The sequence below is a fragment of the Magnolia sinica genome, chromosome 7 (genome assembly GCF_029962835.1).
Source record: "Magnolia sinica isolate HGM2019 chromosome 7, MsV1, whole genome shotgun sequence".
Lineage (NCBI taxonomy): Eukaryota > Viridiplantae > Streptophyta > Magnoliopsida > Magnoliales > Magnoliaceae > Magnolia > Magnolia sinica.
The window spans coordinates 82,840,238-82,912,326 of NC_080579.1; the positions used below are offsets into that span (position 1 = coordinate 82,840,238).

General features: G+C 43.7%; 2 protein-coding genes across 2 annotated transcripts; one reads left to right on the forward strand and one right to left on the reverse strand.

Annotated features, from left to right (window-relative positions):
• The first annotated feature begins 7,406 nt into the window (after nt 1–7,406).
• LOC131250684 (uncharacterized) lies at nt 7,407–7,931 on the forward strand. Its single transcript, XM_058250967.1, has one exon. The coding sequence runs from the start codon at nt 7,407–7,409 to the stop codon at nt 7,929–7,931; it is 525 nt and encodes a 174-aa protein (XP_058106950.1).
• Nucleotides 7,932–64,171: 56,240 nt separating this feature from the next.
• LOC131250685 (uncharacterized) lies at nt 64,172–65,149 on the reverse strand. The gene is made up of 2 exons (XM_058250968.1): nt 64,727–65,149; nt 64,172–64,642 (listed from the first exon to the last, which is right to left on the reverse strand). The coding sequence occupies exons 1-2, from the start codon at nt 65,147–65,149 to the stop codon at nt 64,172–64,174; spliced, it is 894 nt and encodes a 297-aa protein (XP_058106951.1).
• Nucleotides 65,150–72,089: the final 6,940 nt, after the last annotated feature.

Below are 72,089 nucleotides of genomic sequence, written 5' to 3' on the forward strand. Positions count from 1 at the left end.
ACTCTAGCGTACACTTTCATCCAATGTGGTCAGGAAAATACTTCCCATCAAATCAGTATATAAAATCCTCCCATGTACAAACGAAATCAGGCCCTACAGCACAGGTAACGGAGGTCCATTAGTGCTGACCTCACCCTGGAAAAGAAATACTACTAACCTGACCCGCTTCTAAGTTGTACATCCCATCGTATCAAAAATCTTCTCCACCTTGGAGCGCCATCTCTCAGCTGCTGTTGGGTCTAGCTTGCTGTCGAAGCGTGGGGGATCGAGCTGTATGAAGTCTCAAAGAAGGGCACTCGCACACTCCTTCTCTACCTAGGTTAGCGTAATAGTGAGGTGTCTTCCCTGCCCCTAAAGGGCAGCTATCATAGCCTGCAACATTTTCTTAGCTGGGAGGCACTCATGGGTACGGTCGGATCCGCACTAGTCTTGAGTAGAGGAGTGGCATCCTCAGGATGGGGGTAGAAATCTCCGGTGGTGGAGTGGGAGTCCCGAGTGGTAGAGCAGGAGTTGCTCAGGTCGATCTCCTGTACGGCATGTCGTATAGGAAAGAACAAAGGCGCCTATCAACCTTGAGAACTCTCGAAGGCACGTACATTTAGTGTCTATAACAAAAAATCGCTAAGTCATTCGAACTCGAGACCTAATTATTCTAAGCTCATAGCAGACATGTGATGTTGTTCTTAGTTATTCCCAAGTTATACTCTGATACCAACATCTTTCATGCCCCATACTCGGAAACTGGGCTCACGAAATTTTCGATTGCCGAATTCAGCACCGACAGCCTCCTTAGTATCCCATTCTCGGCTCCCGGCACCCACATACTCTGTTCCGATCTTGGGATCCTACAAGAAGGATTTTTAACATGAATTTTATTCATAATAAGCATAACTCACGAATAATAACCAAGACACCATCACAAAATCTACTATGATAAAAAACTATAAGGTACAATGTGCATAAAAGGGAAATACAATGATAATAATGACAAAACTCTAGAATCTCTGTGGCATGCTCCTGCTCCTCAGCTACGACCTAGCGTCACTTGCATGCAACAGTCATGCATAAGCTTATAGAAAGCTTAGAGGGTGGTGAAAGTATATGCGCACGTAAAAATGCAAGTATGCAATATCAGAGCAATGTGAAAATGCTGGTAAGTCCATGAATACCATCAGCCGTACTAAGGTTATGTGATGCAAGGCATGAATGCTATCGGCCATACCAAGGCCATGCGATGCAAGACATGAATGTTATCGTCCAAACCAAGGCTATATAATACAAGGCCTACATAGATAATATTATGAGTAAGATGCAGCTCAAGCCTACCAATCCGCACCATATATCAGTACAGTTTTCTCTGCATAATCACCGGGGTCTAGTACACTTTACACCAAATCACCGCCCACTGGACACAACCAGGCAAGTGGAAGAGACCTCACTATTCGCCTACCAATATATGCTCAGCTCATCGATAGCGGATCCATTTACAAGCTAGTCAGACTCAGCCTAGCATTACCCCCTACCATGGGGCGGATAAGGCCACACCCCCTTCCAACCGAACTACGACACAGTGGGAGATGTGGCTTACTGGTATACGGCCCCATGCTCTCATGTATCCACTCGGTCTCGACGTTAGAGCCATCCACTAGTACCATTGGGTTTAGGAATTTTCACCCAGGGATATTTATGGCGCTCCGATACTAGTAATAGTATTTCAGGTGTCCAATCCAGCCATCCACAATATGCTTGTGGGGGTTATGACCCTGATGTCACTAGGGCATATAGAAATCATATCACACAAATGCAAGATGTATAAATCATACTATCCAGATGTGTAGCAATACTACGCGTACCACGCGCTCATATGGGCAACTCCTATCAAGGAGTTCTATAATAATCTGCCCAATGGCATATGTGATGATCAATCACTCCTCATATCAAGCATACATATGATGCGCATGGGTATGGATCGTGAAGCTATACTAAGCATATTATATGATGATGATGTACTCTCCTCATATCAAGGATGAGCCTAGATAACCTACTCATATCAAGAATGAGCCTAACGATTATGGGGGCCAAACGGTTTGGGTTAGCCCACTAAGGGGAAGTGAGAATGGGCCTAACAATGGGCCTTCGGGAGAGTTACCATGTGGACATTTAACCATCATTGCTCTCAAGGCATGGCCCATCATAAGCATCATTACATACATTATGATGAAATCACGCATCACATCGATTTTCATATACATCGCTTTGGCCCTTAGACAAGGGCCTCACTCATGGGCCTCACATTGGGACTCATCTACATCACATTGAGCCACAACCCATGGGCCTCAAACACATCACAATGGGCCACAACCCATGAGCCTCAAACACATCATAATGGGCCTCATATCTGAGCCTTAAATACATCATAATGGGTCACAACCCATGGGCCTCAAATACATCACAATGGGCCTCATATCTGAGCCTCAAATACATCATAATGGGCCTCATATTTAGGCTAATATACATCACATTGAGGTGGGACCCACACATGTGGGTAAAACACTTTCATTTTATTATATATACACCATTCATCTATTTTTAGAGATCATTATAGAGCATTACCCAAAAATGAATCATATCGAAAGATCATCTGGGCCATACCACAAATAGCACTAAAGATAATGATTTTCACTGTTAACAATTCACGTGGCCCACCATAACATTTATTTTCCATCCAATCTGTTCATAAGGTTAAAGAGACCTTAATTAAGAGGAAAACAAATTTCATATTAATCCAGAACTTCTGAGACCCCAAACGGGTTTCACTGGCAGACGTTCAATCTTTCACTGGTTTTTGTAGTGTGGTCCACATGATAGACAGTTTTGTCTTATTTTTCTGCCTTAAGCCTTAAGACGAGCTTATAAAGTGGATGAACGGTCTGGATTTAACACATACTCATGATCAGATGCATAGAACTGCTGACGTTAATCCAGCAGTTATATAGTTGGTGGATGGACGGTTTGGATCTACCACATACTCATGATCAGACGCACAAAACTACTGACATCATATACAACAGTTGTATAACTGATGTGACATACACCAGCCAATCTGCTTCCCACTGTCCAATCCTTAGACAGTGAGGATCCAACACATCCATCATGGTAGGCCTCACACACGTGGCAGGTGGGTGCCTCACTTACATCCCAGCGGGCCCCCACCATCTAGCTTATTTAGACGGTAAGGATAAAACACATATATAATGAGGGGCCTCACAGATGTACGGTTGGGATATAAGACATATCTCATGATCAAAATCCATAGACTTGCTGACGTTAACCAGCAATGGGACCTACCGTCCTAACATTGGACGGTGTGGATTTAGAATTCATACATCAAGGTGGGTCCACCCCATACGTGTGGCACGTGTGGGTGGGCCCCACGTCCTAAAAGGACGGATGGTCTAGATATAACTATACTGACATCAACAACAGCCATGTACTGCTGGCCGTCCAGCAGATGGATGGTCCCCATGTAACACATGCATGAGAGGGGGGGGGGGGGGTGGTCCACACATGTGGCCCACCAATGGCTTTGAATAAAGTTGATATATGTGTTTTTCCTTCATCAAGGCCTGTCCAAATGGACAAGCAGTAAGGTGGGCCCCACAAGTGGACTGTGGTGTGGTCCACTAAATGTAAAGCATGGATAAAAAATGTAAATCATCAGGTGGGCCATCAACAGTGAAGGAGAGAGAGAGAGAGAGAGAGAGAGAGAGCATGTGTACGAGGGAGGAGCTCTGCCACTATGAGTTCCTCCTCATTTACGACACATTCATCAAATGGATCCCACCACAAGTGGGCCCTCAAATAAAAATCAACGGTGAAAATCCTAGGATCACCCACTGATGGTCTTATTCTTTAGCTCCTTGGAATTCTTGGCTCTTAAGCTTTGATTTTGATGGAGAATGATGAAGTATGGATGGCTAGGATGAGAGATTGGGTGGTAGGGAGTGAGCCACACTTGGGGTTCTCTCTTTTTCTCTCTTAGAAAGCTTGGACAATCACCTCCCTTGGGTTGCTTGGGAAATAGATTGAGAAATGAGATAGAGAAGGTGTTATAAGAGAGAGGTGATGGGTGATGGGTGTAAGGAAGGAATGGGTGGAGAGAGAGAGAGAGAGAGAGTTAACTTTGGATGAGAGAGGTATGGGTTGCCATGCCTTGTTGGTGAGAGATAGATGGGCTAGGTATGGGTTGTACTTTGATTAATTGATGTGATTGATGGTGGTGATTCTCTTGGGATTTGTAACACACGGTATTTTTCTTGAAATAAACGCGGGCCCACAACTCCTACCTTGTGTATCGCATCAGCGCCCGAGATGCAGCATTAGAACCGTGGCGATGGCACAGTCACAAGGGTACAAGTCTCGGGTCGAGTCGACTTAAATATGCGGGATGCGACTTAAGGTCGTGTGAAAATGCTAATTACATGTCGTGGGTTGCTAGAATTCAATGAGGAGGATCGAGGAAGTCTGAAGAATGGTACGGACTAGGATATGGGCCTTACACAGGTGCTCGATGCAATTGAAAAAATTTAAAAAATGTATGTTGGTTGCTCGAATGTTTTAGTGTAGCTACTTGATGTTATTGAAGTACGTTCGATGTCATCGAACGATATTTGATGAGTTAACGATACCATCGATGGTCTCATCGAAGATGTGCGTAAAAGTATGTAAGTATGGAATTTGTTTCCTATTCCAATTGTGATAGTATATATATCAGGTATAATCAGGATTAGGGAATAAATGTGGTGTATTATGCCTTTATAAATCATTTTTAAGTATTCAAGGGCATAGCTAGGGCATGTGAAGTGGATTTGAGGCTCATTCAAATCATTAAGACTCTATCTCATATAATTTTTACTTTCATAGTGCATTACTCGTCACTTTGTGCCGTGATTTTTTCCCGCAAGAGTTTTTCCATGTAAAATTCATGTTGTGTCATGTAATTGCATGTACTTTGCTTGATTCTCCTCTGAGTGTTTCCTCAATTTCCAAACAAGTAGTATCAGATCTAACATTGGGAAGTAGATTGAATATGGAAGCAAAGTATCAATGACATCAAATTTAAAGTTTGATGTAGAAAAAAACTTCGGTAAATTTTTTTTTAAAACTATGAAAAGTTAATATGTATAATATCACAATTCAACAAGTATTAGAAGAAGCTTTCCTTGAAAAACGATCGGAATCTACGATAGAAGAAGAATGGAACAAGATGGATAAGAAAATTAGAACCTCTATCCAATTGTGCTTAATATATGAGGCCCTCTATAATGTCATGAGAAAGAAAACTATAACAAGTACATGGATAAAACTAGAGAATATCTATGTGAAGACATCTTTTGAGAATTATTTTTACTTAAAGCTATAGTTGTTCAATCTGAAGATGGTAGAGGGAGCCAAAGTTGGGGCCGACATTAGTAACTTCAATAGATTGATTTGCTTATATGTGGAATAGATGATGAAAGATAAGGATCAGACATGTATATTGATGAATTCTCTCCTTACTTTGTATGAGTCACTCAAGGACTCTTTGTGCATCGGTAGAATGCCCATTAACATTGAGACCATTATCTCTGACCTTTAGTCGAAGACGATGAGAAAGACAAACGATGACGTGGGTGTTTCTACAGATACACTAGTTATGAGGGGGTGAAATTCTAAGCGGGACAATGTATCTTTGCGATCAAGGTCCAAATCTAAGAGCAAGAGCAAAGAAGAGTTGAAGTGCTGGAATTGTGGTATGAGCAAACACATGAAGAAGGATTGTCAGAATTCTAAGTTGAAAAATATTGAGAATTTAGATAGTTTTTCTAGGGAAGCCAATAGAGTAGAATCTAATGAGGAGATAAATGACAGTGGCGTGCTGATTACATTAAAATCCTAATACTTTGACAAAGAGTGGATTTTGGATACATGGGATTTGTACCACATGACTTTCCATTGGAGTTGGTTCACTAGTTATAGTGAGTGTGATGGTGGCTACGTATTTATATGCAATGATAATGCTTGTAAAGTATTTGGTGTTGGATTGGTGCGTATCAAGATGTTTGATGACATGGAGATTATCTTGACCAAAGTAAAACACATTCCTTGTTTGAGGAATAATTTGATTTCTCTAGGAGCACTCGAGGTACTTTAGTGCAAATTCACTGGGTTTGATCTTGTCCTTAAAGTTTCAAAGAGGGGACTCATAGTTATGAGGTTGATTAAAAGTACTTTATTAGGTGGAGCTGCAACGTCTGTAGCGTATTTCACATCTGCACGTATGTGGCATATGTGCTTGGGGCACTTGAGCGAGAGTGGCATGAAGGTACTTTTTGATCGTTGTTTAATTTCAGGTTTTAAAAACATTAATTTTAATAAATGCAAGCATTGTATCTGTGGTAAATAGTCAATATTTTCTTTTAAGTTTGTGAAACATGTTTATAAGGGGGTTATATATTATATGCATTCTATTGTATGGGAGTTGATACCCATGGTTTCTGGTGGAGGGTCATCATGATTTTTCACATTAATTGACGATTATTCCAGAAAAGTGTGAGTTTATTTTATAAAAAATAATTTTAATTTTTTCATCAAACTTCAAACAATGGAAGGCGATGGTAGAAAAATAGTCTGGGCGAAAGGTGAAAGTGTTGAGAACAGATAATAGTGGGGAATTCACTTCTAGGGAATTTAATTGGTATTGTAATGATGAAGGGATCGTGACGCACAGCACAGTGCGACACACATCAGAGAAGAACAGAGTGGATGTGCGGATGAATTGGACTTTCTTGGAGAGGGCCCGATGCATGATTAGTAATGCTAGGTTGGGTAAGGAATTGTGGACTGAGGCCATTAACATGACTTGTTACTTAGTGAATCGATCCCCTTCTATGGCCATTGATTGTAAAATTTTAGAGGAAGTATAGAATGGACAGCAGGTAGACTACTTAGGACTGCATGTATTTAGTTGCGATGCTTACTCTAAGTACCAAAGAAATAAAAGTTACATCTTTGTAGGCTATGGTTGTGGTGTAAAGGGGTATAGGCTATACGAATGGTCACATAGAAAATCATCCTTAGCCGTGATGTCAAATTCGATGAGGGATCCTTATTTCGTATAAATGAACACAAGGAAGCCGAAAAGTTGGCTATGGACATTCAGTTAGATAGAGATAAGGCACAGACTAATACTAAGACATAAACAAAGATTTGAGAGTAATTGGAGCAGCCACTTGTGAGAATGAATCTTCTAAGGTATCACATGTTGAGAAAAAAATGGTGACGAAATCGGTGAATGGTAGGAGGTACGTTCAAAGGAGTCCCGCAAGCACCTCTATACCCTGTTCGTCGGAAATCTCACGTTCGACATGACGACGGAGGATCTCTACAGGATTTTTGGAAGATACGAAAAAATTGTAGATGCGTTCATTCCTTTCCATCCCAGGTTGAGAATATCTAAGGGATACGGATTCATACGATTCATATATGAAACAAACGCAAGGGCAGCACTTGACATCTTGGACAGTAAAAGGGTGGATGGTAGGATTATCACAGTCCAGAGAGCTAAATCGCATCACCAATCGGTCTCAGAATCTCACCCTAACCAGCAAAATTGCAGACTAGCTACCACGATCCCCATCACCCTCAATAACAGAGACGATAGGAAGTATGCGGTGGTTGTGAGAGGCACAACGCAAACTCGCTCATTGGATGTTCGAACCGATGCTCCAACGAATTCCCAGCATAACGCGGTAAATTCTCTTTGGTTTGCAAGAGTAACAAATGAGATCTCCACCCCTGCAAACCCCACCATCCCAGCTATTCATCAACAGTTGGACCTCAATAGTGGCGGACTAGGTGTTTGTAAAATGCCACATCCAACTAGCTTGTGATGGTAGACAACAAAGAAGTGGAAAAAAGACAGAGGGAACTCAAACGTGCCCTCATGGCGCAGGCTATTCATTCAGATGTCCAAATTGCAACTCTCAAATAGGACCTTTTACGCACTAACTACTAAGCGGAAGAAGTTTCTATCTCCAAAATCTTCAAGGATATGTTCCTGTTACGCTTCTCGGAAAGATCTACCCTCATTTCCTTCTTCTCAAACACCAAGCTACATATGCAGATGGGCGTCCTCAATGTGGATCCCTGGTCCCCCTCCTCCATCCCCCAGTCCCTAAGTAGATGGATCATGCTGAGAGGCATCCCTGCCCATGCCTGGCTGGAATCGGTCTTCCAGGACCCGGGGAGCTTGTTCGATGATGTGGCAGAAATTGATAGGAATGCCCTTACGAGGCCTCCTCAAGAGTCAGTCCGACTGAGAGTCTTGATCCAACCATGGGTGGATCTTCAGTCCCCCAAAGGCCTCCAGGTTACTGGTAACCTCTTCACCATTTGGTCCTCAATAGAGGAGGCTCCAGTCCCAGTCCCTGCCTCTCTTAACCCATTGCCCATTCCATCCCCTCCCCAATCCCACTTCCACTAGGCATTGGGTCGAATGGACTTTTCCCTAACAGGCCCCCTAACTTCCTGACCCCTAACCTCCCACCTCCACCTATCAGGCTTCCTCTAGGTCGATTTCCAACCCCCCCCCCCCCCCCCTTCAACCCAGTACCTCAGCAAGTCCAGCTTGCGGTGCAGCCCTCAATACCTACGTCTCATCCACTTCCCAGCTTAACACAACATCAACACATATCCTCTCTACCAACTCCCCACCAGCAGAACCAGGTTTCCCTGCATCACAGCCCTCAACCTCATGCCTGTTTCCAGTCTAGGAAAGCCCTCTCTGAGGGTTATAGTCCCTTAAAAGAAGGTATCCACTTTGTTGAGGATTTAAAAGATGCCCAAGTGGATGCTTGAAGTGTGGCCAAAGTCAGAAAATGCACTCTCGAAGGGGGTCGCTTGGCAATCGATCTATCACCTTATTTCCACCAACAGTCTCCCTCCCAAACCCAGTTGTTGCACATGCCTATTAGCCCTACATGCCAGCAGCCTCTCTTTGGCCCACCTCCCTCCCCACACCAGTCCTGTCAATAGTAGTTGCCACCCCATGTAACTCCTTTGTTGCCTGCATCCAAATCTTCAGCTCAATTTCGCGAGGATTCAATTCTTGGGACTTGGAGGGGCATCAGATTGTCTTCTCCCTGAGAACCTACAACTCTTATTTCTGAAAACTAAGAGTGGGAAGCAGGGCTCGCTCCAAGCTCAGACATCATGGCTGGATTGACGTTCGTACAACCTAAGCAGCGTGTGAAGAGAACTCATAAAGTGGATAAGGTGGCATGGACTGGTAGTCTTCATACGTTGAAGAAACGGGGTGTGACTTCTCTAAAGGTGATCAATGCCTAACATCTTAGTGTGGAATGTGTGTGGGGTGGGGAATTCTCCCACCATCAGAACTCTAAAAAGGTTAATTCGGCACCACAATCTTGTCATGCTCGTCATTCTTGAACCGATGCTTAGGGAGGAGAAGAGAGTTCGCACTAGGCTGAAACTTGGATTCCATTCCTCCTGCTCCAACGCCACTCATGGAGGAAAAATCTAGGCTTTTTGGCCTTCTTTTATCTCTCCCAGGTTCTTAGCTGCTTCGGACCAGTTGCTCCCATTTGAAATCTCCCTCAACCAACCTTCAGACAAGATTCTCATCACCTTTGTGTACGCGAAATGCTCCCGTATCCTACGTAAAAAGCTATGGGAGGACCTGTCCCTGTTCAGTATGGGGTGTAACTCCCCTTGGGCTGTCTGTGGCGACTTCAACGCCGTCACTTCACAATCTGAAAGACTAGGTTCCTCAGCTTATGATGCCAGAAGTGCGGATGATTTTGTGAATTTTTTGGCTATAGCTGGCCTCTCTGATGCGATGTTCTCAGGAAATTGGTTCACATGGGGAAGCAGCCAATCAGGCCGTCTTAGGGTCTGGGCCATATTAGATAGAGTTTGTTGCAATTCTAGATGGCTTCAACTGTTCCCTGCCTTCCATGTTAACCACCTACCTAGACAAAATTCTGACCATGAGCCCCTACTTCTGAATTTTCCTGAGCCCCAACAGCTGGGTCCTAAGGCTTTCTGTTTTCAACGATGTGGTGTTCCCATAATGGCTTTCAGGATTTGATCCAACAAGCGTGGTCTGTGCCCGCGGTGGGAAACCCAGTCCAAATTATCATCACAAAACTTAAGGTGATAAAACAAGCTCTCAAATACTGGAACAAGAACGTATTCGGTAATATTTTCAACCAATCGACTGTGTCGGACCTCAACCACGCTGAAGCAATAGCTCTTGACGCCCCTTCCTTGGCAGCCCTGCAGGAAATTCAGAAGCTCCGTGATTCCCTCTCTCACCTGGAAAGCTACGAAGAAACATTCTGAAAGTAAAAATTGTGGGCCCATTGGTTGGAAGATGGGGAGTGGAACACAAAATTCTTCCACTATTACGGCTGGAAATTCTAGAAGATCGATTATCTATTCGATCAAGCATGCCGATGGCATGACGCTCTCCAACATCCTGGAAATCAAAGCAAAGGCAATCGGCCAATTTTAGCTCCTCCTGTAGAAGGATGGTAACCCACGTTTAGGTGATTTCCTGGACCCTATTCCGCACAAGGTAACAGCCCAAGATAACACCTTCCTGATGGCGGATCCTTCCTATGAAGAGTTGTTGGATGCCGTCAAAGCTATCCCTTCGGATGGCGCAGCAAGCCCAGACGAATTCACTGTAGCCTTCTTCCAGTCGTGCTGGCCTATAATTCGTCACGACCTCCTTATGGTAGCTAAATATTTCTTCAGCAGAGCTACTCTTCCTTGTGCCCTCACAGCATCGTTGATTTGCCTCAAGTGCTCCGGCTTTTTCTCTAATTTTCATCCTATCAGTCTATGCAATTGCTTGTATAAAATCTTTTCTCGCATCATTGTTGTAAGACTAGGAGCTATGCTCCCAGGAATTGTTTCCACAGAGCAGGCTGCTTTCGTGCAGGGCAAATCCATGGCAGAAAGTTACGTTTTGGTGCAAGAAACTTTCAGAGATATCAACAAGAAAGTCAGGGGAGGTAACTTGCTCATTAAATTAGACATGGAAAAGGCTTACGACAGGCTTAACTAGAAATTCCTAAGAGAGGTCCTTAAACAGTTCGGCTTCCACGATAACTGGATCTTGCTAGTTAAAAGGTGTTGGGCTGAATGCTGGTTTTCAGTTCTCATAAATGGTGAGGCTGCTGGCTTCTTCCATTCCTCTAGAGGCTTGAGACAGGGAGACCCTATCTCCTATCTCCCTAGGCCTCTTCATTCTTGCGGCTGAGGGTCTCAGCTGTGGCTTCCATCAGTTGATGTCCTCTGGGGTGTGACAGTCCTACAAGACGAGACCGAATTGCTCACTTATTTTCCACCTGCAGTTTGCTGATGACATGATTCTCTTCGTCAATGGCTCCTCTTCGTCACTGCGGCACCTTAAGAGGTTCTTAGACAACTTCGAAAGATGCTCAGGTTAGAAAATTAATGTTTCAAAAAGCTTCTTCATTGCCCCAACCTCCATGCCCGTTTCCATATGCAAGCAAGCAAAACAAATTCTCGGCTTCACCAAATCTTCGCCCCCATTCTCCTATTTAGGTGTTCCCATTTACCAGGGGAAGCTAAAGAGAAGCTACTTCCAAGGTTAGTTGAGAAGATCCAGGCCAGGATCCTTATGTGGCATAATCGAATTCTTTCCCATGCTGGAAGACTCACCCTCATCACCCACGTTCTTAACGACATCTCTATCCACACGTTGTTGGCTACAGAGGTCCCTGCTGGTGTCCTAGCTCATATGGAGAAAATGTTTGCTAATTTTTTTCTAGGGCTTGGCTGGGCTGAAAAAGAAATGTCATTGGCACAGCTGGAATAACCTCCTCCTGCCTAAATCGAAAGGCGACCTGGGTCTGAGGTTGTTGAAATCTGTGATGCACACGTCCCGTCTTAAGTTGGCTTGGACGGCTCTGTTAGGGGGAGATACAAGCAACTGGTATAAGTTGGTAAGAGCTAAATACACTACAGATTTTTAGGGAGTGCAAATCAACCCTCCAGCTAGCGTTGCTGCGGCTTCCAATGCAGCACCGATATGAAAACAAATCAGGGCTCTTTTTCCCCTACTGAGAAGTAAATCAAGATGGCTGATCGAGCGAGGCTCCATTACTTTCTAGATGGAAGATTGGTCAGACCTTGGCCCTTTGTGGGATCTACGTCTGAACCAGCTGGAACTAATCTCTGCCTCTGTTTCGGATTGGATTGGTCCCTCGGGCAGGCTTGACCATCCCAAAGCTCTGCGTGCCTTCCCCCAGGCTATGGTAGACCATGTCTCAGCAAAAGGTTTTTGCACGTCGGATACCGACGATAGACGGATATGGATTGCAGTGGGGAATGAACTTTCGGCTGCCTTGGCTTGGAAATGCATCAGACCCTTCGCCCCTAAGACCAATTGGGCTCCTTGGGTTTGGTTCCCCAAACTCTCCCTCTTTACCTGGAAGATCCTCCACAATGTTGTTCCAGTGGATGTTAATATTCAAGCCAAAGGGATTAGTGTGGCTTCTATGTGCTCCTGCTGCCCTCCGCCCGCTCACCCGGACTATGAATCATGGCCCATCTTTTTGCCATTGGGTGCCTCGCTAGCCAGGTGTGGGAACGCTTTCGTCGGGATTGCGGGATCCCCCAGCCTTTACCTCCCTTGCCTTCGGCCCGTGCGTTACATTGGTGGAACGCTTCCACGTTGTCAAACTCCCCCCTTAAAGGTTTGATCCCCATCTTCATCTTCTGGGAATTGTGGCAAGCTAGAAACTCAAACCACTTTGAAAACACTCTCATCGGGATCGCCACCATTGAAACTCAGATCCTCCATTAGGCACATCATCTCAGCCTCTTATTGCATGCTCCTAAAAAGATCCTCGGATCGGTGGTTTCCATGACCATTGGCTGGAACCTCCTAACTCCTCAGGTGCGGCAACCGAAGATCTCCATTGTTTAGTGGTGTAGGCCCCCTCCGGGATGGATTATGCTGAATGTGGATGGGTCGGCTCGGGGCAACTTGGGGCCCTCGAGTGGTAGGGGTATTGGGAGAGATGAGGCTGGTAATTTCATCTTTGGTTTTGCCCATGTCTATGGGTCTGACACTAACACTAGGGCAGAATCGAGAGCGACTTGGGACGCCCTCATGCTGGTGCATCAGTTGGGCTACTCCAACATTGTTCTGTCTAGTGACTCCTTGCTTTTGGTGAAAGCCCTCGAGCATTCTGCTGCTTTCTCCTAGCCAATCTAGTACTGGAAGACAAGAGTCTCCCATCTCGCCTATGCCCTTCACCTCAAAATTATCTAAACGGCAAGGGAAGCCAACTCCGTGGCGGACGGCCTGGCCTGTCTGGGTAGCATGGCCCAGTCCAACAAAATTTTTAGGAGCCGTGTCGATCTTCCTGGCCACATCAGGGGCCTCTTGTTCTTGGACAAAGTAGGCCTTAGAGATCTACGTCAATCCTAGCGTTTCTCCCCCTCTTTCCTTGCTCTTGGCCCATATGATAGGAGGGTTGTTCCTTTTTTGCTTCTGGCTCTCTCGAATTGTAAAGTCGGTCTCGGCCATTCATTAATGAAAATTTTCTTTCCAAAAAAAAAGAGACAAAAATTCAATTAAAAAAAAAAACAAGATACAAGGATAACTCGAATGTCGTATTTGCCCTCATTACAGATGATGGAGATTAATCTACTTTTTGTAAGGCTCTTGATGACCTAGATGCCAAAAAGTAGTGATGAATTATGAAATTGACTCCTTGTACAAGAATGAGACATGGAAGCTGGTGAAGTTTCCCATCGATCGAAAAGCGGGCGCAAGTGGATCTTCAAGAAGAAATATGATAGGTACAATACAAAGTTGATAGCAACAAGATATGCTTAGAGAGAAGGTGTGGACTGTAATGAGATATTTACGGAGGTATTGAAGCAAGTATCTATCAGATTTGTATTGATGATAGTTACCCAATAGAATATCGAGGTAGAACAAATGGATATGAAGACTGCCTTGTTGCATGGAAAATTGGAAGAGCAGATTTATATGAAGCAATCAGAAGGTTTTGAAATACAAGGGGTAGAGAACAATATTTGTAGGTTAAAGAGGTTATTGCATGGCCTGAAATATTCTCCTAGAAAGTGGTATAAGAAATTTAATTCTTTCATGGTGAGTTAGAGATTTATCAGGAGTGAGTAGGATCATTGTATCTATTACAAAACACCGAGTGATTAAATTTTTATTATCTTGGTATTGTATGTTGATGACATGCTTATCTCCAGTCATGGCATATCTGAATCAATATACTGAAGACTCAGTTATTAAGGACATTCGAGATATAAGATATGGGGGCTGCAATGAGGGTTCTCGGCATTGACATATAAAGAAACAGTAAAAGGAGTAGGTTATAGTTATACCAGACAGAGTACCTTAAGACTGTATTGATGACAAATAAGATAGATAAGGCAAAGTTAGCCAGCATTCCCCACGCGGCTCATTTTAAGCTATCTCCTAAAATAGATGTAGAAAAGCAAGATATGTCTCGTTTTCCTTATTCGAGTGTAGTTGATAGCTTGATGTATACCATGGTCTGTACACAACCAGATATTTCACACGCGGTGGGTGTTGTTAGCAGATACATGTTTAACCTCGACAAGCAACACTTGGATGTAATAGAATAACTACTTCGATATATTCGAGATATGTAGGACTACATGTTATCATTTGAAAAATTAGGAGATAAGTTAGTAGGATATGTGGATTCTGATTACACTGCAATGTGTATAATAGAAGGTCGGCTTTTGATTACTCATTTGTGCTAGCGAGTGGAGCGATTAGTTGGATGTTTAAGCTTCAGTTTGTGTTGGCTCTTTCCATAACCGAAGTTAAGTATATGGCATAAAAGAAGCATTCAAGGAAGGTGTTTGGTTGAGAGGAATGATAAGTTAGATGGGGCTTCATTAGAAGGTTATGCTAGTTAATTGTGATAGCAAAAGCACGTTTAATTTGGCTAAGAAACTATTTATCACTCATGTACTAAATATATTGATGTACGTCATTATTTTATCCAACATGTGCTTGAGGAAGGATGCCTGACTCTAGAGAAGATCCACACAAGCGTAAATCTGGCTGACATGCTTAGTAAGGTAGTTCCCACAGAGAAGTTCAAGTTCTGTACAACTTCTCTAGGCTTGGCGAAGGCATAAATGGAAGACAGAATGTGCATGAAAAGCGATGGTATAGAAGACAGTGTTCATAAGAAACGAAGGTGGAGTTATGATGGAAGGCAACATTAGAGATGGTGATTGACAAGGAACTATGGTGAATGAAGATTGAAGACATGGTAGAGATTGTTGTTAATGTTTTAAATCTGTCAATTACATGGTTTGTTAATGACATCGATACACCACTTGATGCCATCGAATAGATGCTGATGCCCATCGACAGTGTCACGCCCCAACTCGGAAAACGGGGTCACAAAATTCTCGATCACCGAATCCGGTACCGACAGCCTCCGTAGTGCCCCATTCTCGGATTCCGGCACTCTCATGCCAGATTTCGATCCTGGGATCCTACAAGGAGGATTTTCAGTATGAATTTTTTTTGTAATGGAGCATAACCACAAGCATAACCAAGTCACAAAATAACATCACCACATATCCACTAAATCAAGCACTTTAAGTACAATACGGAAAGGGAAATATAAGGTGATCAAAAAGCTTCAAAATAAACTGATGTGCACTCCTGCATCAGTGCTGCTGCTGTCCAACACTACCTGCACGCAACCGTAGTGCATAACCTTACAAAACCTTAGAGGGTGGTGTAAGTGTGTGTGCAAGGCCAGCGCCAAGTGTACAGTATCAGAATAATGCGAAAACATGCGGTAAGTCCATGAATGTTATCAGCTGTACCAAGGCTATATGATGCAAGACATGAATGCTATCGGCCATACCGAGGCCATGCAATGCGAGGCCTGCGTAGCCAAATGTCATATGTGAGATGCAAAGCAAGCATGCCAGTCCTCATCAAGTACATATGTCAGTACAGTTCCTCTCTGGATATCTCCGGGGTCTAATACACTCAACACAAACTGCCTCCTCCCTAGCTGCACAGTCGAGCAAGTGGAATAAACCTCACTATCTGCCTGACTGGTGGTCTACCAATACCTACCCGACTCGTCTATAGTGGACTCATTTATGAGCTGGTCAAACTCAGCCTAGCTTATAGCCCCCTCACTCGGGCGGATAAGGCCACACCCCCTTCCAACCGACCACGACATAGTGGGAGACGCAGCCTACTGGTGTTCGGCACTCGGGCGCTCAAGTATCCACTCGGTCTAGACGTTGGAGCATCTCCTGGTACCAAAAAGGTTCTGTGACTTTCACCCAAGGACATCCTAAGTATACACAGTGCTAGAACCAAGCATTTTCGGTATCCGATACGACCATCCACAATGTGTCTGTGGAGCCACGACCCTGATGTCGCTAGGGCGTGCAGTGATCACGACATACAATGCAAAATGCATGAGTCACACCGTCCAATCATGCAGTAATCCTGCGCGTACAGCGCGATAATGTAGGGCACTCCGTCTCATAAGGAGTCCCGTAAATGCCACAGCCCAACGGCTTAGCTATAATCAAACATTCCTCATATCAAGCATACATATGATGCATATGGGCATGTATCATGGAGCTATACTAAGCATGTTATAAAGTGATGAATTATCCCTACAATGCAGATGGGCCTAGAAGGCCTACACACCATAAGTACGGCCGATTAATGGGCCCTAGGGAGAGTCGTAATGCAGACATTTAACCAACATTATACTTGCAATGTGGACGTCAAACCAACATTACTCCCAAGGCATAGCCTGCCACAAACCATGGAGAAATCCCGCATTGCAATGGACCCTAAGGACAACCCATTGGGCCTCGACCCATGGGCCTTAGGTACATTAAATGGGCCATATCACATGGGCCTTACATTCATCAAATGGGCCACATTAATGGGCCTTATGTACATTGCAATGGGCCATAACCCATGGGCCTTAGAATACATCAAAATGAGCCTAATCACATGGCTTTACGTATCTCAAATGGACTAAACTAATTGGGCCCCATATGTACATCAAATGGGTCTCATAACATGGGCCTTATAAATGCCAAGTTGGGCCTTAAAAATGGCCATAAATACATACATACATACATATATATATATATATCATGCCAAAGGATCAACCGACCCTCACTTCAAATAATAGTGGTAGGACCCACTTGAACCACAGATCTGACTCATTCTTTAGCTCATGCCTTAAAATGAGCTTGCAAAAATGAGCTTGCAAAATGGATTGACGGTTGGGGTGCAACACAAGCATTATGGTGGGGTCCACTGTCCAGACAGCGGACAGTGTGGATGAACACATAAATCATGGTGCGCCCCACCGTCTGCTGGACGGTGGAAATGGAACACGTACATCACTTTGGGCTCCACCGTCCAGTGGGTAAACACATAAATCACTGTGGGTCCCACGTGGGGCCCACCATAACATTTATTTTCCATCCAGACCGTTGATAAGGTCGCATGGACCTGGATGAAGGGTAAAAACAAATTTCAGATTGATCCAAAACTTCTGTGGCCCAGAAAAAGTTTTCAAAGGCAGACGTTCAATCCCATTGTTTCCCATGATGTGGGCCACCTGAGTCTTGGATGAGGCTGAAATTTGGAGGGGACCCACTGATGGAGGTGGCCCACCATATGAACGGGTTTGATGGCAAATATACATCAGGGTGGGGCCCACGTCAGGGACCATGGGACTGTGCTGTCCGCCCGCCCGCCTGGCGCACTGGCGTCTGACAGCAGCAGCAGCCATGCTGCTGTTGGTTTGCATTTTTTTTTTGAAAAACTTAGTTTTTTTTGTGGTTTTTCAAAAGTAGGGCCCACATCTGTTGAATCCGGGTCCGCCAATGGATTCTATCATGCGTAACAAATCTATCAAGCCCAATATTGGGCATTTTTCGGCATGTAGAAAAACTAAGGTGAGTTTCAATGGTGAAAATTACTATTTTCAAAGGTGTGGCCCGCCAGAAAGTTAGATCAGTCCCATCTTTTTGGCTCAACACCTAAAATAATCTGGAAAATGAGATGGACGGCTTGGATTTGAAGCATACATCAAGGTGGGGCCTATATGAGTTGGCCACCAAAAAGCTTGTGAACCAAGCTTATATTTGTGTTTTCCATGCACGTCCAGCGTTCATGGACGCTGGACGGTCTGGGTCTATCACACGCACAAGGTGGGCCCTGTTTAGGTGGGCCACCAAATGGTGAGTGTTGTGGATACAATACATATAAGGTGGGTCCCACCTATAGATGGTTTGGGATAAAATATAAGCCTTATGGTGGGGTCTATTCGGGTGGGCCACACAATCACACCAACATCGCATGAAAAGAAGATTAAAAAGAAAGAGAGGGAGAGAGAGAGAGAGATATATATATACACGTGTGATGGAGGGACCCCGGCACTATGGGCCCTCCGTTTCAAGCATCCAATCATACATCAAGTGGGTCTCATTGCATATGGGTCCACCAAATTGAAAATCAACGGTGGAGATCCTTTCCCCACCAAAATAGAAGGTCTAGATAACCCTATTCATGCAAAAAAACTAAACATCATGATGGGGTCCATGGAGAATGGCCCCATCATGTAATGATCTTAAGCATCAAGGTGGGCCATTGGCCACATCAAGGGTCCAAAGTAAGATCCATACCATTGATCGGTAGGCCTCACTTGGCCCATCATAAGAGCATGAAAATCTAGTCTATAGAAGCACCCACCGGTCGATCTTCTCGGTCTGTTGGAATGTCGATCTCCTTAAGCTTTACTTTGATGGTGGAAGATGAGAAGTGAATGGCTAGGATGGAGGATTTGGGATGGGAAAGTGGGCCACACACATGCACTCTCTCACATGGAAGAGAGCTTGGACGTGAGCTCTCTTGTTGCTTGGGATTGAGTTGAGAAATGAGAGAGAGAGAGAGGGAGATGGGATGTAAAGAGAGAGAGTGATGGATGTGAGTGATGGGTGAGGTGATGTTGTACTTGACATGTATGGGTGTGTAAGAGAGAGGGTGAGAGAGAGTTGACTTGGTGGTTGTTTGGGGATAGGGTGAAAGGTGATGTGTACTTGACATGATGTGATTGATTGATGGATTGATTGATGGGATTGATTTGATATATTGTAGAGATTCTCTTGGGATTGCAAATGCGCGGCGTTTTCTTCGAAATAAACGCCGGCTTACATCTTCCTGCCAGGGTATTGGATCGGTGCGAGAGATGCGGCGTCGGAACCGCAGTGACGGTGCGGTCGCAATAGTACAAGTCTTGAATTAAGCCGACTCAAATCTACAGCATATGGCTTAGGGTCGATCACCAACGTCGATTATACATCACAGGTTGCCGAAATTCGACAGGAAGGATCGCGGGATTCGACGGAACAGTACGGACTAAGATACGGGTCTTACAGCTCGCCCCACCTAACAAGAAATTTCATCCTTGAAATTTACACTACCATCACAACTCAACATAACTCATAAGGGAATATAAAATATAACATCATATATAATCAAAACACCATACATCATACAATCAAACATCGAAAAGATGGGGATAACGCACTCGAACCTCCGCCTCACACTCCTAAGACGCCTCATCCACACTATAATGGCTCCACTGCACCTTCACCAAGGGAATGACCTTGGTCCGTAGGACCTGCTCCTTCCGATCGAGGATACGAACTGGCCGCTCAATGTAAGAAGCGTCCTCACGAACCTCCAACGGCTGCCAATCAATAACGGAAACGATGTCTGACCCACACTTCCTCAACATAGAGACTTGAAAAATGTTGTGGACGCCAGACAACTGAGATGGCAAGGCAAGCTGCTAGGTCACGGCGCCAACGCGCTCGGTGATCTCGAAAGGTCCTATAAATCTCGGGGCAAGCTTGCCCTTCGCTCCAAAACGAACCACACCCTTCATGGGAGAGACCTTGAGATACACATGGTCCTCAACGGTAAACTCCAAGGGACGATGCCGACGGTCAGCAAAAATCTTCTACCGGCTCTGAGCTGTGCGCATCCTCTACCTAATGGTGTCGATAACCTCTGATGTCTACGGCACGAGCTCGGGACCTAAGAGACGCCGCTCTCCAACCTCGGTCCAACAACTCGGAGATCTACACGGTCTGCCATATAATGCCTCAAAAGGAGTCATGCCAATGGTCGCCTGATAGCTGTTATTGTACACGAACTCAGCCAATCGCAAGTGTTCATCCTAACTACCCGAGAAATCAATCGCGCAGGCCCGAAGCATATCCTTAAGGATCTGGTTGACCCTCTCAGTCTGGCTATCGGTCTGCGGATGATATATAGTGTTGAGCTACAAATCAGTCCCCATCGCTCTCTGAAAGCTCCTCCAAAACTGAGACGTGAACCTCGGGTCTCAGTCTGAAACGATCGAGACAGGAACCCCGTGTAGTCTCACGATCTCATCAACAAACATCTTAGCGAGCCGGTCCGTATACCAAGTCTCACGAATTGTAAGAAAGTGTGCCGACTTCATCAGACGGTCCATGACAACCCAGACAAAATCGGTAGATATGTGCTCCCACTTCCACATCGGGACGCTCAACGGCTGCAATAGACCAGGGGGTCTCTGATGATTGGCCTTAACACGCTGGCACGTGTCACACTCAGCTACAAAACTGGCTATCTGTCGCTTTATCCCTACCCAAAAATATTGACGCCTCATATCGCGATATATCTTCATCGAGCCAGGGTGGTAGAGAATCGCGATCGATGTGCCTCGGTCATAAGATCTCGACGTGACTCAGGAATATCCAGGACACATAATCGGCCTCTGAAACGAAGTCCACCATCACAACCAATCAGCCAATCTGTCTGACTCTTAGATGCTGCCTCTGCTCGGTAATCCTGTAACGACTCGTCTGTCTGCTGAGCCTCGATTACCTTTGCAACAAGAGAGGGTTGAATCGACAGGCTCGATAGTTGAACGATAGAAGAATGCAGACCAAAATCGAAGTCGTACTCTGCTATATCCTCAAGCATCCTCCACTCCTGAATCATCATGTGCACCACTAGGCCTTGTGGCTGACGGCTGAGGGCATCCGCCACCACGTTCGCCTTGCCTGGGTGGTACTGGAGATTAAAATCATAGTCCTTCAGGAGCTCCATCCAACGCCTCTGCCTCTTGTTTAGCTCGGACTGAGAGAACAAATACTTCAAGCTCTTGTGGTCGGAGAAGAGCTCGAACCTCACCCCATAAAGATAGTGTCTCCACACCTTCAGTGCGAAGACCACTGCTGCCAGCTCCAAATCATGCGTAAGGTAGTTCAGCTCATGGACCTTGAGCTGACGAGACGCATAAGCCACTGGTTTCCGGTGCTGCATCAGGATAGCACCCAAACCAACTCGTGAGGCATCGGTAAATACAACAAATCCATCACTTCCAGAGGGAAGAGTGAGGACAGGAGCAGATGTGAGATGGTCCTTCAGCTCCATAAATGCCTGCTCACAAGCGTCGCACCACACGAACTCGGCACCCTTCCGGGTCAACTTGGTCAACAGGGCTGCAATGCAAGAGAATTCCTCAATAAAATGTCGGTAGTAGCCCGCTAAACTAAGAAAACTATGGATCTCGGATGCGTTTGTAGGCTGGCCCCACTGACGCACGGCATCAATCTTCGAGGGGTCCACTGCGATACCCTGCCTCGTTACTACATGACCGAGGAACTTCACCTCCTTCTGCCAGAACTCGCACTTCTCCAGCTTCACGTAAAGCTGGTGTGCACGGAGGGTCTGCAATGTAATCTCCAGATACCGCTCGTGCTCCTCACGGGTCCTCGAATAGATCAGAATATTGTCGATGAACACCACAACAAACTGGTCGAGATATGGACGGAAGACCTCGTTCATCAACTACATGAATACTGCGGGCGCATTGGTCAGTCCGAAGGACATGACCTGGAACTCAAAATGACCATAGCGAGTCCTGAAGGCTGTCTTCGGGATATCCTCATCTCGAACCCGAACCTGATGATAACCGGACCACAAGTCTATCTTCGAAAAGAACTGCGCCTCCTGCAGCTGATCAAACAAATCATCGATCCTCGGAAGCAGGTACTTGTTCTTGATTGTGACCTTGTTGAGCTCGCGGTAATCTACGCAAAGCCTCAATGAGCCATCCTTCTTCTTCACGAAGAGTATCAGCACTCCCCACGGTGAACTGCTCGGACGGATAAAGTCTAACTCGCGCAACTCGTCCAACTGCTTCTGCAGTTCCCGTAACTCCAACGGTGCCATACGATACGGGGCCTTCGAAATAGGCAAGGTACTAGGCACAAGATCAATCTGAAACTCAGTGTGCTGACGAGGTGGTAACCCTGGAATCTCCTGGAATACATCAGGAAAACCACAAACAACTGGCAGCTGTTCGATACTCAAAGCAGCTGGTTCCTCAACGGCACACGAAAACAGACAAGAAAGAAGCTCTCCTCTGGGCTTGACAATAAACTGAAACTCTGGAATGTCGGGTATATAGAACGTGACTGTCCTCGCGAAGCAGTCCAATACGGCATGGTACTCGGTGAGCCAATCCATGCCCAGGATGACATCAAACTCAAACATCGGCAATATGAATAGGTCCGCAAGTAAAAAGATATCCCCAATCAGAACGGGGCAAGATGCACAAAATTGGTCTAATACTGCAGTCTTCCCTAAGGGCATCGATACTAACAAACCCTCACGGGCCGACTCCATCGGCAAACCGGTCGATCGATAGAAATCAGCGGCCATAAAGGAATGCGATGCACCAGAGTCAAATAATACACGTGCAATGCATACAGAAACAGGGAGAGTACCCTCGATGACCCCTTCTGATGACTGAGGGTTCTGCTGTGCGGCATAAAATCTACCCTGGGCCTTCTGGGGAGGTGCAGGTCCCCTCTAAGGTCTCTGATGATACTGATGCTGCTGCCGCTGTGGCGGCCTGATCTGCTGCTGTGGGGGAGGCCCTGGAGGATAGTGATGTGGTCGCTGCTGCTGCTGTGGTGGCTGTCATGGAGGCTGATGCGATGTCCTAGGCTGCTGCCACTGCAGATGGGAACACTCCTGCACGCGATGTCCTATCTTACCGCACCCAAAGCAAGTACCGGTAAATGGTCCCGATGGTGGTGCTGGGGGTATTGTCGATGCTCGGAACGCCAGGTGGGTCATGCGTCGCTGCTGTGAACGATGCTACTGCTGCTGGGAACTACCAGAGGGCGCCTTCCTTTTCTGATCTCTCCTCTGGTCACGGGCTCTCTGCAAACTGGCCCAATCTGACTCATAAATCCGGGCCCTCTCCACAATCTGCTCAAAAGTCGGAAGCATGTGTCCGATCACACGACTCCTGAGGGCAGGACGCAAACAGTTCTCAAAACGGTGGGCCTTTCGCCCCTCATCATCAACAAGATACGTCACGAATCTCGATAGTGCGACGAAAGGTGCCTCATACTGAGACACAGTCATGTCTCCCTGGACCAGCGTCTCAAACTCTAGTGCACGCTGCTGACGCACATGCTCGGGAAAGAACTTTCGGTCAAACCAGTCTACAAAGTCTTCCCAGGTCCACTCAAAATCAGCCACTACCGATCGGGCGACAGATGCCCACCAATGCTGAGCCTCACCCTGGAGAAGGAATACAGCTAATGGGACACGCTGCTGGGTCGTACATCTCATGGTGTCAAATATCTTCTCCACCTCGGAGCACCATATCTCTACTGCAGTAGGGTCAGGCTCGCCCCGAAAACGCGGAGGATCGTGCTGTCGGAAGTTCTTGAGAAGGGCGCTCGCACGCTCCTGCTCAGCCTCGGTTGGTGTAACAGTGGGACGTCTGCTCTGCCCCTGAAGAATAGCGGTCATCACCTGAAGCATCTGCTGCACCTGGGTGGCACTCATAGGTACGGTCGGATCCGCACCAATCTCAGGTAAGGGAGTGGCATCCTCGGACTGAAAAGCAAGGATATCTAGTGGCGGAACGGGAGTCGCCGGTGGTAGAGCGGGAGCAGCAGCTGGTGGAGCGGGAGTCACAAGTGGTGGAGCGGGATTCACTCGGGTCGATCTTCTAGCCATTACATCCTACAGGAAGGAACAAGGGCCTATCAGCCTTGAGAATTCTCGAAGGCATAAACGTTAAGGGTCTAAGTCGAAAAATCGCGAAGTTATTCGGGCTTGGAACCTATTCATTCTAAGTTCATAGCAGATATGTGATATGATCCTCAGGTATTCCCAAGTTATGCTCTGATACCAACTTCTGTCACGCCCCAACTCGAAAAACGGAATCACAAAATTCCCAATCGCCAAATCCGGTACCGACAGCCTCCGTAGTGCCCCATTCTCGAATTCTGGCACTCTTATACCAGATTCCGATCTTGGGATCCTACAAGGAAGATTTTCAATATGAAATTTTTTTTTGTAATGGAGCATAACCACAAGCATAACCAAGTCACAAAACAACATCACCACATATCCACTAAATCAAAAACTTTAAGTACAATGCGGAAAGGGAAATACAGGGTGATCAAAAAGCTTCAAAATAAACTGATGCGCACTCCTGCCTCAGCGCTACTGCTATCCAACGCTACCTGCACGCAACGGTCGTGCATAAGCTTACAAAAGCTTAGAGGGTGGTGTAAGTGTGTGTGTAAGGCCAGCGCCAAGTGTACAGTATCAGAATAATGCGGAAACATGCGATAAGTCCATGAATGTTATCAGCTGTACCAAGGCTATATGATGAAAGACATGAATGCTATCGGCCATACCGAGGCCATGCAATGCGAGGCCTATGTAGCCAAATGTCATATGCAAGATGCAAAGCAAGCATGCCAGTCCTCATCAAGTACACATGTCAGTACAGTTCCTCTCTGGATATTACCAGGGTCTAATACACTCCACACAGACTGCCTCCTCCCTAGTTGCACAGTCGAGCAAGTGAAATAGACCTCACTATCCGCCTGATCGGTAGTCTGTCAATACCTATCCGGCTCGTCGATAGCGGACTCATTTACGAACTGCTCAAACTCAACCTAGCGTATAGCCCCCTCACTCGGGCAGATAAGGCCACACCCCCTTCCAACCGACCACGACACAGTGGGAGACGCGGCCTACTGGTATTCGGCACTCAGGGGCTCAAGTATCCACTCGGTCCAGACATTAGAGCATCTCCTGGTACCGAAAAGGTTCTGAGACTTTCACCCAAGGACATCCTGAGTGCCCACAGTGCTAGAACCAAGCATTTCCGGTATCCGATACGGCCATCCACAATGTGTCTGTGGAGCCACGGCCCTGATGTCACTAGGGCGTGCAGTGATCACGACATATAATGCAAAATGCATGAGTCACACCGTACAATCATACAGCAATCCTGCGTGTACAACTCGATAATGTGGGACACTCCGTCTCATAAGGAGTCCCGTAAATGCCATAGCCCAACGGCTTATGCTATGATCAAACATTCCTCATATCAAGCATACATATGATGCATATGGGCATGTATCATGGAGCTATACTAAGCATGTTATAAAGTGATGAATTATCCCTACAATGCAGATGGGCCTAGAAGGCCTACACCACAAGTACGACCTATCAATGGGCCCTAGGGAGAGTCCTAATGCGGACATTTAACCAACATTATACTTGCAATGTGGACGTCAAACTAACATTGCTCCCAAGGCATAACCTGCCACAAACCATGGAGAAATCCCGCATTGCAATGGACCCTAAGGACAACCCATTGGGCCTCGACCCATAGGCCTTAGGTACATCAAATGGGCCATATCACATGGGCCTTACATTCATCAAATGGGCCACATTAATGGGCCTCACCAATGGGCCTTATGTACATTGCAATGGGCCATAACCCATAGGCCTTAGAATACATCAAAATGAGCCTAATCACATGGCTTTACGTATCTCAAATGGACTACACTAATTGGGCCCCATATGTACATCAAATGGGCCTCATAACATGGGCCTTATAAATGCCAAGGTGGGCCTTAAAAATGGCCACAAATACATACATACACACACACACACACACACACACACACACACACACACACATATATATATATAAATCATGTCAAAGGATCAACCGACCCTCACTTCAAATAATAGTGGTAGGACCCACTTGAACCACAGATCTGACTCATTCTTTAGCTCATGCCTTAAAATGAGCTTGTAAAAATGAGCTTGCAAAATGTATTGACGGTTAGGGTGCAACACAAGCATTATGGTGGGGTCCACTGTCCAGACAGCGGACAGTGTGGATGAACACATAAATCATGGTGCGCCCCACCGTCTGCTGGACGGTGGAAATGGAACACGTACATCACTTTGGGCTCCACCGTCCAGTGAGTAAACACATAAATCACTGTGGGTCCCACGTGGGGCCCACCATAACATTTATTTTCCATCCAGACCGTTGATAAGGTCGCATGGACTTGGATAAAGGGTAAAAACAAATTTCAGAATGATCCAAAACTTCTGTGGCCCAGAAAAAGTTTTCAAAGGCAGACATTCAATCCCATTGTTTCCCATGATGTGGGCCACCTGAGTCTTGGATGAGGCTGAAATTTGGAGGGGACCCATTGATGGAGGTGGCCCACCATATGAACGGGTTTGATGGCAAATATACATCAGGGTGGGGCCCACGTCAGGGGCCGTGGGACTGTGCTATCCGCCCGCCCACCTGGCGTGCTGGCGTCTGACAGCAGCAGCAGCCATGCTGCTGTTGGTTTGCATTTTTTTTTGAAAAACTTAATTTTTTTTTGGTTTTTCAGAAGTAGGGCCCACATCTGCTGAATCCGGGTCCGCCAATGGATTCTACCATGCGTAACAAATCTATCAAGCCCAATATTGGGCATTTTTCGACATGTAGAAAAACTAAGGTGAGTTTCAACGATGAAAATTACTATTTTCAAAGGTGTGGCCCGCCAAAAAGTTAGATCAGTCCCATTTTTTTGGCTCAACACCTAAAATAATCTAGAAAATGAGATGGACGGCTTGGATTTGAAGCATACATCAAGGTGGGGCCTATATGAGTTAGCCACCAAAAAGCTTGTGAACCAAGCTTATATTTGTGTTTTCCATGCACGTCTAGCGTCCCTGGACGCTGGACGGTCTGGGTCTATCACACGCACAAGGTGGGCCCTTTTTAGGTGGGCCACTAAATGGTGGGTGTTGTGGATACAATACATATAAGGTGGGTCCCACCTATAGATGGTTTGGGATAAAATACAAGCCTTATGGTGGGGTCTATTCGGGTGGGCCACACAATCACACCAACATCACATGAAAAGAAGATTAAAAAGAAAGAGAGGGAGAGAGAGAGAGAGAGAGAGATATATACACGTGTGATGGAGGGACCCCGGCACTATGGGCCCTTCGTTTCAAGCATCCAATCATACATCAAGTGGGTCTCATTGCATATGGGTCCACCAAATTGAAAATCAACGGTGGAGATCCTTTCCCCACCAAAATAGAAGGTCTAGATAACCCTATTCATGTAAAAAAACTAAACATCATGATGGGGTCCATGGAGAATGGCCCCATCATGGAATGATCTTAAGCATCAAGGTGGGCCATTGGCCACATCAAGGGTCCAAAGTAAGATCCATACCATTGATCGGTAGGCATCACTTAGCCCATCATAAGAACATGAAAATCTAGTCTATAGAAGCACCCACCGGTCGATCTTCTCGGTCCGTTGGAATGTCAATCTCCTTAAGCTTTACTTTGATGGTGAAAGATGAGAAGTGAATGGCTAGGATGGAGGATTTGGGATGGGAAAGTGGGCCACACACATGCACTCCCTCACATGGAAGAGAGCTTGGACGTGAGCTCTCTTGTTGCTTAGGATTGAGTTGAGAAATGAGAGAGAGAGAGGGAGATGTGATGTAAAGAGAGAGAGTGATGGATGTGAGTGATGGGTGAGTTGATGTTGTACTTGACATGTATGGGTGTGTAAGAGAGAGGGTGAGAGAGAGTTGACTTGGTGGTTGTTTGGGGATGGGGTGAAAGGTGATGTGTACTTGACATGATGTGATTGATTGATGGGATTGATTTGATATATTGTAGAGATTCTCTTGGGATTGCAAATGCGCAGCGTTTTCTTCAAAATAAACGCCGGCTCACATCTTCCTGCCAGGGTATCGGATCGGTGCGAGAGACGCGGTGTCGTAACCGCGGCGACGGTGCGGTCGCAATGGTATAAGTCTTGAATTAAGCTGACTCAAATCTACAGCATATGGCTTAGGGTCGATCGCAAACGTTGATTATACGTCACAGGTTGCCGAAATTCAACAGGAAGGATCGCGGGATTCGACGGAACAGTACAGACTAGAATACGGGTCTTACAGACAGGTACTCGATGCCATCGAAAAAATCAAAAAAATCTATGTTAGTTGCTAGAAAGTTAGTTTTACTGTTACTACTCGATGTCATCAAAGTAAGTTCGATGCCACCGATCGATCCTTGATGGGTTGACAATGCCATCGAAGGTCCCATCAAAGATGTGTGCAGAAGCTTATAAGTACGGAATTTGTTTTCTATTCTGGTTGTGTTAGTATATATAATGGGTGTAAACAGGATTAGGGAATAGAGGTGGTATATTAGGGCTTTCTATATCATTCCTAAGGATTCAAGGGCATAAGTAGTGCTTGTGAAGTAGATTCAAGACTTATTCGAATCGGTAAGACTATTTCTTATAATTTTTGTTTTTATAGTGCATTACTCGTCACTTTATGTCATGGTTTTTTTACAGCAAAGGTTTTTCCATGTAAAATTCGAATTGTTCTTTTTTAAACTTGGTTGTTCGATTAAGTATACTTTGATTCATTCACCTCTAGTGTTTTCGTGGCTCCCTAACAATATATATTTCCTTTCAAAGTTAGTGTCCGTTTGGATACAAGAAAAATATATTATTTATTTGTTGGTCTTTCACACATTAAAAGATAAAAATGAGGACAAAATATATAATTAATACGTTGTTACTCAAAGATAATTTATCCTTGCTTAGAAGTTAGATAAACCATACATGTTAATAGTCTTGTATGGTACATGTAAAAATATAATGTTGTGTGCACATGAATTATATGTACCAAATTAATGTTCTGCATGTATAACTAATCATATTTGAATACCCACATATGCCATGTATGTGCTATTATCAACCATCAAGCACCTCCATGTGTCAATCACTGTTCACATATGCCAAAACTTATCTATGTTATCAAACATTAAAATTTTCACATGTTCGACCACTACATGTTAGTGCTTGACAAATAGGGTATGGGCAATCCTACGCTGCATGACTTTCATAGAATTTGCAACAGAGAATGTGCATGATAACATGTGTGGTGTACAAGTTTGTATTTATCCAAGCATACTTATTTTTCTAATATCATTTAAAGATAAAAAAGGAGAGGGAAAAAATGTCATGAAAATTCTCTGTAAGGACAAAATTTCATTTCCTTTAAAAGTAATTTCCTCCCATGTACTGTATCATGGGTAGCCAAGCAAATCATACTAATTAGATTATGCTATCTGTCTATAATCTAACCTTCTTTTTCTATTGCCATTTCAAGCAATTAATTGAATACTTAGGATAGTGTGATAAAAGTCATTGTTAAACACAAAAGGATCCATAATAAGCCCAACAAATAAATGATTGTTAATTGATTTTTGGGCCAACATTTTTTTTCCACCACACTAGCCTTAGGCATATATACAATCTAGAGAATAACGTAACACTTTCAAACAACAAAGGAAAAACAAGTTTTATAAAAATTTATATATTCCTCTCCTTATTCGAGATCGAATTAAACTTTAGCACAAAAAAGTAAACTAAACCTAACCTAACCTCGAGAGGATTTAACTCACAATCCAAACCTGGTTCAAATTCCAACCCAAGGTGATCAAGTCAAAACCAAATCGAAGCCCTCTGTACTCTACCCAACCTGACCGACCCCGTCCCAAACACATGTGATTACCCAACCCAAATACATGTGATTACCTACTGAAATTTAAATCTTCAACCTACCCCTAACCTGTGGACCTTGACAACCTGACCCAACCTGACAAGAACTTTGGTTGTGTCAATCAGGCTTTTTTTTTTTTTTGTTAGCTTGTTAGTACACCCACTGTCAGTTCACACTTCACTGTTAGCCACCCCCACTAGGGAATTGATATCAAGACCTCAGTGTTGAAACGAGGTGTCTTTCACTCAGTCTACCACTTGAGCTATGGATCAGGGTATTGTCATTCAGGCTTGGGTTAACCTGATCAACACAAGCTGCAGCCCTTACCAGGATGCATCAACATGTACATGTGGACAATACTTGGAACATTTCTATGATATTTCTATGCTTTGATCATTCAACTCTTTGTTGTTCTTCTACCATTGTTTTCTGGGCCACCGATCAGATCTCCTAATATGGAGTATCCTTGTTGGTATCACTCACATTCTATGAATGGAATGGATGTGATTGCAACATGAGCCCAGATCAAACGGCTAGAGCTCATCCGTAATAGAATAGGAATCACTGGCAAAAGATTACATTAAATATTACAAAGAAACACACGAGAAGAAGAGTATGATCAAAAGAATGTTGGCAGTGGTTAGCTGCCGATTTAGACAGAATATTTATAGAGATTTCTACCCTATGTAGGGCTTGTATACGGTCGCATGCATGTGTCTATTTGGTTCATGTGTGGGATATCCTCACCACATATTATAAAGTGCCCTACATGCTGATGACCAAGCAAAGAAGGTGGCTTGTCAAGTCCTCAAGCCGTCCACACATTTGCAGAAAGATCGAAATGGACAGTCCAAAGAAAATGCAAAGTGGTCCACGTTCAATCTTTACAAGTGGGCAAAGATCAATCCTCTTGGTTTTTCCATGATCCCGGCCGATGGATTGGCCAAAATAGGTAGCAAAGATCAATCCTCTCGGTTTTTCCATGATCTTTCCTCCCTTTCCCGGCTGATTAAGGGGCAGGTCCTGTTAGACAAAGCTGGCTTAGGTTTCAGCAGAGAAGTCTACTCCCCCCTCAATGTATAGCATATGATAGGCACCCCAGGTTTTTTTGTTCCTGGCTTTCTGCTGCCCGAATTAGGCTCTCCTGTAATTCTGCTGGATATGAAATAGAAGCTCTTCTTTTTTCTTTTTCTTTTTCTTTTTTCTTCTAAAAATAAAAAATAAAATAAAATCTTTACAAGTGGGCCATCAACCTTTTTTCTGTTTAATTTTTTTTTTTTGGCCAGGTAAGATGCATGGTGGGGTTTTTTTTTTTTTTTTTTAAATCCAGAGATCATCATTCCTTATGAAAAAATTGTACATGACTAGACATTTTGGACTGCCAACATGCCAGGAAAGCCGTCAGAGGCAGCCTATCATATCATTTACATATACGCCGGCGCAGGGGCATACCCACCGCATCCCCCAGCCTAGATTCTCTAATCATGCCCAGCCCTACCTTATCTGGAAGGACCAGCCCCTAGATACGTATGGAAAGATTCGCTGCTTCCCTGAATATATGCATGGTGGGTTCCACCTGCTACGTGACTTGGATGTTCCAATAGAATGCCACGTTTCCATGCGTGGCCGTCACTCCACCTCTACGTAGGGAGAAAGTAGATTCTCTTTTTCCTTCTATTTTTAATCCAGTGGTGGGGCAAACTATTTTCATGCAAATATGCTATTTGTGTATAACATCTGTACCATGTAAAGCAGTGGACCTACCATCACCAAGAAATAGAGGAATTATGGGGGCATTTTTACCGGCGGCCAACATAATAGTATGGCTGTCCGTATTTAGCATGAAGATCGCCTGACACAATATTCAGGCTGGTCTACTCATCACGTGGGCTACACCATTTTAATTAGTGGACAGCTAACTGTTTGTATCAACATTCAGATGTGGCCATTTAATCAGTCAATCAGCCCGATTTTTGAAAGGCAGTCCACCATTTACATTTACAGATACCTTACACAAGTGGAATGCTGATACCATTTGCAGATGTCATAAACAAGTGGAATGCTGACATCATTTACAATATCATACACCAGTGGTATGCTGACAGGAAAGATGCACAGGTAGTGAGTGGGAATGTTAAAAAAATAAATAAAAAATAATAATAATAATAATAATAATAAAAAGAAGAAAGAAGAAAGAAAGAAAGATAGATGCAAAGGTGTTGGGTGATCAGTTTTCAATTACAAAATGTCTAATCATATTATATTATACTTATCTAATTCTGTGTATGTCTAGTCAGGACATTCTCTATGAAATTTTCTACTGGAAAGAATGATCTCAACCACCAATTGATGACCATTTTTCCTTGATCTTCAAGCATAGCCTACATATTAGAAAGTTTACATCATTGCAGAAAATGACTCAGATATATCTTGGTCACCATTGTACTATCATAAAAGTAGCATCATCTTATAAAAAGGGAGACGGCTCACCTGCCGTCGTATGGCTGCGGGAGATTCCTGTAGCACTAAGCTTTGTGGGGGCTACCATAGTGCATGTATTATCTGACGCAGTCCATCTGCAAACAGTGGGGATTGAACTCCCACCATTTCAAATTTTCTTGGAGCCCAAGGAATTTCTAGTTTAAGCTAATATGAGTGTTTTCCCATCATTACAAACTCCACGTTGTTACTTTATAAATAAGTTGGATGGCAAATAAACATCAACTGGGCCCTAAAAAGGTTTCAACGGTGGGCATCATTATCTTTATTGTTTCATGTAGTGTCATTTACTTGAGCTTTGGATGGGTCTCATGTTTCAGCTCATATGATAAAATGAGTTGACAAAACAGATGAATAGTATGGATATGACATATACATCATGATGGCCCTTGCAGAGCTTTGTTCCGTAGAATCTCCTTAGCATGTAATCCGCGTCCTAGGAAATGTAAAAAAGATTAGCCAGCCAACTGCAAGTTGCTATCTCCTTTCCTAACAATTTCCAAGTTCTTCTGGAGAACATGTGCTAGTATTTTTCTAAATGAGTGGACGACTGTCAAGTTGATTGATTTGATGGTCACTAAAAATTCTTAAAACTAGAGCTAATGACTTAAGAAACTGACGGACTAATAAAACAAACCGGCTGTCATGCCACGTGGATGAAGCTGTATTTCACAGTAATAGATTATATAACTGAGTCAGCATCTTGCTGTAGAAAGTGGAAAATGTTGGCATAACTGGTGTAGATACGCGGAGAATGTTACTTTCTACAACGTGGCGAAACCATGTACGTGCACGAGGTCCAACCTGTCCATCAAGCACTCCATGCCGCGCGTTTGGCCTTGATCTCAAAAACACGCCAATTCAACACTAAGGTGGGGTGGCCAACCCATAGGAAATAGTATAAAATTATACCTACGTGTTCTGGCTCACCTGGGTTTTAAAATAGTGTGATTTTGGCTAATTCGTTCGTTCTAATGCGGCAGATCAGATGAATCAATTGGATGGAATATAAACATCAAGGTGGGCCTTACACAAAACTAACAATGGACTGTTGTTCATCTTAAATATGAAGTGCCTACCTTAGTTTTGGATCATGGTGATTTTAAGATTTAAGGGTGAAGGTGAGGTAGGTTACTTGGATGAAGTGGATCGCACGCTTGGTTAGTGAAAGCGACTTTCGACTTACCAATGAGGTAGGTAGCCGTCCCTAGAAAATACCTGAAGTTATTGCTTCCTCTCCAAATCCTTCCCAAAATAAGTTTTTTTTTTTTTTTTTCTGAAGGGAATGTTCGGGGCACGTGGGGTGTGTATGGCTTCCAACTTATCTAGAAGGGTTGCCCACCATGAAAGTTAATTGCCCCAAAATGCAAGATCGTGCGGCCATTATACCATTCACAGTGCGAATGTGAGGTTTTTGATCAGTGAATGTTTTTTGTTTTCCATGGTGTGGCTTGCCGAAAGATTCAGGGCTTGTTTGGATTGCAAGTTACATCAATCATTATTGTAAAATTACAATGATTACAAATTACGATACTTTGAAACCAGTAAACTAACTCACAATTTTTATATTTGGATAGGAATGTAAAATCATAATGATAATGCTTTTACATTACTTCCATGTAAGCTTATAGATGAAAATACACTAATGTGCATGTTTGGATAGCGATTTCCACTTGCAATACTGTATAGAATTGTAATGATTACAAATTCTTTTAAAGATCTCCTATTATATATGTATTTGACTAGAATTATATATTCAAACCAATGTTGTAAAATCATAACCATTGCACTTTTATAATACAAATTTAGTTCACGATCTAAATAAGCCCTTGGATAGGTTTAATATTTGAAGCATTAGACATCATAGTGAGGCTCACTTAATGTACGGTTGGATGGAATAAAGAAGGTGAAGAAATCTGTAATAATTTTTACACTCATATGAATAACATTTCACATGCAGGTGAATCACTTACAGAATAAGCCAGGAGTGGCAACAGACCATGCAGGCCGGCCTCACAGGGCTTAGGCTAGCCGCAGAGAAGACCCAAGCTTGAAATGTAAGCCTACTGGCCCTGGCCTGAACCACAGTCAGCCCAATCGAGCTCAACTCTTTATAGTCTACTACCTTGGGTCAGCCCCGTGCGTAATCAAATTTAAATGGTTTGTTAGGCTGGGCTTTTAGGTAATGAATCAGGAGTAGAATATGAGCCAAAATCTGTAGCCCATTTAGTATACAGGTTGGGTTCGGCGTGGCCGCCCCACCTAACCCTTTTTCACCCTTAGTCAACCCCTCATGTATGTTTGTGTTTTCAATCCTCATAGATAGTTGTACGGTTTACATCACTGGTTGGGTATTGGCTAAAATACTTAGCCTAGGGCTTGGGCTTGCCTTGACCTATCTTAAACCAAACCCCTCCCAACACCCCCGAATCACCTTTTCTTCTTTTTTCTTTTTTTCTTTTTTTTCAAAAAAAAAAATATTTTTCATTCCTGAAGATGATAACCTTTACAGAGCACAGCACAAAGGAATTTTTGGGCCCCTTCCCTAACAAAAATAAGAGAGGGGACCTATCGTAAGAGGACGACTGTCCGCCTATTAACAAAAGGCCAAAAAAGGGGAGAAAAACTAATTACAAGATCTGATCATTCCTAGCCCAACCCTGTCCAAGACGATCATACCACAGACTTGAGCAGGAAGGGATCTCGGATTGAGGAGGATCGCAGATTGCTGGAGGGTGCTACCTTGACGAGTCATGGCATCCACAGGTCCGTTACCTTCTTTGAAAGTGTGAGTGAAAGGGAAGAGTCCCTAATGACGTAAACAATTAATTCTAGCAATCCACAGTTTCCATTTCCAAGGATAGTTTGACTGAAATGAGAGGCTATCGATCACAAAGCGAGAATCTGACTCGACAATAATCCTATCCATGCGTTTCTCTAAACAGAGCACCATCCCATCATGAATGGCTCGAAGCTCCGCCAAATTGTTGGAGCCCAACCCGTAGGCCATGTAGAAGGCAAATAAAAAGGCCCCAGTATCATTTCTGCAGATTCTGCCCCCACCTGAGAGATCAGGATTCCCTAACGCTGAGCCATCAACGTTTAACTTAACCCAACCAGGGGTCGGCTGTCTCCATTTCACCAGGACCGAGGAGGGGCGCTTCAGAGGGATGGCCGACTGAATAGGAATATGCCTTCGAGGCCAATCCAGATCGCCCATAAGCTCTACACTGATAATCAAGTTAGCCCACCATCTGACATGGGCTACCGATCCCCTGATATTCATGGGGGAGTTGTCAAACACAACACCATTTCTTGAACGCCAGAGCACCTAAAGGATGAGGATTGGCAGGACGAACCTGACTGTTTTTGGAGCTGCTCCGGGAGCCGCGGCGTTTCTCCAATGTGCCAACGTACTGGCAACAGAGGATTGGACCAGGGGAGAGACACCACATAACATACTGAACGTCGACCAGAGGGCTAAAGCATGGCACCTAAAGAGAAAAAGATGCTCAATAGATTCCGATTGCAGTCTGGCATAATCATCTTCAAGGCAGCAGTGGCACCCTCGAGTCACCTCATCCGAACCAATTTAAATTTTGATTTGATAGCAACAGATGGTACATTTCATAGGGAGGTTGAATCATCATGTGAACCACAATCATACGAAAGATTATACAGTATAAAGCTACTTGTGACTAGTTTACATTAAATGCACATACCTAGTTTAATGGCACTCTTGGATTTAAGATCATGTTTCAATGATTTAAAAAAAAAAAAAAAAGAGTGACTTGCTTTGGATGGAGGTGATACCACAAAATAATAATAATAATAATAATAATAATAATAAATAAATAAATAAATAAATAAATAAATAATTCTGAGCTAGGGCTATTTAAAAACACTTATCATTTCACTCTTTCCATAATGAGGCTAGCCCAGCACGGGCAGGCCCTGTAGGGCCAAGGCCAGGGGTAGGTGCTCTTTGCCCGATCAGGGCCATGGACGGACCCCGCCCATTACCACCCCTGTAGTAAGATAGTTTCTCTAAAAGTCGTCCCTGGAGATGGAAGGATTGTCCGTGGAATCCATTTTTTTTCCCTTAACTTTGGACATGCCAAAAATAAGGCTAATCCAGCCATCACGTGGCCCACCACTTAAAATTGGAGGTTTTTGGGCGGCTATATCTTCTTCTTCTTCTTCTTCTTCTTCTTCTTCTTTTCTCTGGTGAATTCCATCACATAATATCTCTCACTTAATGCATAGGATGGATGGCACACACACACAAAAGTTTAAGCATCACGCAGGTTTAATAGGCCCTATTCTGCATAGATTTATAGCCCTTGTCGATGGATACATGTTTGTTTCTGCTTTTTGGTAATATTGCACAGGGAAGTTATAATATTGCAATATCAATAGAAGATGGGGTTCTTTTATCAATCAGACCTGGTGTAATTATCAATTCGTTAGAAAGTCAGTTTGAAGAGGAGTCATGTTATTGCTGATAGATACATCCTTTCATTCAAGTTTTATTAATGTGTTATGTTATTTTTAGAACTCTACTATTGTATTATTAAAATTAGAAAAGAGAGGTGGGGAATGATGCGGCAGTTAAAATTGTTACCGTTCTTTGACGCTGACTTTGGGTGTAATTTGAGCCGTTGGTTGATAAGCGCACAAACTGGCAAAATCTCCTAAATACTCTTAACCTATGTTGGAAATCACTTAAATCTAAAAGTTCGCACTCCTTAAGACGTGCATGGGAAAAATTGTAATTTCCACTCCCCATATATATGGTAGAGATATAAATGAAGAGACAGTTTGAATAATAGGGAAGCAAGCTACTGCACATCACAGCTATAGACCGTGGCACATGTGCATAGGATGTAAGTAGTACTTTTGATAGGTGAATCCTTGGTTGTGCTATGACCCATGAATCAGGCTGGTCAGCTCATTGTGGACCACTCAATGAATTGATTGGCCTGATTCTTTAACTAGGCTGAAACATGAGGGTTCACTTGGTCGATGGGTTGGAACTCAAACATGCGCACCCAATGGCAAGCAGGGGGCTGGGTTGGGTTAACTGGCTCAACCCACTTTTGAAGTGGGTTTGTCTAGGTAAATGGGTACTGGGTTGGGCTTGGGCTTAGAATAGAAATGTCGTGCTTATATGTAAATGGATAAGGGTTCGAGTTGAACCCAACCAGATCAACCCTTATAGTTTAACAATTAGCCAGGTCAGATGATCTGACCTAACCCCATCCAAAATCCAGAAGATGTGTAGAGAAACATATTCTATAACTCAGTACCCAGATCCATAGCTCAAGTGGCAGACTGAGTGAAGATACCTCGTTTCAACACGGAGGTTGTGGTATCAATTCTCGAATGAGGGTGGCTAACAGTGAAGTGTGTACTGACAGTGGGGTGTGTACTAACAAGCTAACCAAATAAAAAATAAAAAAAAATTACTATATAACTCAGTAGCTCAAGAGACCGTGGGGATAATGACATTTACTGTTGAAAGCTCATAGGAGCTATACAGTAATGTTTATTTGCCATCTAACATGTTGATTGGGTCACACAGACATGGATGAAGGGAAAACATAAATATCAACTTGATTCAAAACTTCCGTGGCTCCAATAAGTTTTCAATCGTACTCATTCAATTCCCAGTACTATTTCTTGTGTTGTTGCCCACTTGAGCTTTGGATGTGCTTTAATTTTGGTATCATCTGGAAAAATGGATGGATGGTGGGGATAAAACACATACATCACAGTGGGTCCACAGAGTTTACTAAGTATGGAATCGGCTTGGACAAATGATCAGTGCTCCCAGAGCACCATAACTAATAGTGCTCTTAGTTGCATCGATTCACTTGGTTGGGATGATTATGATTGCCTAACAGAAGTAATTCTTTAGAATTATAAGCAATCCATGATAATCCCTAACAAATGGATGGATCATATTGTTGATTGGACCTATTTTTGTGTAAATGATCTCGACCATCCATATTAAAATCCATTGATCATGCCTAATATTTGTTAGATCAGTAGGACGTTTTCTTGATAGCCCATGAAATATAAATTGGACTTGTTGAACTGTCTAGATTAAAGGATTTGATTTAGTGCCCCAATGCAACTTATTCTCTTATTGCATGTACACGTCTATGCCTGTACGTCTGTATCCGAACTAGGGATAAAATTCGAAATGAATGTTTTAAGGGAATTGAGATGCACTACCAAACTGAAAGATCCCAACCATCGATCATGGGTTCCTGATGAATGGCCCCGAAACTCACACACGTGCCACCAGGTGCACATGTAGATGTGCGACTGAAAAACAACATTTGATCTCAGTCAGCACCTGCAGGGTCAAGGCAGACCGTGTCCCAACTCCTCGTGTCAATCACATGGCATCTACATGGGGTACCATGTGGGCCACGCCAACACAAGCATGCACATTTTGAAAACCAGGTCTGGTCTCCGGTACAGATCACATGGCCTGTATGATACATATGGTAGCATTGGGGTCCACGTAACCACCGCACCGCACCATGGGAGACTAGGTCTCTGGTCAAGCACATGATTCATAAATGAGGGTATCATTTATTGGAACCAACTTCACCATGGCAGACCAGGTCTGGTCTCTGAAGTTGAGTGGGCAGCATGCATTATATAATGGTTATTAGTGTGCCGTCTACATAAATACCATGGCCCAGCAATGTGGACCATTTCTAACCACTGATTGCCCAACTAGCTAGGGGTGGCCAATCTGGACCCAACCTGTCAAACTCCCTTAACCCAACTCGAAAAGTCAACGTTTCAGTCTACCCATTTCCATATGAGTTGGTTCAAGTTGTGTTTTATCAACCTAAAATTAAATGGGTTGGGTCTGGGTTCGCTAGTACAGACCTAATATATTATGAATAAGGTTCCCTCGCCTCTTCCCTATGCACCATTCCATGGTGGGCCTCGGGATTAAAAATCAAGTCAATCCATGACTTTTGTGGGCCACACCATGAACAAAAGTTGAGAGGGGTTATCCTCCTATTAAAACATTCATAATCGTTTTTTGAGCCCACTAAGATGTCATTCACAAATCCAGCCCATCCATTATGTGTGTTCCACTCGGATGAGGGGTGAGACCAAGTCTCAGATGCATCCAAATTTCAGGTGGGCCCCGCCATGTGCTTTTATATGTTTTAGGCATGTCTTCATATGATTTTAGATGGTATAGCCCACCTGAGTTCCGTGTACGGCTGATTTTTGGGATATCCTATAATTTAAAGGGGACCCATCAAATGCACTGTGTTGATTTTTGACATACATCATGGTAGGGCCCACATAGCTTGACCTCATGGGAAGTTCCCATGAACTCGACCGCATGGAACCATTTCCATATATATATAATGAGGTTGACCTCATGGAAACTTTCCATGAGGTCAAGCTATGTAGGCCCCACCGTGATGTGTGTCTAACATTTACCCTGTTGAGGTCAAAATCTGGACCACCCTTCACTCAATGCTGTGAACCTCAAACGGACCCTGGTCCTGCACAGAAAGGTGAGCAAAGGAGACCCTGACTTAAACAGGGGACCCTCCGATGCCTAAGTCAGGCTAGGAAATCTGGGTCTAAGTCGCGTAATGTAGAGAGAGGGTACGAACTATTGCATCCATGTTGCAATGGGGTCCCCTGGTACTTATACCTGTGGGGTCTTAGTCACGTAATGTAGAGAGAGGATGCGAGATATTGCGTCCCTATTGCAATGGGGTCCCCTAGTACTTATACATGTGGGTCAGGCGGATCGTGTCCATCAATCTCGGCATGATCTACTCAATCAAGCGGATATTGCAACCGTGGAGATATTCCACAATCTTTGGATCATGTAACACATCGTGTCTTAATGGAGCATATCTCCAGGCGTGATCTTCGGCCACATCCACATTTGGGCTGGTTTCCCAACTCAATCCGCGACTGAACACTAGTAGTCGAGATTCATAGCCGAGTCATTGGAGTTGGAGTCTATTGAATGAAGACGAGGACAAGGACGAGAGCTCGACTTGGCCAACTTTCTTCTGATGAGGATGAGGACGAGAGCTTGACTCGGCCAACCTTCTTTGGATGAGGATGAGGACAAGGACGAGAGCTCATCTTGGCCGGTCCAGTGACCCTGTTCAGATTTCACCATAACATACCCCATCAGTCAGATGTGCACCATTCCATGGTGAGCTACAAGCATAAAAATTAAGTCAATTTATGACTTGGGTGGGTCACGCCACATACAACCGTTTAGAGGGGTTACCCTCCCATTAAAACATTTATAATCATATATTGGGTCACATCTTTCATGTACGGCTGATTTTTGGGATATCCCATTATCTAAAAGTTACCTATAAAATGCACGGTGTTGATGTTAGACACATCACAGTGGGGCCCACATAGCTCCACCTCATGGGAAGTTCTCTCTCTCTCTCTCTCTCTCTCTCTCTTTACACACACACACACAGAAATGGTAGTATAAGGTCGACCTCATAGGAACTTCCCATGAGGTTTGAGCTATGTGGGCCCTACCATGATGCACGTCGAACATCAACCCCATGCATTTGATGGGTTCCTTTATATTATGGGATATCCCAAAAATCAGCCATATACGGAACTCAGGTGGGCCATACCATCTAAAATCATATGAAGACATACCCAAAACATATAAAAGCACTTGGTGGGACCCAACTAAAATTTAGATGCGGTTGAAACTTGTTTTGACCCCTCATCCAAGTGGGACACACATAATGGATGGGCTGGATTTGTGAACCACATCTCGATGGGCCCAACAAATGATTATGAATGTTTTAATAGGAGGGTAACCCCTCTCAAGTTTTGTATGTTGTGTGGCCCACACAAGTCATGGATTGACTTGATTTTTAAGCCCGATGCCCACCATGGAACGATGCATCTGACTGATGGAGTAGATGTTTGACATTCATCCCGGTGGGGCCCACACAGCTCGACCTCATGGGAAGTTGCCATGAGGTCGACCGCATAGAACCATTTTCCATATTATATATATATATATATATATATATATATATATATATATATATATATATATATATATATAATAGGTTGAAAGTTGGGCGGGTTCAACCCGACCGACCCGTGACCGACCCAACATTAGGTTGGGCTTGGGCAAGATGTATCGAGTCCGGTCTTAGGCTTGGGCTATATAGACACCAACCCGATAAAACTTGGGTCGGGCTCGGGTTGAGGTCTTGGGTTGCCCAACCCAACCCGAACCCGATCAATATAGAAGTTACTTATAAATTATAATTAAGTGTGGATCGTCTGTGTTAAAGACATGGAAAATTCCGGTGTTGTCGGGTCTCATTAGTCCACATCATTTCCGATGACTCAAGCTAACAAGATATGCTAGATTTCTCTCTCCCAAATAGATTGGGTGCTACACAACACGACTTTTAAATGAGTAGTTGTCCTATATTTTAGCTTATTTGTTTAGAAAAAATAAAGTTCTTTATAATAAATAACTACATATATAATTAATAAAATCATAGATATAAAAAGTAAGACGTGTATTGAAATATAATAAACTAATGCAATCATGATATTATTAGCACGTATCACCAATCAACCCGCCCAACCCAACCAAACCCACTTGGGTTGGGCTTGGGTTGAGAATTCCCAACCCTAGGTTGGGTTGGGTTGGGTTGGGTTAGGGTTGAGGTATAGGAACCTTGGGTTGGGCTATGGCTGAGCACCAATCCAACCCAACCCTCCCAACCCGACCAAACCCACTTGGGTTGGGCTTGGGTTGAGAATTCCCAACCCTAGGTTGGGTTGGGTTGGGTTGGGTTGGGTTGGGTTAGGATTGAGGTATAGGAACCTTGGGTTGGGCTAGGGCTGAGCACCAATCCAACCCAACCCGCCCAACTTTCACCCATATATATATATATATATATATATATATAATCTCTTTTAATTTAACGGACAAAGTAGGTTGAGCTTGTGTTGACCTATTTATTGATGGATTAGGTGAGAGTTAAGGTTTTTAATCCATTTAATATATAGGTCGGATTTAAATTGAGCCGATCCTTGCCACCGCATGAATCCAACCTGATTGGATCCATTGCCACACCCGTAGCCAACACAAAATATTCTTTGGATTGGTCACATGTATAAGTTGGAGCCGAGTGGGGCGACCGTGATGTGGGAGTGCCATCTAACCCCAATGTTAGGCTTGGATGCCAAAATCCATCCTGATCTATAAATCACGTGGTCCACACCAAAGGAAACAACGGGAGACTTGACTAGGGGACACACTATAAAAACTTTTAAATGAAATGAATGTGGGGTCCACATTGTTGTGCATATGTCATCCAACCCATTCATCATGTGTGATGCATAGAGATGAAGTGACACACCATAATGCATGCAATTTCAAAATTAAGTTGGGCAGCAACAAGTGAATATAGATAGCTTATAGGTGTACTGGTACGTTGCTCCCTTCCATCGGTCCTTAAGCATTTGATGGAGGTGACCCCCGAGATTCACAGTTCAGATTCCACATACACGTAACGGATGGGCCCCACACAGCTCAAATAGGACGCATGTGATCATTACAACGGTGGGATTATAGGATCTTGGGGCCTGCTTAAAGCCCATGTCCTGATGATCAAAACGGTTGAGATGATGAGCCCCACTGTGGATTGGGCATGCCACCGAAATATCCTTGGCAGGGAGATCCCAACCTTTGAACTTATAGGTTTTGGCCAGTGACCAGGGACCATAATTTCTCTTGACCGTTTATTTGTAGAACACCAATCACAGGGTCAAGATTTTCCAATCAAAGAGAATTTCAGGGGATCTTCCATCCATGTGGGGCTGATTTGAACAGTGGGTTAGATCACCGAACCATAGGTCCCACATATATGGAATCGGGAGCCTAAGCAAACACGGCCGGCCTTGTGCTGGACACCAAAATCTCGCCATGGACAGCATGGGTGAGAAGTCATGCAAGACATGGTCATGGTCATGGCAGACCGTGTCCTAAGTCCTCGTGTTGATCACATTGGCATGTATAACATGGGGTAGCATGTGGGCCGTGCCAACATCAGAGTGAACATTTTGAAAACCAGGTCTGGTCTGTGATACAGATCACATGGCATGTACGATACATATGATAGCACTGGGGCCCATATAACCACAGTACCGCACCATGGGAGACTAGGTCTGGTCGAGCACATGGTAAGTAAACTATGAGGGTGGCATTTATTAGAACCACCATCATGGTGCACCACGGCAGACCAGGTTTGGTCTCTGAAGCCGAGTGCATGGCATATGTATTATATGGATCAGTGGGTGGCGTGGTGGGGCCCACCAGGGTTTACATGTTTTTTCCATGCTTTCCACCCGTTTTTCCAGCTCATTTATGACATGAGCCCAAACAATGAGGTAAACCCAAAGCTAAGTGAACCATGCCACGGGAAATAGTGGGGATTAGACGCTTACCATTGAAAACCCACAAAAGAAATTTTGAATCAAGTTTGTATTTGTGTTTTCCATTCATCAGGTCTCTGTGACCTTATGAGCAGGTTAGATGGCAAACAAAGATTATGGTGGGCCCTAGGAACACTACCGACGGACCAGATCCGTCGCAAAAACAAATTAACGATGGATTTCATCTGTTGAATGGTTTGCGGCTGTTTGAGCAAAATCGCGATTTTGGCATACTAGGACATTATTGTTTTCCGTAGTCAACTTGCTATGGATTTGCCTCCTCATGTCTCAAAATGAGCTAGGTAAAAAGATGAATAGCTCGAAGAAAACACATACATCATGGTGGGCCCCACAAAGTAGTGTCCCAATGGATATCCCAGGTGGCATGTGATGCAGGCAATCCACTTTCACAACGGATGAAGCCTAATCATTGATAGCCCAATACCCAACTAAGGGTGGCAAAAGGATGGCAAAACTTGACTTGATCAGGACCCAACTCCGGAAGTTCATGTCTAAGTCAATTTAATTTTATGTAAAGACCGGATTTTGTATATTTTGAATTAATTTCATTTACATTGTACAATAGTATTTATAGAATATAATAGCAAAATCAAATTCTTAACATATGGGATTTACAGGAGTAAACGGGACAAGACATAAATGACAATTCTAAAAGTACAGTAGAGATAAGGTAGGGTAAATATCGTCAATGCTTATCTCTAATACTCCTCAAATTGGAGCATGAATGTTATGAATGCCCAACTTATGACATAAGAAACATGATTGTTTAGTTCCCAATGATTTTGTAAAAATATCCGCACATTGATTTGATGTATGAACATCATAAGTTTTGATTAAGTCATTTTGAATTCTCTCTTGAATAAGGTGGTGATGTAGGACATGGCACATGCACATTCCTATCATGGCTGGACTAAAAGAAGGTGAACCGTAAGTCAGCCATAACGTTTGATCCGGGTATCGTTACGTGATGCACAACCTATCAATATTTACTGCAAAAGGCCATTTGGAGTGAACCGACCCGCATAGCAGGTCACATCAGTCTATTTCCCAAGAGAACATGAGCTGCTAGTTCAAAAATGGGATTTTAAGAAAATTTACTATTTTTAGTAATTCCATTTTTTGCAATTTTTCCTTATTTTTAGAAATTACTCTTAATCATGCTAGGACTCCTTTAGCAAGGTTTATCTAGATTTTCTATCTTGGATAAATTTACTATTTTGGGTAAATTTTATTTTAGCTGAATTAGGACTCTTAATTAGGGTTGAGAATTTGCTATTTTTGGTAAGTATGAATTGGAATTTTTTTTTTCTTATTTATTAATGATGTTATGGAGTAATCAAAGGCAATTACATATTATTTGAATAAAAAACTTATTTAAGTTTTATTTCTCTTTTTTCTTGTGGATTCAAGAAAATACTCTTATGGATTTAAGGTTTTTATCACTTGAGGAAGATGGTGATCTTTCTTATCATCCCTTCACACTCTTCCCGCGTCAGTTGATATCAGAGCAAAGCTTTTCCTCAGGACAATGGCACATCTAACGAAGGTGCGGGTAATAATCTCATGAGCGATGCTCCAAGGAATAATCATATAACGATGATGCCATTTGAAGCTTTCCATTGGGACAATCAGCAAGCCATGCAAGGATTACAGGTAGCAATAAACCGTTTGATGAAAACTATGGGATAGAGATACATGTTCATAATAATAATCAATATGAAATTGGCGATGGAGCTTGCACTCATCATGTTCTTGGTGTGACATTAGTGATGAATAACAGGCCACCACCCAATGATGATGAATCGCAGGCCACCACTTTGATAGTGAGGAAGTCATTGTATACGCTAAAGGTAGAGATAAATTTATAATAATACAACATCTTTTGAATAATGTGTATTTTAAACCAAAAAATTTGTAATATGATCATCGATGTCAGGAGCAACGAGAATCTTGTGTCGAAAACAATAGTGGAAAAGGTGTAACTTAAAATTGAAAAGAACCTCTTTTTATACACGATTGGATGGATCAATGATGTCAACAAAATAGAGGTAATCAAATGATGTTATATATCATTTTCCATAGGTAAATATTATAAGGACGAAGTAATACGTGACATAGTCAATATGGAAGCTTAACATTTTATTTGGTCGACCATGACAATATAATGTTGATGTTACACATAGAGGCTAGGATAATGTATTTATATTTATTAAATATGGTAGAAAGATTATCCTTGCCCTTATGGGAATGAAGAACTGACCCAATACTTCTAAAATGGAGGGACAATCTCTCATAACCGAACAAGATTTCGTCAGACAATCTGAAGAGAAGAGATATGTGTATGCATTAACTGAAAAGGAAAAATATGTGGAGCTCGTGAACATCGTAGAGGATTTAAAACCAATGTTGCAAGAGTTTAAGACAATTGTGTCCGATAAACTCCCTAAGACATTGCCTCACATACAAGATATATAAAATCACATTAATCTTATATAAGGGGTAAGTCTACCTAATTGCACACATTATCAAAAATAATGTGAGATCTTGCGGGCACAAGCAAAGAAATTGATCTATAAGGGTCATGTCAAGGAGATCATGAGTACATGTATTATGACAGCTCAGGAGTCTAACGTCAAGTACAAGGAAGATGCTAACAAACATTAGTGCCAGAAGTTGTTTCAAGTGGATGATAATGTGCTTGTTCACTAACGCAAGGAAAAGTTTCCGACTATGATGTATAATATGCTGATGAATAAGAAGATAGGCCATGTTTTGGTTCTTAAGAAAATCAATGATAACACATTTGTTCTTAATTTTCTAGAAGACATGGAGATCTCAAGGACTTTCAATGTAGCAGACTAGTATGAGTTTCATGAGCCAAATCCATTAGATAACTCAAGGACGAATTTTATTTTATTTTCCAAGTGGAGGGGTCTGATGTAGAACATGGCACAAGTACATTCCTATCATGACTGGACCAAAAGAAGGTGAACCATAAATTGGCCATGACTTTTGATCCGGCTATCATTACAAGACGCACATCCTATCAATCTTAACTATAATAGGTCATCTAGGGTGAATCAACCAGCATAGTGGGTCATGTCAGTCCGTTTCACAAGAGAACGTGCAAGAGATGTTCTGAGCATCAACTCAGAAATGTATGGGTTTGTGGAGGGTTAGCGTCTGACGGAGACGGAGAGATTCCATATCCTGATGGCCGAACTGGGGTCGTTCAGTGAAATATAGCAAAGTATTCTTCCTTGGCCATTAATGAGCTCCTTAGTTATGACTAGTGTTGGCCGACCTCCTTGCATTGTGTATATATGTCCGAGCTAGTTTTTCTTTAGTGGCTAATCCATTTTTACCCATAACAGTAAACCCTCCTACTTATGAGCTCGCGTAGCAGGCTCAGAAAGTAAGTTGGATTCAGTAAGGTCAGACGTTCTTACACATGGGGCATTGGACTACTTGTCATTAATGCAAAGTAAGGCGGCGTGTACGGGAATTAGGGCATATCTACAATCATGATATGACACACTCAAGATAATGCATGCCACTCGAGGTCATGTGTGCTGGCGGCACGCTTGCTCAGCTTCTGGCTTATGAGGTGCTAACGCGTGGCGTCTTCTGGAGAGTTGGGTCGACTAGCGAGTGGGAGAGCTCCACGTGTCCAAGCGTGGTCGTCGAGGAGCCATTTTGGCTGTCATAATAAATGTAAGCATTAAACGTTGTATGGTTAAGTCCCCTGTAAAAGGGGATGCCCTAGCATCGTTAGGCCCATTTGCTCTATCGTCCTTCTACCTATTCCTCTTCTCCTCTCAGACTTAGGCAATTTTTGACAATCCTCAAAGGGTCTCCTTCTCCTTCTCCGGTGAGCTTCTCTCCCATCTTCCCACGCTTTTTTCTTTTTCTTTTGCAATCAAAAAGAAAAATGCCAAGTCCATCAGGCTGGTGAGGGGAGTCATCCCAGCATGATGGTGGGTCGGACGATTTCGATCTCTTGAAAAATTCGCCCTGTCCATTGATGATGATGAGTGATAGGGACTTCCAGGCATCCCATAGGTTGAGGATGGTTGCCCAGTCATCAGTCGAGCTACCAGTGGACGCTGAGGGGGTTGCCCTAGCCGGCAAATCTTCATCGGAGTCAAAAGAATTCGGGCCAATTGGACCGACGTTTACAAAATCTGCCCTAGTACGAATCAGGTCGGAGTACCACATTCCAGACTCTGTGGCACTTTAAGCTCCAATACTTGATGAAATTCCAAGCGAGCCCCAGGACAGTGAGGTGGCCATATTCTTGGTCGCCCTTCAGTGCGGCTTGAGGCTCCCACTTCACCGTATAGTCAGGGACCTCCTCTTGCGCCTAGAGTTAGCTCCTGGACAGAAATCCTAAATGCCTGGAGGGCGTTGGTGGGGTTGTTCATTCTTTGCACTGAGGTCGACCAACTCGAGCTGACTGTGAATAAATTCCTCAACGTATACCAGGTGAAGTCCAACCCTTATCATGATGGTTGGTATTATTTTTCGGCTTGGCTGAAGACCGGTAATGCTATAATCACGGACACCCCGACCTCGAATAAGAACTAGAAGAGTAAGTGGTTCTGGGCGTTGAGAGATTGGGAGGCTCCAGCAACTTCTAAGCTACATCCTTGGGTTCTAACCTGTTTTGTTCAACCAAGTCAGTATGTCCGAACTAATTTTTTCCTTAGCTTATTTCTCTTTCCTCATCTCTGACTGTAATTGTCTTTGGCACCACTGCCCAAGTACCCTGCTAGGGTGAGTGAGTCGGAGCGTAACCGAATAGCTGAGGCGAGGTCTGTGGACGCCGCATTAAAGTCTCAGAGGCAGCTAATTACGCTTGAACTTCTTTTTAAATCAGGTCTTGCCTCATCCATATCAGGTATACTCTAGTAGATAGCTGAGGATTATTTCATCCATCTATTTGCTGATCATTCTCTTTTGTCTTGTAAGGATGCCTAATCAGACTCACTCCAAGTGTCGTGCTCCTTCTAAGGCCGAGGCGGCCCAGAAGAAAAAAATCTTCAAAGAGGAGGGGAACCACCGCCTCTAAGTCCACGACTGGTCGGTTGAGCATGACTGCCAACCCTGCCACTACTCCAGCAACCACCCCTTCAGACCTACCAACAGTCTCTGAGGCGGTCGGGGTCGTTGAGAAGGCGGGCCCCGTTGTTGAAGCCCAACCTATCGAGGTTCAGGCAGTTCCTGGTTCTGAGCCTTAACCCCTCTCAGCCCAGGCTCAGGCAGGTAATTCGACTGGTGGCAGAGGGGTTGAGGCTTAGGGAACCCTCAGGTCTGATTCCACCACGACATAGGGCCTCTTGCCCTGGATAACTCGACATATTCCTGATGCCTAGTTCACTAGGGTGATGAAGACGCCTCCATTAGCTGCTATCGGCAGGTGGTGGCACTTTTTTATAAGGTAGGATGTTCCCTTCATAGTAGTCGTCCTTTTGTACTTAAAGATTTTTCTTCCTTTTTTTTACATGGATTTATTTTTCAGCTTTCCCCCACTGTCCTATTTGCTCATCGCGAGATGTTGCAAGTTAAGGAGGAGTGCAAGGAGGTAGAGGCGAGTCTTATGAGGAAGATAGTCGAGTCCGAGCAGCTCTAATCTGAGGTTGTTACTCTGAGGGCCGAGGCTGAGGAGGCTCAGAACGAGTCCCAGATGAGGATCGGGCTAGAAGAGTTGGGTTCACTCCTAAAGGAAGCCCAAGAGAGGGGTGCTAGATGGAAGGTTGAGCTAGCCAAGGTGAAGTTCAGTTTCGGAGTCAAACTGAAGGAAGCCCAGGTAGCTATTCTAGAGGCTCGAGCAGCGGCCGTAAAGGAGTTTAAGGCCTCTGAGGAGTGGGAGGAAGAGAGGGATGAACTCTATAGCCTTGGGTATGACAAGTGCCTTGAGGATGTTAAGGATTTATATCCCGAGCTCAACCTGACTTCTCTCGAGGATAGCCCTATGAAGAGCCGATTCCGTCGGAAGCCAAGCAGCCAACCTTGGTGGGACTCTGATATGCTTCCAACCTCTTTTTGTATTTTTCCCATATGTAACCTTTTTGTTCATTTAATGAAAAGGGAATTTTTTGCAATGGTTTGTTGTGTATGAGATTCTAAGTAGATTTAGTAAGTTGGTTTGTCGAACATCGGCCACACTAATGGACCAAGCATGTCAGTCGAGTAGGAATGTAGGGGCGAGCTCTTAACCCTTTTTATTAAGGGAGTTTTTCCTTGTAGAATAGGTGAACGAGCTGCAATGGTCCCTTCTCAAAGGACCGAGCAGTTTGCTTAAGAGGATTGTCTTCCCCTTCTCTAAGGGGTCCTCATTGTAGATTGCGTGATCCTAGTAGTATTATTAATTAGTGGTCCAACCTCTTCTTTAAGGGTCGGACAACTAATGAGGATTATTTCTCCCTCATACTAAGGAAAGTCCTCAATAGGCCATGTAGTAGAATCAATTAATGGTCCGACCTCTTCTTTAAGGGTCGAATGATTAGTGAGAGTATAATTTTTCCCTTGTATTAAGAAAAATCCTTGGTAGATTATGTAGGCCAAACAATGTAGATGACGCGTAGAATTCAAAATTTACTGACCTTGGGATTTTTATTGCAGATTCTGATCAAGACATGTAAACTCCAACTTAATAGGTTGATTATTGTAGATTCTAAGCAGTAGACATGTAGATTCTGACCTGGGCTTTAGTCAGTCTTCACAAGTAGTAGATCTTCAGATGTTCGGCGTTCCATGGATGGGCAGGGGTCGTCCCTCAATATCTTCAAGTCGGTAGGTTCCTAGTTGGGTGGTGCCCGTTATCTTGTAGGGTCCTTCCCATTTCGGCCCCAGAGTCCCTGATTCAAGCTCCTTGGTGTTTTGGAAGGTTCGGCGGAGGACCAAATCTGCAACTCGGAAGCTTCTCATTCTTACTCTGAAATTGTAGAATTGGGCGACCTGTTATTGTCGAGTTGCGACATTGAGTTGGGCTTGTTCATTTTTTTCTTCAAGCAGGTCGAGATGCAATGCCATCTGCTCTGTATTCTGATTTTCATCATGAGAACGAATTGGAGTAGTTAGGAGCCCAATCTCGATTAAGACAACGACTTCAGCCCTGAAGGCCAGTGAGAAGATAGTTTCTCCTATGGTCGTTTGAGCGGTGGTCCGATTCGCACAAAGGACATGGGGGAGCTCCTTGGCCCAGGCCCCTTTAGCTTTCTTGAGCTTAGTTCAAAAGTAGTTTTTGATGATCTTATTGACAGCCTTGACCTGATTGTTTGCTTGTGGGTGTTGTGGTGATGGCTAGGCATTCCGAATTCCGAGGTTCCCACACATGCCTCAGAACCGTTCATTGTCGAACTGCTTCCCGTTGTTCGAGACAATCATATGTGGGATCCCGTACAGATATATAATGTTTTTCCAGATGAAGTCAGCGATTTTCTACTCAGTGATCTTGGTCAACAGTTCAGCCTCAACCCATTTAGTGTAGTAGTCGACCATGATGATTACGAACTTGGTCTGACCTTTGCCAATCGGCAAGGGGCGTATGATGTATATCCCCCATTGGGCGAATGGCCATGGTCTGGTCATGGGAGTCAACTGCTCGGGTGTTTGATGAGATATTTCCGTGAATCTCTAGCATTTATCGCACCTCTGGGTGTATTGTTTGGCATCATTTTGTATGGTCGGCCAAAAGTATCCTTGTCTAATTACTTTGTGGGCAAGAGTGCGACTGCTGGAGTGATTGACGTAGATTCCTTCATGTATTTTCTTTAGGAGGTAGTCAGCTTCTTCAAGATGAAAGGCACCACGGGGAGGATAAGGAAAACTTTTTTGGTAGAGGATGTCTCCTACCATGGTATACAGAGCTGACTTAACCTGAATTCTGTGTGCTTCAGGTTTGTTTTCCGGCAGTGTGCCATTACAGAGGTATCTGATGATCGGATACATTCAGCTTGGGACAGACAAGAACTCGATGGGGATTGAGTTTGGGATGTCATCCTCGGTTGTTGTAGCCACTTTGCTAGTGCTTCAGCTTTGGAATTATCTGCCCTAGGGACCAGGGTAACTTCACATTTTTGGAACTTACTGATAAGTTCACGGGCGTTCTGAAGATAAGCGATCATTCTTTCCTCCCTGGCCTGGTACTCACTGACGACCTGGTTGACGATGAGCTATGAATCACTGTAGACTTTTAGGTTATGAGCTCCCATTGCTGCTGTCAGCCGAAGTCCAGCGAGTAATGCTTCATACTCTACTACGTTGTTCGATGTTTGAAATCCAAATCTTAAGCATATTGCGCGCAGGTCTTATCAGGCGCCTCAAAGACTACCCCGTCCTCACTGCCTTTAGAATTGGATGACCCGTCGATGTATAATGTCTAGGTCGGTGGGTTGAGCTTGTCCAGCCAATTGTCCTTGATAGATTGGTCGATTTCGCTACTCGAATCAGCTTTCGAATTTTGGCCGCAGATGAGCTCGACAATAAATCGACCACCGCTTGTCCTTTGAAGGCGGTTCGAGGTCAATATTTGATGTCAAATTCACTGGATTCGATTGCCTACTTTGTGTGTCTTCCCAATACTTTAGGCATCTAGAGCACTTGGTGAAGGGGCTGATCAGTCGGGACTATGATTGTATGGACCTGGAAGTAAGGTCGAAGATGACAAGATGATATGACCAAAGCTAGGGCGAGCTTTTTGATGTTTGGATACCTGGTCTTAGCCGGGACCAGGGCTTTATTGACGTAGTACACTGGTAGTTGTTTCGCTTTTTATTCTCGGTTAAGAGCTGAGCTGACCGCTGCTGTTAAGACTGCTAAGTATAAGAGGAGCGACTCTCCTTGCTTGGGCTTATAAAGTAGTGGGGGTGAGCCTAGGTACTGTTTGAACTGTTGGAAGGCCAGTTCACAGTCCTTGGTCCATTTTACCTTCTGTTTTCATTTCAGCTATTTGAAGAAAGGGAGGCACTTGTCAGTGGCTTGGGAGATAAAACGGTTAAGGGCGGCAACTCTCCCTGTGAGGCACTGAATCTCCTTCTTCGTCTTGGGCAAGCTCATGTCCAGTAGGGCTCAAATCTTGTCAGGGTTTGTCTTAATCCCCCTTTAGCTGACCAGAAAGCCAAAGAACTTTCCTGAGCTGACGTCGAAGGTGCATTTGCTTGGATTTAGTTTCATCTGATATTTTCACAAGATTGTGAACATCTCATCGAGGTCAACGGTGTGGCCTGTAGCCTTGATGCTCTTGACAAGTATGTCATTGACGTAGACCTCCATAGAGCACCTGATCTGCTAAGTGAATATTTTGTTGACGAGTCACTGGTATGTGGCTCCAGCATTCTTCAGCACAAAGGGCATGACCTTATAGCAATAGAGCCCCTTGTTGGTGTACAAAGGTCATCTTTTTTTATCATGGGGATGCATGGTGATCTGATTATAACCCGAATAAGCATCCATAAAGCTTAGGAGCTTATGTCTAGCTGTGCTATCAATGAGCTCGTCGATTTGTGTGAGGGGGAAACTGTCTTTGAGGCATGTTTTGTTTAAGTCGGTATAGTCAACACAGACCTGCCACTTCCCATTGGACTTTTTCACCAGAACAACGTTGGCGATCCAGTCAGGATAGTAAATCATCTGCTGTCATGCCCCAAACCTGAAAATTGGATTTAAAGGAATCCCAATTGCCGAATCCGGTGCTGACAACCTCCGCAGTACCCCATTCTCGGCTCCTAGCGTCCAGACGCCAGATTCCGATCCTGGGATTGTACAAAGAGAATTTTTTTTAATGTACATTTAACTCGTAATAAGCATAACCACAAGATCACCCAATTCACAAAGGCAACATCAATAACACATATCCACTAATATAATCATTTGAGTACAATGCTGAAAGGAAAATACATAAATCGAAAATCAAGCTCCAGAAGACCGCTGCACGCTCTAAGCTCAACAATGCTACAACCTAACATCTCCTGCACGCATCTATCGTGCATAAGCTTATAGAAAGCTTAGAGGGTGGTGTAAGTGTGTGCACAAGATAAGTGTCAAGTATTCGATACAATGCCATCATCATACAGTACCAGAAATACGGGTAATCCATAAATCGTACAATATCGAAATAAACAGATATACAGACAAGATCATGAATTATCAGAGTAAGCAGAAGTACTGACAAGAGCAGGAATTATCAGAGTAAACATAAATACTGACAAGATCATAAATCATATGATAATAGAGTAAGCGAAAATACGGACAAGTCCATGAGTCAATCAATATCAGAATACACGATATAAGACAACTATGCAAATGAGGAGTCATAAAGAGCGAAATATCAAATGTCGAAGATGCGATGCAATATGCAATTCCTGATGAGTTCACGAATAGCGTCAGTCATATCTAGACCATAACCCAAAATGTCATATGCCATAAATGTAATGCAATATGCGGTGCAAATGGAACGACTATGCTGGAGTGTGAAGTCAGGATGATAATACGTAGTATCACAGGCTATGGGGTCCATCACAAGGGACTTCTATCCAAACTAGTCCCATACCTAAATTTGGATAGTCAGACCCAATGTGGTAAACTCCTGATTTCAAGTTAGTCGCGCACCCTAACCGAAATCCTGGCCATTGCGAGGGCACACGTAACAAATAGTTGCGCACCACCGGCCCGAGTGGATAGTGAATGATGAATGAATGAATAAGTCTACAACTCCTACTCACTAAGTCCACAAATCAGTATAGTTCCTCTCTGGGATCACCACTATGGTCTATTACACTCTACGCTAGTTTGTCGCCCCTATCCAAGGGCACAACTGGGTAAGTGGAAGAGACCTCACTATCCGCCTGCCAATATCGGGCCCAGCTCGTCAATAACGAACTCATTCCTTAAGCTGGTCAAACTCAACATAGACATTGCCCCCTCACTCAGGCGGGTAAGGTCACACCCCTTCCCAACTGACCACGACACAGTGGGAAACGTGACCTACTGGTATACGGCCCTCATGCGCTCATATATCCACTCAGTCTCAACATTGGGGCGTCTCCTGGCCACTGAGGTTTAGGGATTTTCACCCAGGAACATCTATGGCGCCCGTATGCTATAACCAAATATTTTTGGTGTCCCATTTGGTCATCCACGATATGCCTGTGGAGGCTACGGTTCTGATGTCACTAGGGCATACAGTAATTATAATGTGAGATACATGAGTCATACAATCCACTCATGCATTAATCCTGCGCATACCGCGTGCTCAAGTGAGATAACTTCCGCCTATCAGGGAGTATCATAACGACATACTTAATGACATATGCAATGATCAATCACATCTCATAACCAACATGCAGATGATGCGTATGGGCATGTATCATGATGTTATGTTGTCACATACTTATAACTGGTATCAACAACTGGTATCGACAATCGACCTCGACAATGTGGACATTTAACCAACATTGCCCCCAAGGAATGGCCCACATAGAGCCAAACATATAATGGACCCACGATGTCACGCCCCAAACCCAGAAATCGGATTCATAGGAATCCCGATTGCCGAATCTGGTGCCGACAGCCTCCGTAGTACCCCATTCTCGGATCCTAGCGTTCACACGCCAGATTCCGATCCTGGGATCCTACAAGGAGGATTTTTTTTTATTTTTTTATTTTTTTTTTGCCAATGTACATTTATCTCGTAATAAGCATAACCACAAGTATACCCAAATCATAAAGGCAACATCATCATCATCACATATCCACTAATATAATCATTTGAATACAATGCTGAAGGGAAATACATATATCGAAATCAAAGCTCCAGAATACAACTGCACGCTCCAAGCTCAACGCTGCTGCAACCTAAAAACACCTGCACGCATCTATCGTGCATAAGCTTATAGAAAGCTTAGAGGGTGGTGTAAGTATGTGCATAAGGTAGGTGCCAGGTATTCAATACAATGCCATGGTCATTCAATGCCGAAAATACCGGTAATCCATAAATCATACAGTATCGAAATAAGCAGAGATATTGATAAGATCATGAATTATCAGAGTAAACAGAACTACGGACAAGTCCATGAGTCAATTAATGTCAGAATACGTAATATAAAACAACTTATGCAAATGAGGAATAGATAGCCAAATATCAGATGCAAAGGATGCAATACAATATACATTCCTGATGAGTAACACAAATAACGTCAACTGTACCATATGCCGCGGATGTAATGCAACATGCAGTGCAAATGGAATGATCATGCTGGAGTGTGAAGTCGGGATGATAATACGTATTATCGCAGGCTATGGGGTCCATCACAAGGGACTTCTATCCAAACCAGTCCCATACCTAAATTTGGATAGTCAGACTCAATGTGGTAGACTCCTGATCTCAGGTTAGTCACGCGCCCCAACCGAAATCCTGGCCATTGCGAAGGCACACGTAACAAATAGTTGTGTACCACCAACCCGAGTGGGTAGTGAATGAATGAATGTATGAATGAGTATGCAACTCCTGCTCACTAAATCCACATATCAGTACAGTTCATCTCTGGGATCATCACCGGGGTTTAGTACACTCCAAATGGCACTGTCTCTCTCCTAGCAGCACAGTCCAAGTGAGCGTAAGAAACCTCACTATCCGCCTGGCCAATAGTCTGTCAATACCTATCCGGCACGTCGATAGCGGACCCATTCACGAGCTGGTCAAACTCAGCCTAGTAATGCCCCCTACCCTCGGGCGGGTAAGGCTACACCCCCTCCCAACCGACCACGATACAGTGGGAGACGCGGCCTCCTGGTATTCGGCACTCGAGCGCTCATGTATCCACTCGGTCTCGTCGTTGGGGCGTCTCCTGGCCTCGGAGGTTTAGGGATTTTCACCCAGGGACATCTATGGCGCCCGTATGCTAGAACCAAACATTTTCGGTGTCCCATTTGGTCATCCGTGATATGCCTGTGGAGGCTACGGCCCTGGTGTCGCTAGGGCGTACAGTAATCATAATGCGAGATGCATGTGTCATACAATCCAGTCATGCATCAATCGTGCGCATACCATGCACTCATGTGAGATAACCTCCGCCTATTAGGGAGTCTTATAACAACCTACTTAATGACATATACAATGATCAACCACATCTCATAACAAACATGCAGATGATGCGTATGGGCATATATCATGATGCTAAGCTATCACATACTCATAATCGGTATCAACAACCGGCATCGACAATCGACTTCGACCATGTGGGCATTTTAACCAACATCGCCCCCAAGGAATGGCCCATATAGAGCCAAACGTATAATGGGCCCACGGCCTCACACAAAGGCTTGATATACAACACAGTGGGCCTTACTCAAGGGCCACATATACACAACAGGCGGGCCCTGCTCATGGGCCTCAAATACACGACATGTGGGCCCTACACATGGGTCTCGAATACCTCGAATGGGCCATGCATCATGGGCTATGAATACATCACGATGAGCCTTTCTCATAGGCCTAACATACATCGTAATGGGCTCCATAGCCTGGTCCTCAAATGCATCCCAATGGGCCTCATCGCATAGGCCTCATGTACATCATATTAGGCCTTAAACATGGCCTGCATGCACATCACAACGGTCCTCCAATACGGGCCGCATATACATCGCATTGGGCCTCAACAATCGGTCTCGATATTCGGCCTTAATAATCGGTACCGATAATCAACATCTATAATCAATACTGACAATCAGCATCGATAATCGACACCGACAACCAACATATATAAATAAAGTGGGGTCCATAGATAGACGACCAATCAACAATAATGTAAATATTAGCTCTCGACCGTGGTTACATCGATCCGATAGCACAGAGCCATCTGTCTAAGGCAAATGGGGCCCACTTATTTGGGTTAACCCACGAAGAGAATGGGCCTAACAAGGCCTAAGGGAAGGTTACAATGAGGACATCTAACCGTCATTGCCCATCAATGTGGATATTCAACCAACATTGCTCTCAAGTAGTGGCCCATGTAGAGTCAAACATAAGGTGGGTCCAAATATCTAACAGGTGGCCTCAAGTAATCGTCACAGGTGGCCTTACACATGCAGCACGTAGGCCTACACATCACGGTGGGTCAATACATTGGGCTGCACCATTAGCCTAATATGCACATCACGGTGGGGCCGCATTAATGAGCCGCACTAATGGGCCTTATACACATCAAGTCGGGCCTCGATAACTGGGCTGGAAACATGTCATAATGGGACACGACATATGGGCCGAAAATACATCTCTATGGCCTTACCAAATGGGCCATAAACACATCCTAATGTGCCTCAACCATGGGCCTCTAACATATCATAACAGGCCCTGCATCAGTGGGCCGCACTAATGGGGCTCATGCACATTAAGTGGGTTGCGTCCATGGGCCGCACGAATGGGCCTTATATACATCAAACGGTCTGTAATACATGGATCAAAAATATATCTCAATGGGCCTCACTATATGGGCCATAACTCATCACGTCGGGCCTTGCCCATGGATCTCGAATACATCACAATGGGCCACAACCTAGGGTTTCGAATACACAATAGGTGGGCCCTACACATGGGCCTATATACTTCACAGATAGGCCCTACACATGGTCTTCAAATATACATCATGATGGGGCTCATGGATGGACCGCACCAATGGGCCTCAATTGGGCTTGGACCATACCACCAATCATTTAAATGGTTGTAGGTGTAACATGTGTATTACTGTACACTGATATTCCATGGGGCACATGGCCCACTAATGATGATCAGCACTGTTCAAACATTGACCAGGTAAATCAGCACCATCCAAACGTTGTCCCTGAAAATCAACACCGTCCAAATATTGTCCAGTACCGTCCAGCACCATCTGGACGGTATGGATGGAATAAACACATCATGGTGGGGTACATCCGGGTGGGCCACACGGCCACATCATCACACCAACATATTGAAAGAGAGAGGGAGAGAGAGAGAGGAAGAGAGAGAGAGGCACCCACATTAGATCTTGGACTTCTTTCTTCCGCCAACGCGATCTAGAGCTCCAAAGGACAAACTTCAACGGTTGAGATTGTTTTTGGAGGGTGAGGATGAGAGATAGGAAGGTGGGTCACACTAAGTTTTCTCTCATGGAGGTGGACGTTAGCTCTCTCATGGGTTGCTTAGAATGGAGTGAAGTGAGAGAGAGAGAGAGAGAAAGAAGTGATGTAAAGGAGTAATGAGAGAGAGAGATGGTGAGGTGATGGAAATTAATAGGTTTGACTTATGGGGAAAAGGGAAGGTAAGGTGGTAGGGTAGGGTGATGTCACCCCTATGGTGACATCATAGTAATTAATGTTTCTAGGGAAGTACAACAATAGGGATAGGTGGGTCCCACAATCAAGCGGTCAACGACCTAGATAATGCACGGGCCGAATCTCATAATCTGAGCGTCGCATTGACGCACAAGACGCGTCGTCGGAACCGTGGTGACAGCGCGGTCGCAATGACATAGGTCTCATTTTGAGTCGGCTTGGGTTTATAGGATGTAACTCAAGAGCGTGCGCCAATGCTATCTACGCGTCACGGGTCATCGGAATTCGACTGGGAGGACCGCGGAAGTTTATGGTACGGGCTGGGATACGGGTCTTACACACGAGCTCACACAAAGGCCTGATATACAACACGGTGGGCCTTACTCAAGGGACACATATACACAACAGGCGGGCCCTGCTCATGGGCCTCAAATACATGACATGTGGGCCCTACACATGGGTTTCGAACACATCGAATGGGTCATGCATCATGGGCCATGAATACATCACAATGGGCCTTTCTCATGGGCCTAACATACATCATAATGGGCACCATAGCCTGGTCCTCAAATGCATCACAATGGGCCTCAACTATGGGTCGCATATACATCATATAGGTCTCGACAATCGGCCTCGACAATTGAAATCGACCTCGACAATTGAAATCAACATTTGGAATCGGCCTCGATACTCGGCCTCGATAATCAGAATCGATAAATCAGTCACGACAATCGGGATCGATCGATAATCAGAGTCGGCAAATCGGTCACGACAATCGGATCGATCGATAATCAAAATCGGCAAATCAGTCACGACAATCGGGATCGGTCGATAATCAGAATCAGCAAATCATCACGGCAATCAGATCGATCGATAATCAGAATCGGCAATTCGATCATGACAATCAGGATCGATCGATAATCAGAATCAGCAAATCAGTCACGGCAATCAGATCGATCGATAATCAGAATTGGCAAATCGGTCAAGATAATCAGAATCAGTAATCGGCCTCGATCGATAATCAGCCTCGATCGGTATTCGGCAATCAGCTAAGACAAATCAACATATAAACAAGCAGGGTCCATGATGAACAGTTGATCAACCATAATGTAAAGATTGGCCCTCAGCCGTGGTTATATCAAATCCAATAGTACGGAGCCATCTGACTATGAGAATGGGGCCCACTAATAGGGTTAACCCACTAAGAGAATGATGAGAATGGGCCTAACAAGGCCTAAGGAAATGTCACAATGTGGACATCTAACCATCATTGCCCAACAATGCGGACATCTAACTAACATTACTCCCAAGTAGTGGCCCACATAGAGCCAAACATAAAGTGGGCCCGTGGCCTCACACAAAGGCCTAATATACATCACATGGGCCGCACCAGTGGGCCTCATATATATCAACTAGGCTACATCAATGGTTGCACTAATGGGCCTTATATTCATTAAGTGGATCGCATTAATGTGCCTCATATACACAACAGGTGGGTCCTTCACATGGGTCTCAAATACGTAACATGTGGGCCCCATACATAGGTCTCATATGCATCAAATGGACCACACCAACGGGCCTAATACATTTCACAATGGGCCGCACGATATGGGCCTAATACACATCAAGTGGGTTGCATCAATGGGCCGCACTACTGGGCCTTAGATTCAAGCAGGTGGGCCCTATCATATGGGTCTTAAATACAAGGCAGGTGGGCCTATCATATGGGCCTCAAAATACAAGGCAAGTGGGCTCTGTCACATGTGTCAAAATATAAACAGATGGGCCCGCGCATGGGCCATAAGTATATCATGATGGGCCTCATAGATAGGCCGCAACAATGGGCCTCAAGTGAGTTTAGACTACACCAAAATTCATTTCAATAATTATAGGGGTATCATGTGTATTACAGTACATAATTATAGGGGTACATGGTTCACCAATGTGATCAACTCTGTCCAAACATTTCCCAAGTAAATTAGCACCACCCAAACATTGTCTATGTAAATCAGCCCTGCCAAACACTGCATAGTACTGTCCAATACAATCTGGACGGTGTGGATGAAATAAATACATTGTGGTGGTCTCATGCTGGTAAAACAGATGAATGGCTTGTATAAAAGAAAATCAAAGATGGGTCCACCGAATAAATCGTCCAGATGGGCAGCTGAACACATAACTCAAGGTGGGGTCCACGTCACCTGGATTAGACGACATGGATGAAACACATGCAGCGTGGTGGTCCACACACCACCGTCCAAACGTTGTCCAACACCGTCTAGACAGTCTGGACGGTGTGGATGAAACAAATATATCAGTGGTGGTGTCCACCATCAAACAATAGACGGTGTGGAATATCATATATATCATGGTGTGTCGACGGAACTTGCTGACGTCCTACACCAGCAATTGCACTAACCAATCTGTCCTACCAGTGGGTCCCACCAGATGTAATGGAGTATAACATAATATTATTTGTTATATTTTGTTATTATTATAATTATTATAATTATTATTATTATTATTATTATTATCATCATCATCAAAGAGAGCTGCAACGTCCAGCATCCAAATGGACGGCTGACAGAAATACATGCATCAAGGTGGCCTGCCGTCCCAGCTCTGCTGGACGGACGGCTTGGTATAGGGCACATACGACTGATAGGTCCCAGGCGGGCCCACCATAATGTCTGTTTTCCATCTAATCTATTGGTAGGGTCACCCCGACCTGGATGAAAATGAAAAAAAATAAATTTGACATAATCCAAAACTGCTGGACGCCCAAATGGGGTTTCAATGGAAAACGTTCAATCAACACTGTTTCCTGCGATGTGGGCCACCTGAACACCATATATGGCTGATTTTTGGGGTGGCCAGCTGCCTTGAGGGGGGCCCACGAAATGTAAGGTGTTGATGTTCCACATACATCATGGTGGGGCCATGGCTGGGGCCCACGTCCCAGCGTTAGATGTAACAGGACGTCCTGGCATCCTCTGACTGTTGGCAGCAGCAGCAACAGACGCTGCCTTGTTTGCTGTTTTTTTTTTTCCGAGGATTTCTCAGGTGGGCTAACATCAGGTGAATCCACTCCATTCACTGGCTCCTAGGGCTCAAGACAAGCCAGACAAGCCTCATATTGATATGTTTCGATGTGTAGAAAGGTCAGAGTGAATTTTTTTAACAGTGAAACTCACTGTTTTCCATGCTATGGCCCGTCAGGGGATCAGATTGGCTTCATTTTTGGTCTTCACGCCTAAAATGATCTAGGGAATGGGATGGACTGCGTGGATTTGATCAATACATCTAGGTGGTGCCTGCATGAGTACCCCACTCAAAAAAGGCTAAAGTAATGACAGTTTTTATTTTTATTGCAGTGGCTACCTGTCCACACTTCAGGCCAGGTCTAGCTTCCAGGGACGCTAGACTATACATTTCATCAGGATGGGTCCCACGTGTGGGGACCACGGCTGGTGGGTCCCACATGGACGGGCCCACTTGACTTGGATCAATTTGATGCTTATGTTTTCCCATCACCAAAGGGTATGGTCCACATGACTTGGATAGTTTGGTTAAGGCATATATCAAGGTGGGGTCCATCCGAGTGGGCCACACATCACACAAAAATGAAAGAGAGAGAGAGAGAGAAGCACCCACCTTTGATCTCTTATTCCTTCTTCCGCCAACGTGATCTAGAGCTCCAAAGGACAAACTTTTGCGGTTGAGATTGTTTTTGGAGGGTGGGGATGAGAGATAGGAAGTGGGCCACACAAAGCCTCTCATGGAGTTTTTTTTTGCTTGGACGAGGGTTGCTCCCATGGGAGTTTCTTGGAATGATGAGAGAGAAAATGGGAGGGAAAGAAGTGGTGAGGTGGAATGATGGGATGAGAGGGATGGTGAGTGATGGGTGATGGTTTTTGTTGACTTTTGGGTGGAAAGAGGAATGGGTGTCATTCCTTGTTGGTGAAAAAGGGATGGATAGGTAAGATTGTGTACTTACTTTCATTAATGGATTAATGTGATGTTTAGGATATAGATTCTCTTGGAGATTGCGACGCGTGGTGTTTTCCTCTGACTAAACGCAAGCTTACATCTCTTGGCCTGGGTACCGCATCAGCGTGTAAGACACGGCATCGGAACCGCGACGACAGCGCGGTCGTAATGGTACAAGTTTCGATTCGAACCGACTCCAGTATGCGGGACCTGGTTTAGGATCGCGCGCAAACGTCGGATACGGGTCGATGGTTGCTGAAATTCGACCGAAAGGACCGAGGAAGCCAACGGAACGGTACGGACTAGGACACGGGTCTTACACCTGCTTCGAGGAGCTTTCTGACTTCCTCCCCAATGATGGAGTAGTATTTTGGTTCGAACGCCTGTCGCTTCTGGCTGACTGGTTGGCGGTCGAAGTCAACATTTAGTTTGTGGATCATCTCCTTCGGATTAATGCTAGGCATATCCCGACAGGACTATGCAAATACATCGTCATGTCATTGGAGGAGGTCCATGATCTCATCCCGCAAAGCAGGAGCTAGTGATGAGCCGATTTGAACCGTTTGGGTCGGGTCGGCTTCACTAAGGGGAATGTTTATGAGATCTTCTATTGGAGATCCTCTCTTGACCGACTCTTCCCAAGGATCGAGGGAAGTGATATCCATCACTGGGTGTTGCATCTTCAAAGCCATGGAGTAGACTAGCGAGCTTCCTGTTGGTCTCCCCTGACTTGCCCGACCTCGTGCTCGGTCGAAAATTTCATTATAAGGTGGCATGTTGATACCACTACTCGTAAAGTGTTGAGAGAGGGTCGTCCAAGGATAATGTTATAGACGGAAGGGTAGTCGACTACAAGAAAGTCGATCATCATCGTCGTCTGATTTAGTCCTTCTCCTGCAATGACTGGGAGGAGTATGGATCCTTCGGACATAACCTCGTCCCTTGCGAACCTGAGCAGAGGAGTTTTGATGGGTCGAAGTCGAGATCTTCCAACCTCCATCTTGTCGAAGGCATCGACAAAGAGGATATCAGCCAAGATGTCGGTGTCCACTAAGATCTGAAACACTTTGTGGTTAGTTATAGTCATGGCCACCACTAGTGCATCGTCATGAGGGTGGTGGACATCTCGAGCGTCCTCCTCATTGAATGTCAGTTCGCAGGGAGTTACCCTCTGTTCCTTTAGAGGTCAAGATGTTTCGTGGATTTGATGTTTAGAGCTGTTATGGATGATGCCCTGAGTATGAGCTTTGCACACTCGATTCAAATGTCCTCCTCCTGCAGGCCCACCAAAGATGGTGTGAATCTCTCCTGTAGCCTCCTTGTTGTTACCATTGCTGAGTTGCTCATTCTCTTGACCTGTTCGTTCTTCCCTCCTGCTGACATATTCCTGTAGGTGTCCGTCGCAAATGAGGGCTTCGATTTCTTCCTTAAGGTCGAAGCAGTCGCTGGTGGAATGGTTGTGGTTGTGGTGGAAATGGTGGTACTTTCGTCTGTCCCACTTTTCAACATCGTTCTTCATCCTGTTCGGCCATTTCAGGAGCCGCTTGTCCCGAACTTCCATGAGGACCTGCTCCGGCATCGCATTGAATGGAGTGTAAGAGCTGAACCTACTCTCGAGTGTAAGAGCTGAACCTACTCTCGGGTCGTCTGCTCGGACACTGACCTCTGGCTGAATCATCGTCTCTTCTCCACTAGTTGCTGGAAGCCGACGCCTGTTCTTTCTTAGGTTGTTTCTCCTTAGTTAAGCTTCCCTTGTTTCAAGTAGCTTTTCATGGACTAAAAATTTCGTCGACGTTGGAGTATTTTTAAGCTCGATTGAGGAGATCTTATCTATTTTTACCCATAACAATATCAACTGAACCATTGGTACAAATTGTCCTATTTTGCAAATTGAAAGCCCAAATGATACTGTACAACCCTTTGGCCCGAGCATTATATAATACTGATAAGGAAGTTCTCCAAAACTCCGCGTGGAGACCGACATTGTCAAATACATCCACGGACTTTATCAAGTACATCCTTTTAAATTAGTATCAGTTGAAAAAGACCAGAGAATTTCTCTCCATCAAGTCACATGCATAAAAAAACATAGTGCCCCGCCAACCGACGCGGAGTTGAAAAACATTCCACGGTGGTCGCTATCATCGCATTTAACATGTTGCAAGCATGCCGTTTACTAGTTGCATCCCCTACACTGCACTAAATTCACTTCGGGCGCGTTCTACTAACTACATGTAATGCGCGTGCCATTTAATAATTACACATTAACACAAGTCTTTTCTAGTCAATTATGGCAGTCTTTGCTAATCTTTCTTGGTCATATTTTCTGTTGGTACATGTACTTATTTGCTAGTTATTCATCTAAATCAATTTCCTAAGTTTGATATATAGATTGGAATTTTTTGAATGACCCACATATGTGGACTGCTGAATGATACAAATGGGTCATTTTCACTTGTCGCCCAAAGTGTATGAAACCACATTTTGCAGCCGTAGATTGCTTTTTTCTGGTATTCATTCATTTTTGCCTGTGGCCCAAAGTCTATGAAACCACATTTTGCAGCTGTATATTGCTTTCTTCTGGAATCAATTCTCTACCTAGGGAAAAAATATCCCTAACTGTTTATTAAAAAGAAAGTTTTTTAAACAACTGAAAGATAGAACGCTAGGTTTTGAACCAAACTTTCCCAATTATTGTCATGGGTTATGTGACACTATAGTCATTGGATATGGGCCATGTTCGTTGATCTAAACAATTATATACTAAGACGCGCGCGCACACACACACACACACACACACAGAGATTTGGAGGAAGAGATGGAGAGAGAGGTAGAATACGCACATGCATGTTACATAGACAGAGAAGAAAATAGTGCGTGACCCATCCTCAGTGTTTCCCCTGTGCGGCCAGCTTGAGTTCCTCATTCAGTTAATTTTTGGAATGATATTCTAGCATTAGCCAACACTATATATATATATATATATATATATATATATATAGAGAGAGAGAGAGAGAGAGAGAGAGAGAGAGAGAGAGAGAGAGAGAGAGAGAGAATGTCACATAGTTATTAAGACAAGACCCTAACAGAGCCTTTGTATCACGATCTCATACTTTGGGAGTGTAATTAAAGAAGATGAAACTTTGGTACTAGCTGCACGCATTAAAAGAAGCAAAGGAAGCAGGTGTAATCTATGTAATCTCTTTTATAATAAAATATCAACTGTTCTATGTTAGGTAGCTATATTTTTAGGACGAAGTTATTTTTTTTTAAGCTAATGTTGTGAAGACTAATTGTAAGGCTAACTTTATAAATAGTAAAGAAATGTGAAGACTAATTGTAAAGCTATCGACTTTATATATAATAAAGAGAGGTAACGATGGTTGCTTGGAAACGTTCGAGGTTAGGAGTTTGAAAACCTGAACTTTGATACATGTATAAAGGGTAGGCATGACACTGTAACATGGGGATGCAAAATTGCTCATGGCCCTCACCTATGGAAATTTCTGGGCAGAAGCTTTGTGGGGCCTATGGCGTTGTCTATGTGGCATTCATTTCATTCATTAGTTTCGCACTTGTGTGAGTTTGAAAAAATAGGGTAAATAAAAAAATCAAGTGGGGAACACCTAGGAAATGATGGTTACTGCGCGTCTAGCATTAAAACCTTCGTGGGGCCACATTTTTTATTAGCATAGTATGTGTTTTCAGTTCATCCTCAGGGAATAACCTTACAAAGGGTTTGAATGACAAATAGGCATTACGGTGGGTACATGGGCCGGAAGGTTCTAATGCGGGCATTTCCATCCCATGGTTTCCTGTGTGTGACTCACTTGAGTTTTAGATCTACTTCATTTTTAATCTCATGTCCTAGTGTAAGCTGCCAAACTAATAGACCGGGTGGATCTGCCTCATTTTTTGGCTCATGTTCTAACTTGAGCTGGCAAAAATCAGTGGATGGAGTGGATGCCACACAGATGGCATCTCCATGGGAGAATCCTATCTATCCTTTGTTAAAAAAAAAAAAAAAAAAAAAAAAAAAAAAAAACCTTATTTATCCGCACTATTTATTTGATCATAAACTCTTTTGCTCTCCACCATCATTTTAATGTTCATCACTCAAATGGACAGGATTGTGCAGTAGGTGTGGTTTTTGAGAAATTAACCAGCCATGCTACAGCCCTACGTATTAGCATACCCTATTTGCACATCATCCTGCCAAGTGTACTGTAATGAGATAATCTACTGCATTTCGTTTTTCTGGTACACTGTATCATCTGCCTTAATCCAAGCTGTAGTGACCAATTAAGGCTGGAAATGGGCCACCCTAGCCGACGGTTGTCCACCATGGTCTGCTACTTACGCGTAAGAGGACCAATGATGCGGCCCAGTTGATTATCCAAGTAATCCTAAATAAGCTGGTCAGGGCCCCACCTGATGTAGAGTGGGTCGCAGACAATTTCATGGCCAAGATAAACCAGAGAAGGCCTGATTGGAGGCAGAAGCGATCTAGGCTATCAAAACCTTTAAACGAACATATCTTGCAAACCGGAATGAGTTATCCGGCATACCATTTATAATTTTGGGGTACGAGAAGCTACTTTATCCAATCAACTAAGACCTGTGCTGAAACTCCTTAGAGTCTATCACTTGGGCAAGGATCGGAACCCAAGTTTAGTTTGATTGCAACTCTATCCATTGGGCTTTGGGAGTTGTAAAGTAGTTAGAAAAAACTAGGAGAATAGCATAGCCAAAACCGTGAGGTCTAGTGGAAATCATGACTGTCTATTAATAGTAAGTTTACTATTCATAGTAAGTCACAATTTATGAGAGTTTTAGTTGTAGTATGATTCCAGAACTTCTCCCTAGGGTTTATGTCTTTATTTAAGGGGTTGTCAACTCATTTTTAATCATCAAGCAATTTATTCCAAATTTTCTAGAATTATTTCTCGTTTCTTATTTTCCTTGTGGATTTGAGGTCTCTCTGTGAGGATTCCAGGTAAGCTCTCTGAATTCAAAGTAGTTACCCCCGAGGAAGATGTTGCTCCACCTCAACACATCCTTACCTGCATCACCACCTGTAGGGACCTTCACGTATATTAGGAGCCAGGGGATGATTTCTGCCAGACCGTGGACAATTCAACTGGAAATTGGTCCAAAATAAGCTGGATTATGGTTCAATCTGGACCATTCATTAAATGGGCGTAAAATGGAGGTCCATAGCTTAAAAACTTGGAATCTTAGCTTCTCTAATTGTTTTGGGAATTCCACACCATCACCTGTACCCTGCAAACTAGATTCTGCAAATAAATGATGCAGGGAAGGACGTGAGGTCAAGCACCATCTTCCTTAAGGGGATAACTATTTTGAATCCACGAAGCTTCTCTAGACTCCTCGCAGAGACTTATCAAATCCATGAGAAAAAGAAATATGAATAATTCTAAAATATATGAAAGAAACTTGTTGATCATTGATAAACAAGTCTACAACCCTTTAAATAAGAATATCAAGACTTGGAAAAAGTTTCAGAATTAAACTATAACTAAAACTCCCTAAAATTCGTAACTTATTATAAATAACAAATTTCTTTTTATAGTACTCCTATGTGGCTTAACCACATTATTTCCCTAATTTTTCTAAACACTTTTCGTGGTGGACACGACTCCTAAAGCCCAACGGATGAAGAATTATAATCAAACTAAAACTTACTATTTATAGTAAAAATGGAATTAAACATGGAATTTGACCATCGATATGGTGGAATCTCACAAATTCGGCGTGGGCAACTTGACATAGCCAGGTTGGGTTGGTTGGATAAAGTAGCTCGTCCTACCCCAAAATCATAAATGGTACGTCAAGTAACGCATTCCGGTTTGCAAGATATGTTTGTTTTAAGGTTCCGATGGTCTTGATGACTTCTGCCTCTGATCGATTAGGCCCTCACTAGTCCATCTTGGACATGAAAGTGTCCGCGACCTGCTCCACATCAATAAACAATTAAGAACAAAATACTCACCAACGGTCCACATTCAATCTAATAAGGGCCGATGATTGAATGTTTACAATCTTACCATTTTGAGTGACTTTTTAGGAATTCCCCGTCCATGTTGGGACCTATTGAAAAAGAGAGAGGTCTGGTTCTCCTGGCCATGGGCCCCACTTGTACATACTCAAAACCCATGGGTCCCACTGTTAACTTTGCTTAAGGTTAGATTTGTACGTAGGGCTGTCAATGGGTTGGACCTGGGCTAGCAAACCTTAAAGTGTGAATAGACCTGGCCCACAAATTCAAAATCCGGGCCTACAATAATCCCAGGCCTGGCCCAACAATTAAAAACTCCATCTAGGACATCCTTAGGCCCAGCCCATTGACGACACTATCTTTAGGGCCGCATTTCTTTTGCTTAGGTTGCTCACTCCTTTCTTGCACTTCTCTTTTTGTTTCGATCAACCTGCAGTCCATCCCGGTGGGGCCCACTTCTAAGTGATCCATATGGTTCTTTGGGTAGGCCCCACCATGGATGGCTGAGTGTGAACAAAAGTTCCCGTCGGACAATCCTAGCACTCCAATCTGCAAAAGGATGACAAAAATGAACATACCCATCACTGGAAGATGGACCCCCACCCCACATGCACGAAATGCTCGGCCCAAATAGAAACACACTGATATCGGGCCGTTGATCCTCTCGAGGAATTCAAGAACGCTTAGCCCAAATTACCAGAATTTTCAGAATGAACCCACAGATGATGGACCATTTGCTTGCATATGGTCCATTGTAATACTTTCTTTTTAACTGCCATTTGAGGGCCAATTACAACGGCTGGGATTGTCTAGCAGTGTAATCAGTGAGAGGTGGACCATGGTGGACACAACAGCGATTCATGCAAATGTTGGGCTTGATAACTACAGCTATCACCCAAATGATAAAATATTGGTATCATAAAAATGTCGACTTTTTCTATTTGAAACAAAGCATGCCTCGTTTCAAAAAATATAAAAAGCAAATAAAACAGACCACATAGAAAGAATCATTCAACCGTAAGAATGATATAACACATAAAAGTTACAAATTACAAAGTCCATTAAGTCAAATGAAGATATCACAATGATAAATAAACAAAATACAAAGATAGTTTAGTGAAAGATCTGAATAAATCCTTCTTGGTAATGGCGGAATGCATTACATATCAATCCAATTTCCTCCTTTATTATTATGTACTTAATCCAACCAACTCTCATGACATCAAATTTTTTGATTTACAATAGAACATGGATATAATATCAATCCTCAGTAGTTGAAGAGTGATTTGATGTTGTACTCATGTTCAACCGACATACATTCCACTTTTCATCATGCCTAGGTTGCTATGTAGTTGTTGGGAGATGAGATCCCCTTCTGACCACACACGGCAATTTCGATATATATGACAAGAAAATAAAGACTATATGTAAATCACCATGGAGATTTATCGTGGTTCTCTTTCAATATATTCATGGATTCACATCAATTCATTACATTTAAAGGAAATAAAAAATAAAAATAAAAAAGCTACTCTCGATATAATGATGACTCTCTCTCTCTCATGAGAGAATATATATTACCGTAAAAGAATTAAGGTTCACATAAAATATATATTACCTCAAAAGAATCAGGGTTTACATAAAATTTTATGTGAAATTATGAAATTGTCTTTCAATTAGAGGCTACACCCTAAGCAAAGGGGCACTACCCCTAGGTCTGAGAGTAGAGCTCAATATACAAAAAGTGTTGGTAGGATGAACAATACATCTCTGATGATCAAGCTCTAAAGATCTTAACCATAATAATGATGAAAACCAAAACATAGATGTATCAGGTTGTTTGTCACCGGTAACATCAAGAGCGCTCTTTTTGTTTCTATGAAATATAATGTATCAAGGTATCCTATTGATGCCTTATCTTACATATATAAATTATCTTTTTATTTTTCATGGGCTAATGTAAACCCTTCTGCAACCCACAACGAAACTTAAATTATATCATTGGGTGCATTGACATTGATTATAAGTGACCAAATGACATGATATTATTGAAATGAGAGGGCAGGTCACAATAGCAGGGTATGATTAAGATATGACCACTTGATTAGTGATTCTTACTCTCCATTTGACTATGCTTTTCCATGCTTTATTCTCCCCATTATCATTCTTAAAACCCTTTATTACCATCTCCCATGCATCCAGTAAATACAAAAGCAAAATCTCACCAAGCTTTGAAGTAATAATACCTGATTGCTGCATCTTTCACAGCTTTAATCTCTCGCAGAGAAGCTCGTTGATTTTCACTTCTGAGGGCTTCAAGCTTTTCGAGTCTCCTTCTTTTTATCGTGTTGGGATTTAATATTTCAAAAGTGTACGCATTGCATGAGATGAATGGTGGATCTCGCGGCACATGTGCCAATTTGGTAGACGCATGTGGGATCTGGAACTTTCATCATGTGGGGCCCACTATGAACAGTCTCTTTTGCTAAAAATAAGCCTGGTCCACTCCTCACGGAAGCCACATGAGCTCATTAAATCTGGACCTTTAATCATTTTAGATTAACCGTTTAATTTTTTCTACTTGGGTGGCCTAAATTCG

What these genes read in the sequence shown, in the direction of transcription:
- LOC131250684 (XM_058250967.1), top strand. Translation starts at nt 7,407, where the DNA reads ATGACGACGGAGGATCTCTACAGGATTTTTGGAAGATACGAAAAAATT.
- LOC131250685 (XM_058250968.1), bottom strand. Translation starts at nt 65,149, where the DNA reads ATGATTCAGCCAGAGGTCAGTGTCCGAGCAGACGACCCGAGAGTAGGT. An exon ending in GAGGAGGACATTTGAATCGA is followed by an intron (nt 64,643 to 64,726) that starts GTGTGCAAAGCT and finishes CTAAAGGAACAG; the next exon opens with AGGGTAACTCCCTGCGAACT.